This window comes from Primulina huaijiensis, chromosome 11, assembly GCF_012295235.1.
Source record: "Primulina huaijiensis isolate GDHJ02 chromosome 11, ASM1229523v2, whole genome shotgun sequence".
NCBI classification, from domain to species: Eukaryota; Viridiplantae; Streptophyta; class Magnoliopsida; order Lamiales; family Gesneriaceae; genus Primulina; species Primulina huaijiensis.
In genome coordinates this window covers 17,086,282-17,140,014 of record NC_133316.1, presented here as the reverse complement: position 1 = coordinate 17,140,014, position 53,733 = coordinate 17,086,282, and the positions used below count along the sequence as shown (strand labels likewise).

At 33.5% G+C, this 53,733-nt stretch overlaps 2 protein-coding genes across 2 annotated transcripts; both read left to right on the top strand.

Annotated features, from left to right (window-relative positions):
* Window positions 1–4,445: 4,445 nt before the first annotated feature.
* Window positions 4,446–11,401, top strand: LOC140987886 (NAD-capped RNA hydrolase DXO1). The gene is made up of 14 exons (XM_073456613.1): window positions 4,446–4,688; window positions 4,767–5,351; window positions 6,180–6,409; window positions 7,023–7,088; window positions 7,175–7,253; window positions 7,910–7,989; window positions 8,076–8,099; window positions 8,188–8,312; window positions 9,385–9,601; window positions 9,685–9,738; window positions 10,473–10,519; window positions 10,650–10,734; window positions 11,005–11,068; window positions 11,137–11,401. Exons 2-14 carry the CDS (start codon window positions 4,922–4,924, stop codon window positions 11,250–11,252), a joined length of 1,617 nt encoding a protein of 538 aa, XP_073312714.1. The 5' UTR covers window positions 4,446–4,688; window positions 4,767–4,921; the 3' UTR covers window positions 11,253–11,401.
* An 18,192-nt stretch (window positions 11,402–29,593) lies between these two features.
* LOC140989033 (novel plant SNARE 11-like) lies at window positions 29,594–36,135 on the top strand. Its single transcript, XM_073458191.1, has 10 exons — window positions 29,594–30,013; window positions 30,160–30,252; window positions 30,981–31,074; window positions 31,157–31,194; window positions 32,231–32,319; window positions 32,899–32,978; window positions 34,077–34,133; window positions 34,253–34,345; window positions 34,439–34,513; window positions 35,744–36,135. Exons 1-10 carry the CDS (start codon window positions 29,937–29,939, stop codon window positions 35,831–35,833), a joined length of 786 nt encoding a protein of 261 aa, XP_073314292.1. The 5' UTR covers window positions 29,594–29,936; the 3' UTR covers window positions 35,834–36,135.
* Window positions 36,136–53,733: the final 17,598 nt, after the last annotated feature.

Below are 53,733 nucleotides of genomic sequence, written 5' to 3'. Positions count from 1 at the left end.
GAGAAATCTTTGATTCCATGGTAAGCACTCTTCGTAAGATGATGGCTCATACCGGATTTGAGTAAAAAAAATTTATTAGTTCTTCGACTTCTTTTTGAAATAGAGAGTTGTAGTAACATTGGGTGCAGCCGATACAATCACAGTACTGATTGTTTTCCATTGGATTTGTTTTAGAAACAGTATGTTTAGATATTGAAAGAAAAGTATTCAAATGTTAAAGCAAGTAATTGTAAAATTGTAGAGGGTTGATAAACTTATATATATCATATAGAGAGAGGTGAGTCATAGATAGTTTATGACACATGGTATGATTGTTTGTAACCACCTCAACACAAGTAACTTAGATGTTTTAAATTGTTGAGTGTTGACAAGTGCAAGTGCATAATTCATTGTTTTATAATATACGGCTTAGTCATTATATTATTGATTATATTTTCACCACGTGTTGTGTTTTAGAAGAGCTAGACATTAGTTTCTTATTTTAAGTGTTAATAGAGTAAACTTTAGTGCTAAAAAAACAGAAAATAATAATGTATATTTAAGTTGTGATGAAATTGTAATTAAGAAGATATTGAAAGTATCAGTCTTTCTGATCTTGTAAGCAGTTGTATACATGAATGGGGATTTGGAAAATTAATAACATATTTAGAGTCATTTAATAAAAAAAATTGTTTGACATTTGATAGTATTTCTTAAGTATTTTTCCTAGATTTTTTTTTACCAACATATTTTGCTAAGTTTGAAATGTTAAATATGTAAACTGCATGAAATAAAAGGAAGTGACAGTATTTACCTTATATATTGAGCGCTAGCAGTTGTTAGTTAAGTCATCATTGTCGGCATCATGGATATCCTCATCTATGGATTGGGGTGGTGAGGTGTACTGCAGTGGATGCTGGGGTTGCCAGAGTGGTGGTGGAGGGAAGGGTGTATCTGCTGGAGTGTTTGGTGGAATGCGTTGTGCAAGGGCTGATGTAAAGTTAACCATATAAGTCATGAATGTGATTGTTGATTGCATGTGCAATGCTAGTTCCTCACATCAGCCAATGAAACATAGAACGCTAATTACATATTGAAACAAAGCTAAAGGGGAAAAAATAAAAGCAAAGTAACCTAGGAAAAGATATCGGGGGGCAAGGAACAGAGAGCACCATAAAGCCAAAAGCAAATGGCCTAGAAAATCACCAAAAACAATATGGGCATCCACACAACCAAAATAAGGGCAAACAAAAATAAAACCAAGCACATAATAGGTAATAGAGAGTGAAAAACAAATCAACCCAAAGGAATTTCAAAAAACATTTAATTATCTAGGCAAAGATGTATAAAATTATTTGCTTTAGTAGCTCAATTAAATAACAAAAGGATGAGAAGGAAAAACCAAGGGGTCTCTGCTCAAACAAGGAGGAAACGAGGGACTTCTAACAAGACACGGGAGAAGCAACACCAGAATAAGGCAGACGGGGGCCGGATGAAACTGTTAGGGATAGTGCTCTTAAAGCATTGTAATTAGATTATGTTTTTATTATTAATAAAAACGACATTTATTTTTGAACATATTTGAATGAAATATTATTGTCATGAATATCATAGTAAAATCCCTAGTTTATTGAATGTAACCATGATTTTAGTATATATAAAAGTTATATATACACGAGGATTAAAATTATGGATAATAAACTTAAATTAAGTCCGTGATGAAATTAATTAAAGTATGGGATCTTTAATTAAAACATCACTAATGTGGCCCATGAACATTATGAATGTGATTGTCTTATCCGGAACGTCGATGTAGAGACATCTATATGGGGGCATTTATATATAATGAGATTATGTAGGACTAGGACCGATTTAATTATATATTTCATAATAAATTCCGTTGTTAATATGAAATTCTATTTAAATCATAAGATGATCATATATGGACAAATCTTAATCCTGATGTGATTATAAACTCATGTTCATTTCAATATAATTCTTAATTTGCTTGTTTAAAATTTGCAATTGTGAATTTTTCATTACTTGCATTTTAGATTTATATTTGAAATAAATGGCTGGGAATATGAATTCACAGACATGGAATCCATTCCTTCTTGCGAGAAGTATAAAAACGATTCCCTCATTTGTTAATTCTGGAACTGAGTGTTGGGCCCAACTAATTTATAATTAAGTTATAAATTAAATCACTCGCTAGTGAATAAATGGTAAATGAGGATAAGAAGTAATTGAAGAGGTAAACGGAAAATTCCTAGCTTCAATTACGAATTGTCTATGGAGGATTAATCCATTTGTAATGATTATATCAATGGACTGCTAAATTTAGTAGAGTAAGATACTTCATAATGAAGAAGAGTGCAATTCCATATTTTTAGTGGAGTAATTATGGAATTAATAAATTAGATAAATTAATTAAAGAGTTTAATTATTTATTTAATTTATTGGAGCTTCTAATTATGAGTCCATGGTCCCTGTACACCTTTCAAATTAATGACGAATTAAAAAAATGCAATTTAGAAATCATGTGTGGATATGGAAAAATGTTTCCATAACTCCAAGAGTTTGGAGATAAATATAATTGATTATGAGATATTAATTATATTAAATTATAATTATGAGATAATTATATATTTGGATTATTATGGTAATATTCAAAAGTTGATTATAATATCTTTAATTTATTGTGAATAAATTATAGATATTATTTAATATCTAAAAATAAGTTAGAATAAGATTCTAATTTATTTTGATAAGATTCTAGAAATCCTATTTAATATCTTTAATTTATCATGAATAAAATTTAGATATTATATCTAAATAAATTAGAATAAGATTCTTATCTTGATAATAGCCTAGAATACCTATTTAATATCTTTAATTTATTGTGAATAAAATTTAGATATTATTTAACATCTAAATAAGTTAGAATAAGATTCTAATTTATTTTTATAAGATTTTAGAAATCTTATGGATTTTAAAATAGTTTTAAAATGCATAAAATATATTATTCAAACCAAATAAAATCTTGGCCTATCCTAGAAGTGATGGTCGATTTTTTTGGAGTCCAAATTGGGATAAGATTTGGACTCTTGGTTTTGAATTAATATAAATAGGATCCTAGGCGGTCTCAAAAGAAAGACAATTAATTCATAATTTTTTCTCTACTTTTTCATGAGTTGAAAATAAAGTAGAGAACAAAATAAAAATTTTGATTTCTAGCATTTGCGTTTTTGAGTGCCCACACACTATCGTCGATAGGAAGGATCGTACTGGAAGGTTGTGGTTTCTACGCATCTCGGATTCGCGAAAAAAGGAAAAACTACAAGAGGTTAGTTGTCTAGTAATTTTTTTTTAAAATTCATAATTAATTTATATTCATATGTTTGTTTATGAAATTATGTAATCGCTTCCGCTGTATTTCGATTTGATCGAAAATAATTTTTTGCCGGAATTGTTCCGAAGGCTATATAATTTCCAACAGAAACTTCCCAGCACCATTACTATACTTGCGAGGAAGGGGGAAAATGAACAAGAATAAGGCCAAACAGAATGGAGGGGAGCACGTACGTAATCTGTAAGAACGAAAAATCAAGGGCTCTCCGCTCGGGCAAAAAAAAAAAAAGAGACTCCTACAAAAAATAGTGAATTCAATGTCAAACTAAGGCAATCCGGGGTGCCGAACGACACTCCCCAACATGATTAACATAGCTTACAGAAAGAAAAATCAAAGGTCCTCCGCTCGGACCAAAAAAAAAAAGAGACCCCTACAAAAAACAGTGAACTCAATGTCAAACTAAGGCAATCCAGGGTGTCGAACGACACTCCCCAACACGATTAACATAGATACGAAAGGGAAAAGCACATGGAGAACAACAAAATAAAAAAAAACACACAAAAGAGCACGCACCTATCAACGCTTTGTAGTTCTGAACCAGCATGATGAAGGGGTGAGCGAAACTTTTAAGGGGAATGAGCACAGCACAATCAGGTGGAGAATTGAACAGAGACCAAGCAACAAATGTAAAAACTGAGCAAAAAAGAAAACAAAAAGATAGAGTTCAAAAAAAAAGGAAGAGGTGGAAGGAAGCGGTGGAGAAGATCGCTTGGTCTCCTCTTGACAGCACGAGCTCTTCATTGTTGGAGAAAGACATGGTTGACGCGTGTTTTTTTTTACTGGCAACCGTACTTAAACTGACCAACCTAAACTTATTCTCACTTTCATATAAGTAGACGAAGAAAGAAAATGGGCGTGAGAAAAGAAATGGGTTGAATATATAATATTATATTCAAAAAATCAAAAATAAATATAAAAATTAATCGGGTATACCCGACACCACCTTCCATATTCGGGTTCAGGTAATGAGAACCCGAAATTTTACAAAAATACCCGACCCGCAGATACCGACGCTAAATGCCCTAATTGTTATGCTTCCATTCTAGTAGTACAAACCAGTTGCAAGTTGCAAGTTGCAAGTGAAAAGTGAAGCTGAAAATTAGGGTTTCGAAAGATATCTGAGTTTGATCTTCCCAAATGCACTGATACACATGACGCTCTATCGCTTAACGGAATCATATAAAAATTCATATGCTGCGGCAATTTTATTTCCGGTCGAAATTCTCAATTAATTTCGTGGTGCAGTTCCGATGTTTTAATTCCGTTGCGTAGTTCCGATATCAGCTGATCGGGTAAGGTATTTATTGCTTCCTTGAAGTTTTTCTGTTTATACCAAAAAATCTGTGATTAGAATTTATGGTAAAACTTCAAACAGGTTTGAGAAACTGGAGCTATGGTTTGCGCTGGCTGGGGAATTACGTTATATTTGTTGGTAAAGTGAAGATTTGAGGGAGCTGGAAAGATTGACATAGGAGATACTAGGAGAGAGACGCTACTCTGCGTTTGTCGTGTTTGAAGAGAACAACAAAAATGGATTTTGCTGAGCAAGCAATGAACTTGTTCGGAGAATCTTCAGATGAAGAAGGGAATAACAATGACTCGAATCACAATGAAGAAGAACAAGATGATAGAGGGCAGCAACAAAAGCAAAGCTCTTCCTCATCATCTGCTCACTCTTCCTCCTCATCATCGGGGCGTTCTTCATCTGCGTCTTCCTCAGCGTCATCATCGTCCTCAAATCAGAGCAGCAGCAGCAGCAGTGATGGAGAAGAACAAGAACAAGATAGTCATGATGCAGGGGAAGTGGGGTTTACTTCTTACAATAATTACAATAATGATAGTAACAATCATTACTATGGTAAAGGGGTGGATGAAGTTGAGGAGGAGAGTAAGGATCTTTTTGGCGATGACAATGAAGATTACGCTAAAACCCCCTCCAAAAGTCCTTACCCTGTTCCTGGTATTTTGCTTAAAATAGATTCTTTTGTTTATTGATCTTCAATTTTTGTTCAGGCTTTTGAAATTTGTAATGTAATCTTTCTAAATTGGCTGATGATTTTAATTGTTAATCCGGTTTTGAGCTGTCATGGGTTTTGAGTATTTTGTGGACTGTTTTATTTGGATTTCCTACGTATTAAGGGATATTCCATTTTGTACACCTTTTTGGTTTCTGCCAGCGTATTTCATTTTCTTTTCTAATTTGCTACGTTTTTAGGATATTAGTAACCCCAACCAAATTGTTATATCAATTTTAGAACTTGGAAATTTTTGAAGTGTGTGATCTGCTTTTTTGTTTTTGTTTCTCATAAGCAAGAGTTGTTGGGGAATCTGTATCAATCGAAGTACATACTGCTATGTTAAGTCTTTTTAAAGACATAGCTTTGCACATAACATAGAAGGGAAAATAATCACAGTGTTATGATCTGTTAACTTGAAAATAAATATACAGGGAAATAATATGAAACTATTTCTGAATTTAGTTGATTTTATTAGTTAGACATTGAAGACTGATTTTTTACCATGACTTAGAAAAATCTGGAACTATTTTTGTGCTTTTTGGTTCCTTTGGCTACTATTCAAATGGTTTTTATCTCAAAACAGTATCTTTGAACTTACATTGATGTCCAGAGAAAATACTAAATGAAAAGTGATTCTGATAGGTTAAATTATATGCGATTACACTATTCTGTTGTAGATTTGAGAAGGCTGTCTACAATGGTTTATATGGAATATTTGTCCTTGTTTTTTTTTTAAAATTTATTTTCTCATTCTTGTCTTGTGTACTCAGTCTTACCTGCCATACGAAATACAAACAATCACACAAGAGGTGGTTTTGGGCGTGGCCGTTGGCAAAATGATAGAGGGATTCTTCCCCGACCTGGACCTTATCCACAAAGGCAAAATTATGGTCATGGTCCCAATTTCTTTAACCCCCCTCGTGATGAACGCTTTGTCTCGGAGTTGAAATTTTCAAAGAGTGAAGAAACCTTGGCCAGAAAATGCATTGCCTTTCAGGAGGTAATGGTTAACTAATATCTTTAGAGCTGCCAAAGTATCACGAATACAAAGCACCCTTGTATTGTTTTTAGATAACTCCTTGTAGTTTCGAGTAAATTTCATGCTGTAGTATTTCATATATTTGTGAAGATGCATACGTTGTTCATCTTATGTTCCTCATGAGGAGCATATTGTTTTCGTTGGTATTGGCCGACATTCTGGTGGTTGGATCAATAGAGTGCTGCCGCTATTTTATGACTTTACCTAGCTCACCCAATTGTCTAATCATTGGTAATATCCTGTTAGACATAGACATCTTTGGTCAAGTCAGTTTAGGCTGCAAGATCCGGAAACACTCCACTGCTTGAAGAAATTCTACATTTTCATTCTTGATTAAGTTCCACATTTCCAGCATGACATTTACCCCTCAATTGTCTAAAAGCACATCCATAGAAGAACAAATAACTTAATTTTACCACCGTCCCCAATGTTATTCTCTCTATTTTCGATCCTCTTGAAAAGGTAAGAATGTGGAAGGCATGTACTGAGCATTGAATCATGCACGTGTTGTGGTAAATGAAGTTTTATTTTTTGTTCCTGATCCATTCTCATTGATGTGTATTTTAACAAGTAGCCATGTGAACTTGCTTGCTATAGCCGTGTTGAACGTGGAGATGTCTACTTCGACGATCGCAGTTTGGTGAGCCTTTATTTCCTTTTCCTTAGAGTGCCCTTACCTTTTTGGATTATCTCCTTCTGATCTATCTAACTATATCTCATTGCCAGAGGTTGTTTAAGCGGCTTATCACTGAAGATATTGGCACTGACCTTAATGATGGTTTTGATACATTCATTGAGAAGCAAGGTATGGTGCATCTTACATCCGCGCAAGGTTCTAAAATTCGCTAGGCGCTAGTCGGGCGCCTAGTCCCCACCTAGGCTCTAGGCGTTGGTCTGGCGCCGACGGTATCAAGAGACTTGTAATGGTTCTTAGAATAAATTTCAACCCGAACTTTGTTAAAATCCAATTGACACTTGATTCATTCCTTCTACTTCTGTTGAAGACGGGTTAAGATAATAGACAATGCAAGATAAATCAAAATAGAGAAAAAAATTACATTTATGCCTCTTCGATTATCTTATTTGTGCAAAAGTAAACGGACAAAGAAGACGAGAGTTGTGTGTTAGGACAAGCACAAACCAACAACTCGTGGTTATAATTGGCTTTCAATCCCAAACAATTAAAAGCAAAAACCTATAATTCTTTCTCATGCAATGTTCTGATTTAATTGGACTTTCAAAAATTAAAAGCCCCAAAAAAAATTCCCAAAAAAACTCTAAATGCCTAGGCCTGCCTAGGATCACCTAGACCAAGGGCGCCTAGGCTGGCCGCCTAGCACCTTTCCGGTGCGGCCGCCTAGCCCGAGTTTTAGAACATCGCATCCACGATTTTTTGTTAATTTGAATTGAGTTTATGAATATCAAATAAGGTGTGCCATGAATTATTTGCTTGCTTGCCAGATTTGGGTTCTCGAGGATTTGGAGATCTTCTTGCTTGCATAAGAAATAAAAGCATACCCCTTCATAACATGCACTTTGTGGTAAGATTATGCTCATAATCTGCTTTATTGTGCCCAAGAATATGTTTCTACAAAGTTAATAACTTTTTTTCCCACTTTTGTTGTAGACATATCGAAACAACCTCAATAAGGTATCTGATTCTCTGGTTGTTCGTATGATGGTTGTTCGTATATCATCAACGATCATATTCTGGTAATCTTTCAATATTTCGTTTCTAGATACTGGCTACTGCTTATATCAGACACGAGCCTTGGGAAATGGGAGTGCATAAGAGAAAAGGAGTCGTTTATCTTGATGTACATAAATTACCAGAAAGGCCGCAAAGTGAACTGGACCGTCGGAGGTACGAGAATATATTTATGCATATATTCTAAATGCCTTCTACTTTGGCGCTTGATCCTTTTTCTATCTGGCTTGGGGAATTGAAAAAGTGGCTCAGAATTTACATATTGTCTGGTTGTTTACGTAATTCTGGATTATTTGGTCGTAGTTTGATACATGATCATTCACCTATGATCTTTTTTTATTGTTGTCGGGTGGTGGTGATGTTTTAAAGGTTATATAAATTCAAGGTTGTCTGTGTGGTTAATATTATGTTCTTTAAGTGTCTTCCTATGACCATGTCTTCCTGTATAAATTGCGAACATGTTTTTGTTTCTCATCCCCTAGGTACCAACTAAATAAAATATCTTCTGCCCAAACATAATATAAACACATTAGTACTCCATGTTACACACATATTTTATGCTCACTCTTTGTCAGATAAAGAACACCCGTATCACTTTTTCCCAGATAAGTTTCTGAAAAGTTGCCCCTAGATGCATAGGCCTGTACCTTTTACATAAAAACAAACATGTTTTTGTTTCTCACCCCTCAGGTCCCAACTGAATAAAATGTCTTCTGCCCAAACATAATATAAACACATTAGTACTTCATGTTACACATATTTTACTCTTCACTCTTTGTCAGATGAAGAACACCCTTATCACTTTTTCCCAGATAAGTCTCTGAAAAGTTGCCCCTAGATGCATCGACTTGTACCTTTTACATAAAAACGCTGACTTAAATTTGAAGTTGGCATTGACCAATTATTTTTTCTTTCCTTAGCTGAAAAGTAAAAAAATTTGGGTTCAAAAAGCAATGTTCTTGATAAGGTAATTGATGCCATGGTTCGTAATCAGCATTCTCAATAGGAAATGCTATTAGGATGAATGACTGGATTTACGTGTATATCAAATGGAAACAAGTAACTGTAGATTTTATTTCCACGTGAACTCTTAACATGTCGTAAACAATTATTGTAAAAATTGAGTATTTTAGTTGTGCACTTTTGACTCTGTCCCTTTTATGTTGTATAGTTATATCAATATCTAAGTTCATTTCCATTATCTTTGTTCGCTTTTTTCTAACGACAGATGTTATTGGGGGTATTGTTTTGAGACTCTTGCGACTGAGGATCCGAGAAGAGCTGATGGTGATGGGATTCATCATGTCGACAGTAATGTTGAGTACTGCTCTGTGATTAAAACCAAATTAGGAGCACATCGAATATTGATGGGTGCCGAAATGGACTGTTGCGATTCAACTGACGAGGGTAGAAGATTTTATGTTGAACTAAAAACAAGTCGTGAGGTTGGCATGCCTGTTAAATTATTTTGTACTCACTTCTTTATCTACCCAATTTGGAATTTTAAACGCTTTTTGTGCTTATACAGTTGGATTATCATACCGAGGAAAGATACGAGAGGGAGAAATTGCTCAAGTTCTGGGTAATTTTCAGTGCAAAGTTTCCTTTGGATACCTGTCTACATGCATGAAGAAAGACTGGATAATTATTTGTCTCACGCTTTTTATTTCTGTTTCTGGTTTCCTCCATATTGTTGATTGCACATTCATGAATACTTGTATCTTTAAGTTGCTTTGAATAACCCAGGTTAGACCTGAAGATATTTACTTATTTGATGGAGTTTGAGGTAAATTTTTCTGTCCAAAATATTATTTGGTTTTAGAACCACATGTTTTTTTGCTGGAATTTGAGAAAGGGGAACCCCAGTTTTGAATCAAAGGAAGCCAAAAGCGTGAGACTCCTTGTTATTTTGAAAGGGAACTATTATCCTAGATTGTGAGTTGTTTCTGGAACTGAACCACGTGTATGCTTTGTCCGAGTTTGTATCAACCCGAGTCGGTCTTTTAGATGACAATTCGAGTTTTCACATGTGACTTTTTTTATATCAATATAAGTTTTCTTTTTTCAAATTATAGTGAGCAGTTGAAAATGAATGTGACTAACTGTCATGCTTTTAGAATACATGAAGAACAATACCTTACTTGAAATCGTTCTTGTGAGCCTTGCAAGTTTCCCTGTTTGCTGTTATGATCATTTTTCATTTTCTGACTCGTTCTTGTTGAGTTTTACTCTGGGTGAAAATGGTGTGCATTTTATTCTGAAATTCAAGTCACGCGTTACCTGTTATAAGTTATAACATTGCTAGTTGGGATGCAGATTCAGTCTTTCCTTGCCGGTGTACCATATATTGTGATTGGATTCAGGTATAATCTCTGGCTTATTCATTTTAGCTCTTATTCATTTTAGCTTTCACTATCTGATAAACTGAACACTTCTCGATTTTCCTTTTACCTTGGTTTAATCATACATTTGGTTTGGCGCCTTTTAATACAGGGATGATGGTGGGCGACTTGTTCGTACGGAACGACTAAGAACCAAAGATATAACACAGAGAGTAAAGATGAAAAACTACTGGCAGGTACTTTGACAACTCCATTTGTTACCTTGGTTATAATTTTTAAAATAAATATATATATTTTTAAACAATATAACATAAAATGGTGCTCCCATATATAAAATGGCGTGAAACACCATTTTTTTCACGCCATTTCAGTGCAGCATTTGACATGGGCTTGTCGAAGATTTTATTTAATTAATTAATGGAAATGCTATTTAGTTTGATCGACAGGGAATGCATAAAAGCAGCTTTAATTTGATTGGTTATTTAGAGCCCTCATTTTGATTGCAGGGAGGCGTTTGTCTGGCGTTTGCTGATGAGGTGTTGTGCTGGCTTTATGGAACAGTTAAAGAAAGTAAGAAACTGATGGAATTTGGCAAATCGAAATTAGATAGAAAGGCTAACATTTTTTTGTGTCTGCAGATGAAGACTACATATTGCAATTTGCTGCGCCTTTTACTCGGTTGGAGCTTCTACAAGCTCAGTCTTGCCCAGATGTTATCCCCAACCATGTTGATCATCTAGGACACTCTCACTGAAACAATATTTATTCAGAAGTCTGCAAATTTCGAGGTCGATAAAATTTCAATTCGAACTCGAGCTGCATACCCGTTAAGTTAATACAGGGTAAATTTTCATGCATCAAACATGGAATGAAATAACAAAAGTACTTTTAGCTTTCTAGTTATCTTTTGTCTCATGTGTGCAGACGAATCACATATCGAATTAGGGAGTGTTATTTGTGCTTCAAAATTTTTTCATCCTTTTATTCTATTATTATTATTATTATTAACATTTAACAAAATTACCCTTGTATATATAACCGTATTAAAATTATTAAGTACCAAAAGAAACAAGTGTCAAATACAAGAATCGCATTTTCCACAGCAAGTATTATAAACATTTCAGATTAATGAATTTTATTTCTTATTTAAAAAAACAAAAACGAATTTACCATTGAACAAAGATAAATTGAATAATATTTTAAAAAATGTATCAACCTCATAAAAAAATAAACTAATTGTATTTTCTTGATTCAATTTNTGTTAAATAAAAAAATATTTATTGATATAAATTTTTTTTAAAAAAAGCCAAATGCATCAAAATAAATTTTTTCAAAGCCTTCATTTTGCTACAGATGTCATTTGACCCAACAATGACCGATAAAAGTTTTATTCAACACAATTTGTTATTTTTATAATTATGTGTTTGATAACCTGAAAATTTGTAAATTTGGGCATTTATTTTTAAAAATTTTATGTTTAATTATTATTTAATTTATTAATTATTTGACATAACTAAAATTACAATAAAAACCAAAATCACGTTTAATCTCTCGTTGTAAAGCTTGAAGCTTGAGAATGGCAATTCATCACGCGTCACTTTTTAGAACCTTGATCTTAACGGCAAAAACTTGTGTGAGACGGTCTCACGGGTCATATTTTGTGAGACGGGTTTTTATTAGGGTCATCCATGAAAAAGTATTACTTTTTATGCTAGGAGTATTACTTTTTATTGTGAATATCGGTAAGGTTGACCCGTCTCACAGATTAGGATCCGTGAGACGGTCTCACATGAGACCCACTCTTAACGTAGTTCATAGACATCGGTTTAAACGGATATAAATAAATATTCAATTTGGTTTTTTTTAAAAAAAAGTTTAATATGTAAACCAAAGTTTTAACAAGTATAATATAATATAATTTTTGAAGTTTTTTCTATGGAGACCTATTTTGAAATCATGTAAATTTGATGATTTATTTTGTTTGTAGAATTAATTTGTTCAATAAATTGTACACATTTTTTTAATAGCTAATTTAAATTATCATTTTTGGTTATTTTTTTTAAAGGACATTGATCTGATTAGGGTTTTTTTTATAAAAATAATTTAATTTTTAAATTTATTTTCAAAAATAATTTTTAAAAAAATATTTTCAAGTTTACGGCAATCCGTGCTTACGAAGCACGGACCGCGCTGACCAAGCACGGACGCTCCAGCGTCCGTGCTTCGTAGGAGCGGACACTCCACGTGTCCGCTTCCTCACCTTATCCTCCTCCGTTATCTCCTCTTTCCTCCTTCTTAACCCATTCATTTTTTCCTTCTCTCTTCTTCATAATTTTTTCTCTCGTCTCAAAAGTTTTTCGACATCGGTGCTTACCTTATATTGAATTTTAGAAGATCGACAACATATTTCAGAATGACAGAGAATCAAGGTCCCGAAGATTCCAGTGTCATCTATTTACAAGAGACACATATGTCATCAACAATTTCTTCCTTAACAGTTGATAATATTATCAATGTGAAGAGGTCAGACAATTTGATTTGGAAGTTATACACTGATAATTATATACACAATCGTGTGCTTACATTTTTAAATCTTACGGGTTTCTATGGAGTTTTAGAATGTGGCTCACAAGTTTTTGATAATCATTTGATTACTGATCTTGTTGAACGTTGGCGACGCGAGACACACATGTTTCATTTTCCATGTGGTGAAGTAACCGTCACGTTACAAGATGTTTCAATAATTTGGGGTCTAACAATTGATGGTGAAGCAGTCACTGGAATAGATGTGTCACATAAAGTTGAGGAATGACAACACATTTGTTTGGATTTGTTGGGATTTTTGCCATCATCAAAACATTTGAACGGTGGTCATCTGTCTATGACTGCACTATACGATCATTGTATGTCTAACCTTGTTACTGATGATACTTCAGAAGTAGATGTTGTTAAATTTACCCGTTGTATAACGTTAAGGATTATTGGAGGAATAATGCTCCCTGACTATCAAGGAGGGTCTGCTAGACTAATATTTTTGCAACTGCTACGGGATATTGATAACGTGAAGTCTTATAGTTGGGGTAGTGCAGTTTTAACATTTCTATATCGTGAGTTGTGTAACGCGTCACGTATAGAGAAGACATCAATGGCTGGACCTTTATATATCCTGCAGGCATCGTTAATGTAATGTGATTATTTAACACAAGTTCTTTGGTAATTTTGTTGAACTATTTTTATTATTGTAAGCAGATATGAGCATGGAGCAGGATTAAATTTGTTAACCCCGACCGAGGTGGGTTTAACATTAGGTGTACCTCCCGTTGATCCAGATGCTATTATTCCAGTTTCTCCGTATGGTGCACGGTAATATTTAAAAATTATTGTGGTAATATCATGTATATCTCGTATAAATTTTTGATATGTAATTTTTTTTTTAAATTGTAGGTGGAAAATTGAATTTAGTTACACACATTCGCCAACACATGCTGTAAAAATTATAAGGGATTCTATAGATCGTATGAATATTAACGAGGTATTATTTCATTTTAATATTTATTAGTGATTAAATGAAGATGATTTCTTTTTGAGTAGATGAATTTATAATTTGAACATTTTAATTTTTTACAGTTTAATTGGGTCGTCTATCAGAAGAATGACATAGATGTAAAGACGATTATAGATTCATACGACAACAAAATATGGCGATATGTTTGTCCTATTATATGCTTTGACATTGTGGAGATGCACCGTCCTAATAGGGTGATGCGACAATTTAGAAGACGACAATCAATTTCAGGGTCTGCCGTCGACAATGATGATATGCATAATATCACCAGAATAGGACATCGAAACACCGATTGGAGAGATTATCATAGAAATTCAATTGAGTTGTGGAATAATTGGCTGAGATATGTTGCTAAAGGGGTGCGACACGGGCGATCGATGCAAACTGACGAAGACTACTTCCAATGGTATAATCGAAACTGTGCGCACCATATCACCTATTGTTTCTGTCTTGGTTTTCAACCATATCCGTACAATACTTTTGTCGGACAATTTAATGTCCAAAAAAATTTCAGTACCCCTTCTCCATTTTCACATCAGCCATCACTCGGGTGGGGAGGTGACATGGTTACGTAACCAACTGGGTTTGCAGGAACATCTAATATTATTCCGTCAACCGAATTGAATGTTGCAGGAACCTCAACTACTCAACCTGGTTTTTCCAGTGATTCAGGGTTTGTTTACTTTCGTTCGTTTGGTCAGCCGGATTTTCAGACTCCGTATTGGTCGAACACACAAAGTTTTACGAATATGCTTAATATTGGTCCTCAGCATCTTGTGCATGACACTCGACCACAGAGGAATTTTATTTCACCTATCACTTTTCCAGGTTACTCAAATGAGGAAAATCCTGAACATGTAGGATTGCATAGAGGGACGAGAAGACGCAATCCACTTGAATGTGGGACCGAGAGCCATTTGTATAATTATAATTATGACGATGATTCTTCAACTTAATTGTAACTATATCAATTCTATTATTGTATCGTTTGCATTGTATAACTTGTATCATTTCTACAATATATTGATAGCAAGCGAAAGATAAACGGAATATAAGATGAAAAAAATCATAAGTACCGACTAAAAAAAAGAAACACAATTGAATAAACACGTCCACAAGAATGTTTTAACATTTACACGCCTGAACACAAGAAAGTACACGACCGACAAATAAAATGAAAAAAACATAGTTGACGTCTATGTTATCAAATTTGGCGTTCTTCCGTTCGTGATCACCTGCGAAAATAAAATAAATTACAATTACAGAACCCCAAAATTTAGCACATGCAATGTATGAATTGTATATTAATAAACAAATAAAAGCATGGGATAACATAACTCACTCAACTTGAATAAAGAATCATTGATCACGGCTCATCCTCGTCATTCTCTGGTGGTGGCACTCCCGATGCATCCCCTTGCTGCTGATAGTCATACTGAAAATGGAACGAAGGAATGAACGGCGGAGGTGGAGGGATGGTCCCTAGGTCAACATCCCTGTGGATTAGCATTTTCTGCATCATGTACTCGACATAGGCGAAATGTTTATTGTGGTTCAAGTTAACTTGTTCTTGATGAGACATGAAGGCAAGAGTCTCATCTACTTTGTCGTTTTGGGACTGCCTGCAGGGCTGTGGGCAACGCGGGGCGGCGGTGCTCGATCCACCTGTATCTCTTTCATGAGTGGGGAAGTCTAACTGTCATTTCGTGTACTTCCGTTGAAAGTCATCTGCACAAATGGGCTTCATTGGTTGCAGTCACTCCTCATCATCATGGAACACAACCCCTGACCTCGCACACAACTCTGATATGATGGTGGGAAAGAAAAGCCTGATGTGTCTATTATGCACGCTCATCATGATTTGAGAATTGATGAGCTTTCCCACATTGATGTTGTAACCCTCATCTAACGCATATAGCACCACGACCCGCTCTTTTGTACTTCACTCTTGTGCGAGACTGGCATCATTCTCCTTGTCAGAAACAAATACCAAAGGGCAATATCTGCCGTCAAATATTTCTCATCAAAACAACTGGGTAACCCTCCTACTGGTTTCCAGATCGCCCCAGGATGACAGAGTTTGTCGATTATCACAGCGTAATCAGGGGCAGCAACCAAATCCTGGAAGACGGAATCATCGACCTCGGGCGTTTCTAATAATGCATTGATAGTACCCGAATCATACGACACAAGTCTACCCCGAACAAAGGCCTTGTCATCCGTCCTCTCCCCCGCATTTGCATAAAATTCTCGCACCACTGAGACCACCGCCATGTCAGGTTGAGCCCCAAATTTTTCCCATCCCCGCATCTCCAACCCCACAAGAGGCCCTACGTATTGATCTTCCCTTTGCCTACGAAATCCCCGCTCGATAATCGGGTTTCTATGAATTTTTTGCATGTTCATACCGAGCCCTAGCCGCCTCATTCACAAATCTACTTCTATCAAATGAAGAAGAAGAGGAAGAACTAGGATCACCTTTCAACTTCTTAGGAGCCATGTTGACAGAAACTGCAGGTGGTGAATGATAGAAGGGGAAGGTGAATTTTTATTGAGAGATTATAGATAAGGGGATTTGAGAAAAGGGAATTTTGATTCCCAGCCCCTCTCGCGCCCGAGCGGTAATATATCTCGCGCCCGAGTGGTATTATATCACCGCACGGGCAAAGAACGGAGCAGAAATATTTTCCCGTCGCGCCCGAACGCGAAGATTATTCGACTCATAATTTTTTTTTAAAATTAAATATTTGAAATTAATTCACCAAGTTAAATTAAAAACATAAAAAACATTTACAGAAATTTATTTTCAGTTAACATATCAAGCGTTATTACATCATAACAAAAGACTTCATCAATGTTGTCTCTCTCTTGAAAACGTTGTGTCCATCTCATTTCGCAATCGAGTTGTTCTGTCTCTACCAACTCTTCTTCTTTCACGTCTAACAGGGTTGTGGTGCAACTCGAAATTTGGAGGATCCCAGTATCGCTCATCTGCAAGAGGTTGAAATCTGGCCTCGTACGTTACCAAGTACTCAGATTCGATCACTAGAATAAGACATCGCAATTCCAGCCAAATATCGGTGCGCCAAAATGTTTTTTTGCTTGATTGCCTCCTTTAGTGATTCAAACTTACAAATTTGATTTTGTGTTCCTGCCGCCCAGCATAAATCTTTCAAATGCACGTCTTTGAATTTGGCGTTAAAGTTTGAACACACATGTTTCAAACAAAAACGATGCACACCGTAAGGAGGTTGAAAATATGGTAGATCTCCAGTTGCGCGCACGATTCCCTTATGCCTATCAGAAATAAGACACACACCATTTTCACCACGAACAACATGTCTTCCTAGGTGCTCCAAGAACCATTTCCAAGAATCTGTTGTTTCTTCGTCCACAATAGCAAACGCTAGCGGTAGAACCTGATTGTTTGCATCCAGAGTGACACCGATCAACATTTTGTGCTTGTATATGGTAACAAGTGTGTACCATCGACACTTATTATTTTACGACAATGCCAAAACCCATCAACACACGGCTTGAATGCCCAAAAAACATAGTTCAGTGTCTTACTCATTTCAGTGTTGGATCTGAGATGCTTTCACTCCACAGCTGTTCCCGGATTATATTTGGACAAAGCAAGCATATATTTGGGAAGTAATTGAACGGAGCTCTTCCATGTACCATAAGTAATTTCCATAGCACGTTTCAAACTTCGCCATGCCTTCATGTACGAGATTTGATATCCATATTTATCTTTCACATTTTCGATTATATACTTAATCTCGTATGCAAGATCACAACGAACAACTCCCAATAGCGTATGTGCCACCATTTCACTGTTCAAATTCTTATGATCTATACCAACAGAGGTAGATATACATGTGTGAGGTCCGCCATATTTTGTTATTTTCCAATACCCAGTCTTGACCTTCAAAGAAGCGCGAAGTCCCCAGCGACAAATGATCGTAGAAGAATTGTTTTTACAACGTAACTTCCACAAACTGCATGTGCTTTCCACGACACAGTACTCATGCCTGACAACTCTGACTGAATAATCCTTCACAGATGCAATAAGATCATTCTTATCTTTAAATAACATATTAACACATAATTCACCTCTATCCGGATTGTAATAGCTTGATTGCACTCTAGAAGGTACATCGACAAAATCGAGAGGCTCTTCCCCAAAAAATTTATTGAAAAATGATGGCATTTTAGAAGTGTTTGAAAGAAATGGTACAGTCTACCTCTGTAATGTGTCACGAGGTGGTTGTCGAGATGATGTTTCCTCATCAGGATTTGTACAAGTATTCACTTCATTATCAACATTCAATTCTTCTTCTTCAGACTCGCTGTATGATATATCGGGTTCAGAATCAGTCCTCCAAATATCATCATTATTGGCCTGATCCGGACAACGAGTACTCGTATCTAATGTTGGATTCGGCCAATATGGAACATGATGTTGTTCCGACGAGACATTGATATATTGATCCCAAGACCCACTTACATTATCGAAACTCATATTATCGAGTCCTTCAGTAACCTGTGGAACATAAGATTCTTGCTCCTGATAACCACCATATGTAGAAGTACTGGGTTGGTTATTGAAAACAGAATCGGATAGATGTCGAACGTAGGATTTAGGATCATCAAATCCAACATGATGCTCAATTGAATTTGCTTCCACGTATAAATGCAACATATGCATATTGTCAAATTGCATTATAAACTGTAAAGAATAATCATCAACGAGATTGACTTGAATTTCACGCCAAGATGATCTTTCCATGAATGAATATTTTGTTGACAACTTCAAAGAAAAATTCGTTGGATCGAATCCTAACATTTTATGCACAACTTCAACCAACTCCAACAAATTAATAGACCGTAATACTCGTATCGGTCTAACAAATGGAATGCTATATTCAACTGATCCATTATCGATAACCACATGACCACTAAAATATAAGAGTATATCGATGTTAGACATTTTGCCAATAAAACTTGAGAGAAAATTGAAGAAGAAATTGATAACTCAATTATTGTCTAATATATCATCGTTTATATAGAATAAAAAAGTTCAATACTGTTTACGGTACAATTATTTATGTACGGGTGAACTTCTGAATATTCACGTGAAGCGTTCAGAAAAGAAAAACGAATGGACAGGAAAAAGCAAAAAAAAAAATAAAAAAATAGATATTTACAGAGTCCGTGCTTTGTAAGCGCGGACGGCTCCACGTCCACATGGTCCGTGCTTCGTAAGCACGGATTGCCGTAAACTTGAAAATATTTTTTTTTAAAATTATTTTTGAAAATAAATTTAAAATTTTAATTATTTTTTAAAAAAACCGTGATTATTTTGGTTGATTCGAATTTAAGAAAAAATATGAGTTCAATTTGTAAATTTTATTTAATGTGGTAATTTGTTGGTAAACCGATTCTCCCTAAAAATGGAACCGAGTGATTATTTAAGGACATTGTATGGAGAAAGTTTATGCATGTATATTGGTGATGATTGAATTATTAGATTAAAATTGTTAAATCTGCCAAATTGTAACGTCTAAAAGTCAACTCACTTAAACAGCATGCTTGCAAATGATTTAAATTGCATATATATTTTACTTAATTGATTGTAAATACTTAATTGATATATTTTAAATGCTTAAATGTTTGAAGTGCATGATTTCATGATATTGAAGGATTTTACCCGGATATTCGATAATAGGCTGGGGAAAAGAGATCGGGGAAGACCAAGACAAAATAAATATTTTTCAATAAATATTCTCAAGGCTTATTAATATGATTAAATATGATTAATTTTTTCTAAAAATGATAGAGTTCAAATTATTTTACGAGACGAGCTCGATTTTATCCAGAAAACCGATTTTGGGCAAATGAGGGATTTTTAAAATATCAAATGCAATATTTTCGAAAACTAATTTTTATAAACTTTTATTTTTCAATTAAATAGGTGTTATTGGGCTTAAATTTACCATGGATGAGTAGGCTCAATTGCTCCTAAACTCGAAAACCCAAAACTCAAGCTCATTATCATGCAAATTAAAATCAATAAATAGAAAACCTAGGTCTTTTACACCATAATCAGCCGAAATCACACACACAACACACACTGAAATTTTCAAAACTTTGAGGGAAGGAAACAAGGAGTCTTCGTCGCTCGTTCGTTCTTCCTCGCACCCCACGCCGACGATCGTATTTTCGAACGTTCTAAAACGCAAAGGCACACTTCTAAACTCTCTTGACGCATCATTCAATCCATAATATGCATGTTTTTCTTATTTTGCATGAAAAATATAGGGGTTTAAATGGCGTAACATTTTGACGATTATTTTTAAAGTTTTGAAAATTTTTACGTATATATGAACGTGTTATGATTCCCAACGAGTACGCTGCCAATTTAGGATGTTAAAGGGTCAGGAAAGCGTAATTTAAGGGATAATACGAGGGTTGTACGATCATGGGAGGAGCTGTGCATGGTGGAATGGTAGAACCTAGGGTTTTATGGGTTTGCATGATCGAGTCCTAGGGCTCAGCTATAAGGGGTGGGGCTCCAGGGCTCAGCCATGGATGGTCAGGGGCTCGGTGAAGGCTGTGTGGATAGGTAAGGAAGAGTCATTGCATGACTAGGACTCCTTGACAGCAACCGAGAAGGAGTCCATCAGAGTAGGGACTCCTCCATGCCTGCGTGCAGGTGTACGTAGGGCTCGGTGCTGAAATAGGCTGGCGAGCAGGGGCTGGGACATGGTCCAGTAGTGTCTAGGGAGAATGATCAAGGGTTGTGACAGAGGCTGGGGCCGCTGGGTCCATGGTGGCTCGAAGAAATTGGAAGAGAGGGCTGCAGCTGTGAGTGGCTGTGCGCAGGGACTCCTCGTGTGGGCTGGGGGGCTCGTGTGTGGTACAGGGGGTTCGGTAGGGTCCCTAGGAGGTCTGGTTAAGGGATGGTTTGAGGTGGCTCGGCCATGGGTTAAGAAAAACGAAAGAAGGCTCGATGGAGTTAGCTTAGGGTTCGAACTAGGATTAGGAAAAGAAAAGGGTCGAACCATGGTCACGGGGGTCGATTCATGGTTCACGAGGGTAATTTAGGGATAAAAATTCTATGCTTAAAATTTGAGAAGAAAATATTTAAGTTGAAATAATTCGGGAATTAAACGCTCTTCGAATTAGTAATTAAAGAATTAAAACGAAAGCCTCGAATTTAAGCCAAATAAAAATATTAAAAATTTAATTTAAACTTAAATAATTATTTGGGATGGTCTAGAGTCAACGAAAGTAAGAAAAAGTCAAAACGAGAAATTTTACGTCCAGGAGCAAAACAGTCATTTTACACCTGGGTAGTACGAAAAGAGTTGATTGTTGGGGATAGTTCCCTTAAAGCATTGTAATTAGATTATGTTTTTATTATTAATAAAAACGACATTTATTTTTGAACATATTTGAATGAAATATTATTGTCATGAATATCATAGTAAAATCCCTAGTTTATTGGATGTAACCATGATTTTAGTATATATAAAAGTTATATATACACGAGGATTAAAATTATGGATAATAAACTTAAATTAAGTCCGTGATGAAATTAATTAAAGTATGGGATCTTTAATTAAAACATCACTAATGCGGCCCATGAACATTATGAATGTGACTGTCTTCTCCGTGACGTCGATGTAGAGACATCTATATGGGAGCATTTATATATAATGAGATTATGTAGGACTATGACCGATTTAATTAGATATTTCATAATAAATTCCGTTGTTAATATGAAATTCTATTTAAATCATAAGATGGTCATATATGGACAAATCTTAATCCTGATGTGATTTTAAACTCCTGTTCATTTCAATATGATTCTTAATTTGCTTGTTTAAAATTTGCAATCGTGCATTTTTCATTACTTGCATTTTAGATTTATATTTTAAATAAATGGCTGGGAATATGAATTCACAGACATGGAATCCATTCCTTCTTGCGAGAAGTAGAAAGACGATTCCCTCATTTGTTAATTCTGGAACTGAGTGTTGGGCCCAAATAATTTATAATTAAGTTATAAATTAAATCACTCACTAGTGAATTAATGATAAATGATGATAAGAAGTAATTGAATAGCTAAACGGAAAATTCCTAGCTTCAATTACGAATTGTCTATGGAGGATTAATCCATATGTAATGATTATATTAATGGACTGATCAATTTTGTAGAGTAAGATATTTCATAATGAAGAAGGGTTCAATTCCATATTTTTAGTGGAGTAATTATGGAATTAATAAATTAGATAAAATAATTAAAGAGTTTAATTATTTATTTAATTTATTGGAGCTTCTAATTATGAGTCCATGGTCCCCGGTACGCCTTTCAAATTAATGATGGATTAAAAATGCCATTTAGAAATCATGTGTGGATATGGAAAAATGTTTCCATAACTCCAAGAGTTTTGAGATAAATATAATTGATTATGTCATATTAATTATATTAAATTATAATTATGAGATAATTATATATTTGGATTATTATGGTAATATCCAAAAGTTGATTATAATATCTTTAATTTATTGTGAATAAATTATAGATATTGTTTAATATCTAAAAATAAGTTAGAATAATATTCTAATTTATTTTGATAAGATCCTAGAAATCCTATAACTTTTAAAATGAGTTTTAAAAGACTTAAATTTATAAAATCAAATCAAGTGGGATTTTTTGGCCTTATCTTGGATTTGATAAGATATGGCCGATGGTTTTGGAATCTCAATTAGATTGGGATTTTGCCTCTTTAGTTGAATATTATAAATAGGATCCTAGGTAGTCTTTTCGAGAGATAAGAAAAATATACAACTCATTCTCTACTTATTTATGAGTTGAAAATAGAGTATAGAATAAAATAAAAGTTTGATTTCTAACTTTTGTGTTTTTGAGTGCCCACACACTACCGTCGATAGGAAAGATCGTACTGGAAGGCTGTGATTTCTACGCATCTCAGATTCGCGAAAAAAGAGAAAATTACAAAATGTTAGTTTTCTAGTAAATTATTTTTATTTAAATTCATGGTTAATTTATTTTCATATGTTCGATTATAATTTATGAAATTATGTAATCGCTTCCGCTGCGTTTCGATTTGATCGAAAATAAATTTTTTTAGCCGGAATTGTTCCGAAGGCTATATAATTTCCAACAAATGGTATCAGAACTATTTTTTTCGTATGAATATTAATTATGTGAATTTAAATTTATGAAAGTGAATTAATAGTTGAGTTAATTTTGTGTATTGTAAATTTTTTTGGGCCACTGTACGTCATATTAAAAATAAAATAATTTTCGACCGTGTCTTTAAATTGTTGCATTTGTGTTGATTTGTAAAATCCACCGCACACTTCAAGAGAGGAAGAAGTATTTTATCAAAAGTTGATTTGTGCTAACAATTTTTTTTCCAGTCTTGATCGGAAATTGTTCCTGATCATTCCCGATCCACGCCTGCGGTGGAGGTTCCGTCGCGGTGAAGCAGCGGTTCGTTGCAGTGGACTGTGCGACCTCCACTCACGGCCGCTGGATCGAGAAGATTTTACTCGCGTACGGGTTACACGAGCAAAATTTCTCACTAGACGAGGCACACTCCGGCGACGGGAAAGATGGAGAATATTGTGACTGTCACTACAAGGTAGCCTCAACTCACAAGCCTTTCTTCCATGGCAGACTCCTGCTTAAGGAAGGGAGGCATTTTTTTTATTGGGCTAGGATATTTCATAGCCCAATTTGTAAGTTGGGCCAAACATTAAAAAAAATATGAGTGACCCATTTATGAAATGGCAATTGATTTTACATTGGCTCAACACATATTTAAAATTTAGACCAGTTTCGAACTGGCCCAACATATTTAAATATAGCCCAGTTTCGAACTGGGTCAGCACAAATTTAAATCAGATTTTTTTAAATCTGGCCCAATTTCTGAATTGGACCAGTACCATGAAATAATTAAATTTTTTTTAATATTTTGGATTTGTATGACAAAACTAGTATTTTTTTTAAAAAAAATGTTTAGCCCAATTTAACTTAATATTAAAAATAAGTTTTAATTTGTTGAGTGTAAAATATTGATTTTACAATTTGATTTATAAAATTAATTTGAAATTAAATAAAATTGTTTTATTTGATTTGTTAATTTTATTTTTCAATCAAAACTGTGATTAGAAGGACACGATTGAAAATTACAACTTTCAACAATATCTAACTCTCATTTTATTTATGCCACTCATCATGTTTAAATTTGATTTAAATGTGTGTATTTTATATGTCTTTTGTATCTTGTTTAAATTAGATTTAAATTTCATGATGTTCATTATATTGCACATATCATTTTATAGAGACCAATAAGATTGGACCTTTTATAATTAAATCATAAGATGTTTTAATTAAATAATTAAAACATTTGAGAAACTTTAATTATTTTATAATAATGAGTGGGAGAAGGATACATGACAGTAAATCCTACAACCTCCACTATTAACAAAAGCAATGTGAGGTTTAATTGGCGCCTAGTGACGCATAGGACATCCTCCCTAAGGAAGGTTTTCATTTAAATAAAAATTCAAGACTTAGTTTCCGAAAGGATAAGATTTTTTAGCATGATTCATAATTTACCTACTCTAAGGCGGCAATTATGGATTGTAATTTAAAATCCAAAATAGTGGGTCACACTCATAAGGATGCAATTGAATAGTTTGAATGCATCTAGGTTGAGTTAAAAGGTAATTAATAATAAAATTGAAGATATGAGATATCTTAGTGTTTTATTTATTAATAGAGATAGTCTCGATTTAATCGTCATTTAATTCGTCTGACCCTAAGGCGACTTATTAAATGTGAGATTAAATTTCCTTGGAATTGGTAGAATAAATAATTATGTATCATGCATCATATTTATGATTCCTATATTGATTTGTTATCTATGATATTTGTTCAATTTATTAAATGTCGTTTTTTATTATTAATTTCAGCAAAAATGTCTTATGGTCCCGTTCTTACTTTACTTAATGAAAAGTTGGTTGGTGAAAACTTTTTGAAATGGAAGAGTAACATTAACATTGCACTCGTCTGTGAGAACCTCAAATTTGTCTTGACGGAGGTGTGTCCTCCCGAGCCTCCTTTGAATGCTTCTCATAGTGTATGAGAAATATATGATCGATGGATTGCGGCAAAAAATAAAGCTAAAGGCTACATGTTAGCCGGAATGAACGATGTGCTTAGGCTTAAGCACGAGCATGTGGAGAATGCTTATGAGATAATGGATTCTCTGCAAGCTATGTTTGGTCAGCAATTTAGTCAATCTAAGCATGAGGCCATTAAGAATGCCATGAATGCTAGGATGAAAAAAGGGCAATCAGTTGGAGACAGACAATATACTACCGATGGATATTTATTTCCACATTAGCTTGATAGTTAAAAGATTTTTGTTAATGATTTATTGGAAACTTTCTTTTATGCTTTATTATGATGTTAGTTGATCTAGTTAAAGGTCGACGTAGGATTTTTGGTTAATTGACGATTTATAGATTGTCATGCATTTGAGATTTTTAAATGTTAAATTATTTTGATTCACGGAAAAGTTAAATTATTTAAAGTGTGGATTTTCGAAATCATGCTTATAATAAAGAAAAAAAATTTAGTAGAATTTTAAAGTAAAAAGCGAGGGTCGTTTCAAAAATTGATGGAAATCTAACTCGAATATCGTATATCATTATCGAATAAAATCATATTTTTATTTAGGATCTTTGTAGTTGAGTCACTAACATTTGTTTGAAAACAATTAACAATCATGTATGGAAAGGAATCGATTTGCACAATCCAAATGCTTAAATAAATATGTGATATTCTTTTGCCTTTTGATAGAAGCTCTCGGCCCTCCAGCTTTCCCGTGTATAGATATATTGATCCATTGCAATATTATCTATTATGTATTTAGTGGAAGTTATTTATAAAAGTAATTGTTCCCTCCAATTAATTCATATGAACAATTGAGTTACTTGGATCGGGTTGGGTCAACCCTCATAGGCGACCCGTTAACCCATTTGTAATTTTTACATCTCACACTCCGACACTCGCACATGAGGGCTAGACATCTTGCATTGATTGACTATAATCATATAACACCAATTTCATACAAGTCAATGGATCATGTGATCAACAAGCACAAAAAAATAAGAGCTTAGAGTTATTCGTCGGTTAATGATATAGAGCAACTCAATTCAAAATATTATGAGGACATTCAGCTCGCTATATCTCAGATTTATTTTATTACAGTAATCAACGTATCTCTTGTCACAAAAAAAAAAGAGTATACTTGATTCAAAATATTTATCTATATTCATGTATTCAATATTATGTTCTAAAAACTAAGTTAAACATAATTAACTGGCTTGTGAATACAAAAAAATGTCAAAATAAATCTTATTTTTCCACTGTAATCTTTCAATGTTTATTTTTAGCTACTTGCTTAGACATGTATCGCATTACAGAATCGTTCATAGCTATTAGTAGCATGCTAAAGTAGAATTACTAAAATAAAATTAAAGAAACATTTGAGAGTCTTAAGGGTATAAGATTATGTTTGTATATAAATCTATGGATCTCACACAATGATATGAGACTCGACTACTTATTATACAAATTGTCACCTCAACACACATGGTATGAACACGTGTTATGATATGCTTCTTCCTCTATTTGGAAGGGTATGTCAAAAAAGATATTCACACTGTACATATCTTAGCTCAAGTGTGTCTCAACACTTAACTTGAGTTTCTTTTCTCGTTTATCCTCCAACATATATCAATATAACGAAAACTCATATCTGACTATCAGACAAGTTTAATGGATTGTGGGAAAATCCATTTCAAGTACAATAAAAAATTTAATGAACTAATCTCATCTTGGTAATTCGTGACCAAGGAAACATTTGTATGGATCTGTTCACTACAAAATCAATACTATCTCATCTCTGCATGTTTCTCAGCATCAAAGGCGATATCTCATGTGAGAGAGCCAATCTCAACTTGTCAGACATACCTTAATACGCAGATAAATAATTCATGAAATAATTGTATACACATAACGCATAATGAAACATTATTATAATAATGAGCACAATGTATTACATATATATAGATTCAGTTACAATCGCATCCTACGTAGTCCAAGAGATTTAACATAATCTATAAAAATATATAATGGTATTGGCTTGGTAAAAGGATTGGCCACCATTATGAGCATAGGCATGTATTTTAAAACCACCTCATTCATTTAAACAATATCTCTGATGAAGTTGTATTCGTGTTGATATGTTTGGTTTTTCCTTGGTATTTAGGAACTTTTGTGTAAACAATTGTTGATTGATTATAGCAATAAACTGTTACAACTCCCACTGGATTGTCATACAGAAGCACATGCCACAAATTCTGCTTCCATTGTGGATAGAGATTTACATGTTTGCTTCTTGTTTCTCCACAATATACATCCATCATTTAGCAAGAAAGCATATCTAGATGTGGATTTAAGCTCGTCTAAATCACCACTTCAGTCAGCATCTGTGTATCATTTCAGTGTTAAATATTTTCCTTGATAACAAAGGAAATAATCTGTAGTGTCTTTTAGGTATCTTAGAATGCCTTTATCTGCAATTCAGGTCTTCTTCCTGGGTTAGATTGATACCTTCTTACTAGACTTATGGCATGACAAATATCGAGATGAGTACTCATCATTACGTACATCAAACTCACAACTACTCTATAATATGGTACTCTAGACATCTCTTGCATTTCTTCATAAGTGTTTGGGCACATTTCACAACTCAAGCTTTCACCTTTGGGCACGAGAGTATAAATGGGTTTGCAATTTGACATTCTAAATCGCTCTAGAACATTTTTGATATAAGATTCTTAATACAATGCAAGCTGTCTTTTAGAACGATCTCTTTGAATTTTAACACCTAGAATGTAATCTACCTTACCCATGTCCTTCATTTCAAAATCTGAGGGCAACCACTTCGTAATGATTTCAATATACTTCTTGTCATTTCAAGCTAACAATATGCCATTGTAAAGATATATAATCACAAATTTTTTATTGGATCTTTTCACATAAACATAATGATATTCATCTATTATAATGAAGGCGTATGAGATTATTGCTCTGTGAAATCTCAAATATAATTGTCTAGAAGAATGCTTAAGGCCAAAAATTAAAATACTCAATTTACAAACTTTATTTTCTTGACCTTTAACAACAAAACCTATTGGTTATTCTATATATATTTCTCCTTCGAGTTCTACATTGAGAAATGCATTCTTAACAGCCATTTCATATAATTCTAAATCCAAATTAACAACTATAACCAATAATAAATGAATTGAAGTAAATCTCACTAGTGGCGAAAATGTTTCTTCTTAATCAAATTTCTATCGTGATGATATATGTTGTTATTCAAGCAGGCTCAAGCTCCACATGAATATATGTACAAGCTGAGAGAAGCTAACTTCCTCCATTATCATACAAGTGTGAAAAAATAAGCTAAAAAGGGAATTAAACCAACAAAGAATATGAAGTTCAAGAGGTGCAAAGATTGGGAAAAAATAAAAACGAAACTTGGGTGAAGATGAAGAAAATATTGGTAGGTGGAGACGATGATGACAGAGAAGCGCTTGACAAATTTTTTGATCTATGTACAACGAACTTGAAGAATGAAGAGAAACAAAAATGACGAGAAATATAAATTGTTTTTAATTTAATGTTGAAAAATGGCAAGAAAATGAGCATTTTAGTCAATTTACATAATGATGTCAAAATCGAACGTCAACTCGACACGTTTTGACCGGAAAAAAATCAAGTTTGGGTTTGGGTTTTGGAGTTCGGGTCTGGTCGGATTAAACCCGATATATGACTATAAAAAATAATCGGGTTCTGGTCAACCCGGGAATTTTAATTTTTTTAAAAATATATAATTAATAAATATTGCCAATATTTTTATAAATTGTATGTTTGAAAAAATATTTATCGTATATTTATATCATAGATTTTTATAATTTAATATTTATTTTGTATATGTTCTATTTTTTAAACAATTGTTTATTTGATTTAGTAAATATACTTTAATATTCTACTATCAGACTTCAAATTTAAATCATTATAAGAGATGTTTTGTTATTTGTGTTTAAATTAAATTTTGAATTTTACTAAATTTTTTTTAAAAATAAAAAAAAATCAAAATCGAGTTGAATCAAGATTGATCTTATTGAGTCGGAATAATGAGAATCGAGTTCGAGTTGTGGGTTTTTGTGTTGGTTCAAATTCTGGTCGGATTACGTCAACTTGATCCGACCTGACCCAACTTATTTAACCACTCGAATTGACACCCGTGACATATGCGGATTGAGGACATAAAACTTCTAATAGGATGAGTGAAATGGAAAGTTGAATTTGACTTTAGTTATTTTAAAGCAATTTACCCTCTCATTTTTTCTCAAGATTTATTACATAATAATAACTATTTATTTTCGGTCTTGAGATCAAATTTTTGTCCGTAAATCACGAGAGCACCAGATCAGAGCATAGGTATCTCCTTCTCCAGCAGATTCAATCGATTTTCAAGCCAGGTCTACCGAAATTCCGACCCGCATTGCTCGGATCCGTGACGGTGCGAATCCGTCATTGCATTGTCTGAAGCGCGAGTTCAAAGTTTTTGAAACTATCACCATTTTTCGTTTGAATTTGACGCCTGTTAATTTTTAACGAATGTGTTTGTATCGAAGGAGGGTTTGAAGATTCTTGGGTTGCTTTGGTTTTGATTTTTTATTGAGGCAATGGCTTCGTTATCTGCGGTTAGCGAAGAGCTCGCTGAGATCGAGGGGCAGATTTCGGACATTTTTCGAGCACTTTCGTGAGTTTGTAAATTGTTTGTTCCGTTGATTTTATGAATGTCTCCTATTGTGAATGCAGATGAAATGTTTTTGTGTTGGATGATGATTAGAAAGATTTTACATTTGCGCGTTGACATTTTGATCTGTCTTGAATTTGAAAATGAAGGAATGGATTTCAAAAATTGGAGAAGATTAAAGATTCCAATAGGCAGAGTAGGCAGCTGGAAGAGCTCACTGAGAAGATGCGCGAATGTAAGAGGTACTTTTGAAGGATTTTTTACCCTCCAATTTACTTGTGTAATTTTCTTTCGTGGTGATACATGTTGTTATTGGTCGTGATCTATGATTGTTGTGACAAGTGTAATAATTGTCATTTTTCTCGATAGAAGTTTTTTACGGGTTGAAATGTCAATACATGTTGACGTTTGGCGTTGTGTTCGAGATTGTGTTTTACTACATATCTCTGAATATCAAAGGACAGCTCGATCAATGGCCAAATGGTGATGGAACAGTTCGTTCCCAATCTTACATATTGTGTTCAACTGCTCAAGTCACATAGAATGTGTAGGCGCGAATGAGGTAGGAGACTTGCACCATGTTAGCAGTGTTTGCAAGAGTTGTCTGATTGAACTTCTATACTGATATAGCCTCTCAGTATTGTAAGTAATATTGGCGTTGGTTTGGTAAATATAGTCACTCTTTGGATGTGGTGCAATTATTATAAACCTCCTGACCTTGACCTCAGTTTTTTTAGCTATGCCAATGAATACGGTCTTGCCCTCTGGCATGATGATTCAGAATGCAATTCCATTTGAGCGTTACAAATTTCTTATTGTATAACTTAGTCGAAGTACATTAAGTGAATGAATGATATATAGGCCACAACATCAAACAGGTTAAAAAGTCAGTAGGGTTTCACGTGCATGCATGTGCAGAAACAGATGATTTACTTTACAATGTATGATATAATCCTTTCTATTGGTCCAGGCTTATTAAAGAGTTTGACCGAGAGTTGAAGGATTTGGAGTATAAAAATGCCCCGGACACAAATAAGATGCTGGCAGAGAAAAAACAATCAATGGTGAGTTCTGATGCTTACACATTTAATTCATGCTGCAAATAGCAAGTCTTTTCTCATGAATTTATTTGACCTTTTCGTTCAGATCAAAGAGTTGAATTCATATGTTGCCCTCAAGAAACAGTAAGTCTATCTGGAGTTATGATTCTCCAATTACACCTATGTGTTCGTGTGGTTTATCTCATAATTTTAGTGTTTCAATGTTCTGTCATGTTCTCTTCTTTATGTATGCATTTTTATGAGCTGAATTCGTTTCTGAAAGCCTCAAAATAACTGCATATCACATGTCTCGAATAACATAATAGATCTGCTTTAATATTTGTGCCTTCTTATTTATGTTTCCTGTATATTTTTCCTTGAAAATAATCTGCCGTGGTGTTGTGATTGTGTCAGATGTGCATTGTTGCATATGTGCATTTATTAAGACAATAAATAACTAAAGGTGGTGTGAATGTGATTGTGTCATATGTGCATTAGTTGCATTCAGTTTAAGAAACCAATTAGCTAAGCTGTGGCTCTGTTGGTTTCCCAGTACGAAGCACGTGGAACAAGGATTTGAGAAACGAAATAGATTTTATTTAGCAAAAAGTATATAAACTGAAATAGGTTTTTTAAGATGTGTTTACCAACCAATGAAACAAATAAGTCTGTTCAAAAGTCTCATTTTGAATTGATTGAAATTCTACAAATATTATATGAGACATGAGAAGGCGAAACTTTAGCAAATGTCTTAATGACTGTGATTGCAAGTTAGTAGGAGTTAATATAATTATCTTAAGGTTACTTTTGAACAAAAATTGCCATTTCAAAATCACAGACTATACTTGTTTTGTGTTTTGAGTTTCCGGCAAAATATCTTCTAGCGAATATATTTTGAAAATGAATAGGATATTTTGATGTATGTTGGTTTGATTTTTGGAATAAAATACTTTTTACGGTAGAGGTCATGCCATTTTCCAGTAGCACCGAAGACATTGTTCTTTTTTATCATAAAAGTTTTACATTTCATAATTCACTTTTCTGTCTACAGTTTCTTTTATCGTTTTCTGTCTACAAAATTGATACTATTAAATGTTCGTTTCTTCAAAGGCTAACTTCCTCTCTCTGGTGAACAAAACATCAGTGCTGATTTTTCAAGAATTTCTGACTGATTCTCTAGGTATGCAAGCAATCTTGAAAACAAGCGTGTAGATCTCTTCGAGGGACCAGGTGAAGGATTTGCAGAAGATAATGTATTGCTCACATCCAGTAAGTAATTTTTAGCTATATATACGAAATGATAGATGCTCTATTATTGCTCATCAACATCATTATTTACAATATGTCGAAGTGTAAAATTCTCTTTGAGGCACTGTGATTAGTATTTATTTGTACATTCTATTTGTCTTAGTCACTTATGCGCTAGCTGCAGGAAGATGGTGGCATGGATGAGTAGACAAAATAAATAGATAAGAGGTGCTAATATATCTCTTGTATGATTTTTTGGACCATTTTTGTCATCAGTCATTGAGAAAATGAGAAGAAGATGTAGAGAGAATATAACTTGTGCCTATTTCCTCTTTAGAATTTGCTTCTTCTTTGTTACAGTTTGCTGATATGATGATATGTTACTTGTGAAAAAACATATTCTCGGGCCCAAGGCATCAGTTGTTTGGTTTAGTGTTGTCTGCCGCAAATTTGGAAGTGATTTGGAAGCTGGAGATTCTTGATGAATTTAGATTGTTTGTGAAAATACACCAAAATTTGACTACTTTGATCATAAATGTTTTTATATGCTTTATCTATTCTGTTTTTAAGAATTATCTGAGGGTTGACATATTATTGTAGATATGACAAATCAACAGCTCATGGATCATGGAAATCATATGATGGATGAGACTGATCAAGCAATTGATAGAGCAAAAAAGGTTAGTACATTCGAGAATTTGAATATGAAGAAAATCATTTCTCTTGTTGGCATCTCTTTTCTAATATGCAACATCCCCTATATTTAATAAATGTAATGCTCTCTAACTTCTTTGACTACTCATTTCCTAAACTGTGTTTTGTTTTTTAGAGTTAGAGCTATGTAATTGAATTTGTGCAAGGTGTTTGTTTTGATTTTGTTGAAAGCCATGTATCAAGCAGCCTTATATGAGGTTTCTAAGGAGTGTGGTGTATTTAACCAAAAAAAGAGATTTCAAAATTATAACATGCCATGTATACAAGCATATATCAGTATTCTGTGTAAAAAAATGTGGATTAAGAGCAAAGCGTCAAGAAAATGTGAAGAAAAAGCTTCGTTTCGGGCAAAAGCATGGAAAAAATGGACGACCCTTTGATTGACCAGAAAAAGCTTGAAAAATTAAAATTTTTTAGATAAAATTTTTGGTAAACTTTTATTTATTTTTTTAATAAGCTTTTACTTTTAAATTTTAATAATAAATATTTGATATTTTTAAACCCAAAAAAAATCTCAAAGGCATCGAAATAAAACGTTGCTCCAAATCCTTCATTTCTTCATTACTGAGAGATGACATTTGATCCAACAACGATCGCACAAGTTTCATCCACACAATTTGTGAATTTGAGATTTTAATGTTTTTGAAAACTTGAAAATTTATGCATTTATTCTTAAATTTTATATTTTTGTGTGTAATGTAATACGTTGACTGACTTGATATAGTTAAAGTTGTAACAAAAACTTAAAAACGTTTTTTCACATTTACTCTCATTCTAAACCCACTTAAGCTACTAAGGCTTCAAGCTTGATCATGACGCTTCAAGCTTTTTAGAACATTGGTTTTTATACACGGAAATATAATTATATGATATCAGTATTAACAACGAGAATATAAATAATAGAAGCATTATCTTGAGCTTATGTACAATGTATGCCACTCAATTTCATTTCATCCACAAGGAAGTAATTTGTAAAGAGGATGCAAGAGCTTAATGCTTGCTTAAGAAGTAGTCTTTCCAATTAGTACCTCCAAACGTCATCTGTAATGCTTTATTGGTGACAGGTTGTCCATGATACGGTTGATGTAGGAATAGAGACGGCTGCAGCTCTCAAAGCTCAGGTGTGTTATTTGAAATAGAAGCTTCAGTTTTTATGAAAATTTGTTGAATATGGAATATGATATCAATATTATCCCTCCAAATGGTTTTCTGATTAATATTCTTAATCGTATATGGTCAGACTGAACAAATGAGCAGAATCGTCAACGAACTGGACTCCATCCATTTTTCAATCAAGAAGGCCTCACAACTGGTCAAGGAAATCGGTAGGCAGGTCAATCTCCGAAATAAACTTCGCCTCCTGTCTTATGTACCATGTTCATTGTTACGCACATTCTTACTAACTTTAATTTAATTTTTGAATCAGGTTGCAACTGATCGGTGCATCATGGGACTTCTGTTTCTTATTGTAATTGGTGTCATCACTATCATTATAGTAAAGGTTTGTTGTCTGTTTGATTTCTGTTAATTGCTGCTATCTTGAATATTTTATACGTGCAACATATACTATGATACAGACTTCTTATGCACCCATTGATGGAGTCAATAATGTGTAATAATCAAACTTTGTTTTTTTGAGTCATGTAATCATCCAACTTTAACTCTCTGTACTCGCAACAATTCTTGTTGTGAAAGTGGTCTGGAGTATTCTCTGCTAGCAAACATAAACTTCTTCAAAATGCTTGATATATTTTGTCATGTAATTATCAAATGTTTTGTGCGCTTTTAAGAAGTTTGTGTGTTTTTTACATCTTGATGCATGCCCTTAATTAAATCTGAAACTGTCCATTCTCCCAGTATATAGCGAATACCTTCATCTGACATGGCAACTTCTGAAACTAAGCTTCCGCAAGTTAAAATTTTTGTTTAGGAACTCTGTAGAAAAAGCTCTGCAATGGAATCGATATTGGGACACGAAATGGAGTTAATTTCACATAATGTAAATTTGGAAAGAAGAAATAGTGGAATGAAATTGTAGGTTTAAGAAAGGAGAAGGATATAAGGTAAAAGGTGACTGATGGTCATGTTGTAGTAATACCATTTGGTATTCAAAGGTTTCCTTTCTGGTAATATAGGAAATGCGTGCATCAGTATTCATCAAATGGTTGCTTTGTCATTTTTCAATAGAAATAGTTTACTTGCACTCTTCATCTTTGTCATTTTTGAAAATGCACCCCCTAAATCAAGCTGATACACTCGCTTCCCTTGGTGTGATAAAACTTAAACTTGAATCTTGCATTCAGGTTCTGATTGTATTTAGGAAGTAGTTTTGAGATCTTAAGTCATCTTTGAGTGAATCCTCGTTAAAAAGCTAGCATGTTGATTCTTCTCCTTTGTCATCTTATCCTCATTAAAAAGCTAGCATGCTGAATCTTCTTGTCTGTTGAGGACTCTGTAGTCTCCGGGCCTAGATGCAACACTGCAACTCCTAGTAGTGGTGTGGCCATTTCTAGATATAATGCACAAAATGATTTTCAAACTTGTCCTTTCTGGACTTTTGAGAAACTCCTTCAGTATGTAGGATCGATGCCGTGACTGACGAAGTTTGTTCTCTTAAAGCTTTACATTTCTCTCCAAGGGAAACTCACACAAAAAACAAAGCTGATTTGCCTTTTATTGGTTGGTGATTTGTTGATTGGTTTCTGAGATATCGTTCATGTTGATTTATCAGATTGTCAACCCACATAACAAAGACATTCGAGACATACCAGGCTTAGCTCCTCCTGCTCCTACACGTAAACTACTTTGGAATGCAAACTGAAGTGTGAGTGCATTACTAAATTACAGTGTGATCGAGTATTTCGGATGGAACAGTATCAGGAGCACCAGGTTATATCACAAAGAATTAAATTAAACTCAGATTTGTTTGGAAGTGCTACTCCCGTGTTTGTATCACACTAAAATGATGGAATTGGGAATTGATTGTGTGTACCATATATGTTTTCAAAATTTAAGTTAATCCCTCGTTTGGATGAGGAAGTAATAAGAATTGATGTATTATGGTGTCTGCATTCTCCTCAAATTTATTGTTTGTTTATTGAAAAGAGAATCCTTTCATCTGAACTTTTGCAGTATGATGTATATGTTCCTTTCTATCGATTGTACTTGCATCCACTTTGGAGCAACAACGTCCCATTTCCATCATGTTATTTTCTGTGTTCAACGTCTGGTCACTTTAGTCCAAGATTTATTCGAATATGTGCCCAGAAAACGGAACCGTTGGCTCTATTTTGTAATGACATTCTTTATTCGATTACTTACATAATTTGATGATGGATGATCGAATTATGAGTGGAACTCGGAACCTATGGTCTATAGTACCAAATACATAGACACCAAGTTTATTGGTCGAATGTCGGGGTGACATTCAACAGTTTTAGAATCTTTCGACGAGATTTTTATATGTTTCATATATAACACCACGAGTATATTTGTGGGTACTTTTTCATGAAGAAGTTTATTCTGATATAATGTGTATTCCTTGTAATTTTACGAACGTCTTCGATCTTGTATGTTGGGAAAGACCTAAATATAACGTGCATTTCTTGTAATAGTAGGTGTAAAACACTAAAAGAAATCAAGGTATGGGTTTATATGTAAAAAAATGAAAAAATCTATCTACCCTGAGTTTCGATTCCAATCCATATCGCTACTATAGTCAGGAAATCGAAAAACAAGTCAAAATTCGAAATTATTAACGAAACAAGCTCATGCTTGAATATTGGTTTGAGCCAAGCTTGATCTCCAGTCAATAAGTCGTCCTCACCAAATGATTACTGCAAATACAAGTCCATTAGTCATTTTAAAATAAAATGTTTAGTCACTATCAGTGGGCACTAGCTAACTGGAGTGATAAATTTTTATAAACAAAAGCGTATGTTACAACCAGTAGCAGAACAAGACATATTTCAAAAAAAACAAAAGCAAAATACATACTAATTCGGTACAACATTTTATTCCAATTTAACATACACTACATTACACTACACAATACAAACAACAATGCCCTCAAGTCTCTTCCTCGGGACCTAAGCCATCATCTCCCTCCGGATGGCCTCCCCTATAAAGCTACAAACTCGCCTCTCCGAAGCAAAAACATTCGTACATACATCATAATCATCGTTTATTTCTTTAGTTGCGTGATCGAATACATAAATATTAGTTCTTTAAACTAAGAGATTTTCTCACATGTTATCTCTTAAATGAAAATCTAAGATATCTTTTTTAAGCACTTTTATCCAAATTTTTAATGGTCTACCCTTCTTTTTACTCTTTCCAGTAACATGTCGATCTAAGATATTTCAGATTGAAACTGGGTTTGATCTCCTCTTCATATGACCAAACCATGTTAGACGTCTCTCCCTAATCTTATCATCTATAAGGGATACACCTAAGTACCTCATAATTCTTTCATTCCTAATTCTATCATTGCGTGTTTTGTCATATATCTATCTTAACATATCATCTCTGCTACCGTCATTTGAAGTATATGTAGTCTTCTAGTGGCCCAACACTCTGAGCCATAAAACATAGCTGGTCGAACAATATTGACATAACAATTTTCTTTCAATCTCTCAGGCATCCTTCTATCGCATAAGACTCCTGATATCATTCTTCATTTCATCCACCATGCTTTAATCATATGATCTACATCATCTCTAATATACTCAGTCTTTTGGAAATATATCCTAAATAACGAAAATCTTCACACCCTGGGACTTCTCGACCTACAATCTCAATTGGACATTCCATTCGTCTAGATTCAATTCCAAAGTTACAAGCTAAACATGTGGATGCATGTACATATGTTATGTATGTGGGTATGAAAAAGTATATCGGGAAGGTACGTGCGTCACTGCTCAGGGGCAGGTGCACACCTCAAGGGGATGTGTAGTATGCTCCGTTTGCCGACGATCATGTTAAAGTATCGTTTTCTCACACTTAAGGCGCAACGAAAATTTAAAAATTTTAGTTCTGACATTCAAAATGTTCATTGGGCGTCGTATGATTTAAAAAATTCATAGGGTGTTTAGATCTGTTTATTTTTGCGTATTTAACGTTGTACACCAAACCAGTCCGAGATTCGCGGAGTTGGTCATTCTTGTAAATCTCTATGAACGGATCTCCCTCCTTTGATCGTCTAATCTAGTCCATGATCAAATATTGGATATCTTGTTTAGATCGCATTATAGATCTTAAACAATTTCGCGTCGAGAATGGATCGTTGGAATTTCAGAAATCCGACGACGATGTGGCTGTAATTTTTTTGTGAAAAACTAAGTTGGTTGAAATTTACTCGAGGGAGGAGAGGAGAAAAATTTTGACAAAATTGTCTGACAAAATTTGTGTGTAAAACTTGTGTTATTTCATATGACCCTCAATGAAATATTTATAAACTTTGATTCTTTATCACATCAGAAATCCGCTCATATTATGATTCATAATCCTAATCCCATTAGGATTCTTATTCTCATTAATTAAAATTCTCATGTTGTATATATCATGCAAAGTCAATCTTCGATAATGTATGATTATATATATATAGACACACACACACACAAACATCTATACATACGTATACACATATATACATGTATAGATATAAATATATATATATATATATATTTAAAATTAAACAACAAATATTTAATTTATTAATTAATTGTCAATTAATTAATCAATTCTAAACCCATCTAGAATATTCCATAAGAATTATGTATATAGGGTAGTCACCGCTATTAACAATATTATTTAATTATAGATTCTAAGTTCATTAAATAAATAATTGTGAGCTCAATACAACCCCGATCGATTATTAGACAGAGCCGATGTAACAAGGTACAAATCTTGTTCATGTAATGAAAATTGAAATTTCTAAGATCAAATTTTCACTGATCTATTTTTGTGATCTCCTTCACCAAAATAGACAATTCCACTCTCTTTACTTAATTAGCAGATAAACTAACCTCCGCATCTTCCATCATATGGAATTATCTTATAAACTCTTTTATAAGCAATCTGTTTGATTTTCATCAAACTACAATTGCCAAATTCAACTACTTGAATTTGACAATCACAACGAAAATACAAAATTCAATACTTATGTGACATTCAATAGTTCAGGGATATAACTAGTTGTGGGTAGAGATGTCAATGGGGCGGGTATGGCTAAACCCAAGACCCGCCCCATGAAGAAAACTTGGACTCATTACCCGCCCCACCCCGGTTAAATATTCTTCGGACCCACCCCACCCCGAAAACGAAATGGGGTCGGGTAGACCCGCGAGACCCGTGAGACCCGAATTTTTTTTAAATGAAAACAATAATCTTCTTATCACATGACTGAATTATGAAACAAACAATCCTCTAAATACAATACAATAGAAAACTAATTCATGTCTTCGACCACACTTAATAATAACAAACAAATTAATTTCACGACATAATGAATCACATAAAAAAAAAAGAGTTACTAGCTCTCTAAGAAAAAGTCTTGACATCCTCAAAAATAAGTCATAACAGAACTTAAACAGATCAATGTAAAATCAGCGAGTAAGCAATCTTTCAGACACATTATTCATGATCATCTTTCTCTTCATCAAGAATGGTGGGACAAGTTGGTAAATTACTTGAAGAATTACTTACAAAATTAAAGAGAGAAAGTACATTGAAAAAATAAAACTGTAATTTAAAACCGTAAAAAAATGTAATTTAAAGAGAGAAAGTATAGTACCAAAATTATAATGAAAGTACAATGACAAAATAAAAATGTGATTTATTTACCTTCCACGTCACCTCACAACCATCTTCGCGAGCACATCAATTTATATCCACATATATGGGGCGGGTATGGGTTGGGTATTATAGGACCCATGACCCGTCCCATACCCAGACGGGTCTCAAAAATTGGACCCGAGTCCCGCCCCATGACCCATTTAGTATGCCCAAACCCGCCCCAGATGGGGTGGGTCCATTGCGGGTCTGGGTAAAACCCGGACCCATTGACATCCCTAGTTGTGGGCTCACAACTTAACTTCATGTGATTTAGAATAACATTTATTATTATTCAGGCTTACCCTAATTAGCCTCATTATTTTCATCAACCCTTTGATCAAAAATGTCAGAACTTGTCTGATTGCACCAATTGAATTATGGTAAGAGCGTCTAGTAGCATCGTAAGATGATCCCTTAGGTATCACTGATTGTGTCTTCAAGAACCATAAGTTATAGTTAGCGTACAATACAGTCCCTTCAACTCATATATCTCGATTGAATATGCAACCATTATTATATCTAGAGTTGCAAATAAATTCGATAATGATGTGATATATCTTTGACAAATAATAAAGACAATATGTTTTACTCTGGCCTGATATTCCTTGCACTATTAACTCATCAGATCACATAAGATATCTTCACCCGTAGACAAACAGTGAATCCCTACTACAATATATTGGCTCATAGGTATTTCGAAACTGCACCCAACCTTGTCACCCGATTAACCTCAATGGAGTCGGTGAATGGATCAAAGTGCATGCTAGTACATAGCTTTTATGATGTCCCGGGTCTAAGGACTAATGATGTACAACCATAACCACTAATTATTTTACTCGATAAGTGATAACCACTTGAACAATCCAAAGGAGGGTCGTTCAGTGCATCTACGATCACCCATCTGTATGAATGGACATTTCCATGCTCTTATTAATGAAACATGACGTTTACGTAACATATGTCAGTATCAAGCTCAAACAACCTTTAACCTTATTTTAGGCGGCTGATTCGGATCTGAACATGTTTGGAATATACAATACACTTCCTCATGAGTTTCATGATCTTACATTGCGAGGCAGACCTCATGGTATCTTTAATATATTTAAGGAGTTTATCTATGCAGCTTACATGAATATAGATATAAAGTAAATGCTATAATTGGATAAAACCATAAAATATTATTAAAATAAAGATTGTTTTTGCATAAACGTCAATAAAACTCAAGCCATAAGTTGGCTCACTGGCATATACTTTAACAATCTCCAACTTGCCCTATAGCCAACTACCCATAGATTTCATACTCATTGCTTCACGATGCTTCTCAGACAATGTTAATAGAAAGGGATTCGTCGGTAGATCGACAATGTTATCTGTAGAGTTGACTATCTCTATTGATATATATCATCTTCACACAATCTCTCGAATTTTGTAGAACATCCTCAATATAAGTTTGGGTCGTCGATAAGGCATCAGTTCCTTTTCTTGAACAATGGCACATGTGTTTTCACAGTAGACTAGGACTTGATCAACTATTTGAGGATTGACAACCAAATCTTGAACGAAATTCTTCATCCAAACATCCTCTTTTTCTACAGCTGATATAGCTATGTATTTGGCCTCAGTAGTTGAATCCGTGTGGTATTTTGTTTGAAACTCTTCCAAGTGACATCACCACCATTGAGTTTGAATACAAATCTAAATGTTGAATTCGAATAATCCACATCTGATTGGAATCTAGAATCAGTATAGCTTTTCAATTTTGATTCTCAACTCCCGTAGACCAAGAACAAATTCTTAGTTCTTCTCAAGTATTTAAGAATGTCCTTCACGGCCTTCCAGTGCAATGGACTATGATTCGACTTATATCTGCTTACAAAACTCGGTACAAATAATATATCAGATCGAGTAGATATTATAGCATACATTATAATGCCTATAGCAGGCACATATAGAATGTGACTCATAGTTTCTATCTCATTGTCAGTCTTGGGACACATAGACTTTGATAAAGTCACACCGTGACACATTATGAGATATCCACTCTCAGTATGATATCCATATATTTGGATTCTGTGAGTCCTAGCATCCTCTTTAATATACCCCTATAGATCTGTAATCATAGTACGTAGGATGCTTCACTCATATTTTTCATGGAGAATTTATTAGCTAACCATATTTTAGTTGATTGCAACATCCCTACATCATTCTCAATGAGTAGTATGTCATCAACATAATGTACTAAAAATGTAACTGGACTCCCACTAATCTTCTTGTATACACATGATTCCTCAGAGTTTTTAACAAAGTCAAACTCATTGACAATATTATCAAATCCGAGGTTCCAGCTCTTTGATGCATGTTTGAGACCATAAATGAATAACTGAAGTTTTCATACTTTATGGTCACTTCTTAAGGTGGTCGAAATTTACTTGAGGGAGGAGAGGAGAACAAATTTGGTGCACAAAATCTGTGTGTAAAACTTGTGTTATTTCATATGACCCTCAATGAAATATTCCTGATCACATCAGGAGTCCTGCTCATCTTAGGATTAATAATCCTAATCCCTTTATGTACATGTATAGACATATATGTAAAATTAAATAAACATTATTTAATTTCTTAATTAATTGTTAATTAATTAATCAATTCTAGACCCCTCTATAATATTTTATGAAAATCATGTATATATAATAGTCATCACTACTAATATTATTATTTAATTAGTAAATTTTAAATTAACTAAATAAATCGACGATCAGACAGCGCCGATGTACCGATGATACAAATCTTGTTCATATAATGGAAAATAAAAATTTCGAATATCAAAATTTCTACTGATCCATTTTTGGCAGCTGCTAGTTTTGTGAGCCCCTTCATCAAAATAGTATGTTCCACTATCCTCACTTAATTAGTAGTTAAGCTAATTTCCACATCTTCTATCATGTAGAATTATCTTATAAACTACTTTATAAGCAATACGTTTGATCTTCATCAAATTACTGTTCTCCATCAAACTACAGTCGCTAAATTCAACTCTTTGAATTTGATTATCTCAACGAGAACAAAGAATCCAATACTTGTGTGACTTTCAATAGTCCAGGGATATAGCTAGCTATGTGTTCACAGCTTTATGTGATTCAGAATGAAATTTATTCTTATTCAGTCTTATTCTAAGTGTCATCATTCTTTTCACCAACCCCTTGATTAAGAATGTTAGAACTCAAGTCTGATTGTACCCAAGTGACATCTTCCCATGATACCCTAGGTATCAATGATAGTGCCTGCAAAAACCTTAAGTTATGATTAGCATACAGTATGGTCCCTTCTACTCATATATTCCGATCGAATCTGCAACCGTTGGTATATCGATAGTTGCAAATAAATTCAATAACGATGTGATATATATTTGAGTAATAATAGTGACATGGTATGTATAACTGAGGAAATATCTTTGCAAAATGCATGTCTTCATCTGGCCAGAAATTCTTTGTACTATTAACTAATCAGATCATATAGGATAACCTCACCCGTAGGCAAACAGTGAATACCGACTACAATGTATTGGCTTGTACGTATTTCAAAATTACACCCAACCTCACCACCTGATTATTTTCGATGGAGTCGGTGAACGGATCAAAGTGTATGCTAATACGTAGAGCTTCTACGATGTCTCGGGTCTAAGGACTATTTATGTACAACCATAACCACCGACTATTCCATTCGATAAGTGATAACCACTTAGACAGTCCAAGGGAGGATTGTTCAGTGCATCATCATATGATCACCCATCTATATGAATGGACATCTCCATGTCCATACCAATGAAATATGACTTTTACATCATTGATGCTAGTCTCAAACTCAACCAGTATTTATCTTTATTTTAGGAGGCTGATTCGACTAGGAACATGTTTAGAATATACGGTACACTTCCTAATGAGTTTCATGATCTTATGTTGTGAGGTAGACCTCATGGTACCTTTACTATATTCAATGACTTTATCTATGCAGTATGCATGAGTATACAGATAATGTAAAAGTCACAATTGAATAAAATTAAAATAAAGATTTTTTTTAACATAAGATTCAATAAAGATCAAGTCAAAAGTTGGCTCGCTGGACATCTATCCTAAAAGATCACTTTACTACCCATCCCTTTGTGATAATTCATACTAACCATCCGATGGCTAAAAACAAGACTGTCGTGGCTACGATGCTCTGCTCGGGTAACAACCACAAGAGGCAAACTCCGATAGCCATACAAGATTCCAGACAAGACAAGACATGGTTGAGTAGCACCATATGATATCAAGTCAAGTTCAAGTAATCTTGAAACATGATAGTGATAGACAAAATAAAGATGCTTAATATGTATGTCATGTATGTTCAGTAACTTACAGAAATTAACATTTAATAGTAGGCAGTTCACGTAGTCAAGAAAGCACATGGTTTTGATATCAATCATGTTTCTCAAATAATATTGCATGTGCGTACCTCAAGGGATCGACTTACATTTCAGATCCTAATGTCTGGAGTCTAGCTTATAGTTCTTTTACTGTCAACTCTTATTCTAGTCATAGAAATCATGCCTTAGTTATTTTTTATGTTCAATGTAATGACACAGATTGTGGAGTAAACAACTGTTTAAGCATGTTTTAAGAATTATTAATTGATCAAATTTCAGGTCATCCCGTTGGGAACAACTGAAGGTCAATTCGGACCTTCCAATCAAGGTTTGGCCCTGGAGATATTTTTATCCAAATAAGCAAATATAATAATTTCATGAATCAAAAGAATCGGAATTTCCGAAAAAGATTTTGGACCTGTCGTAGTGAGTTCGCCATTCAAGGTTGGACAGCAAACACACGCCTTTTTTATTCTCTTTTCTTACGCCTTAATCAAGTCAACAATTGGATTACATAATTCCTCACTTGATTGGACTCGATGAAAAAGATAAATAATTCATGCGGAACCCTAGGTTTGGGGCGAAGGGGTTCGCATGCATGACTTTTGAGATGGGAGAGGATAAAAATTTCTTGTGCTGAAATTTGTGTAATGTTAGCTAGGTATAACTTAGTCCCTTTTATATTTAACCTTAATGGGATTCAAGTTCAAGTCGGAGTCTACTTTGACTCATTCAGAAATAAACATGGATATTAATTTCAAAACCCACGGACCCAATACTAACCTTTGGTGCATCATCTTGGAGTCATCATAATTTCGATCAATGATCTGATATCACCGATCTGATGACTTTAAGCAGTTATTCATTCTTATTTCCAAAATTTGGACCCACTGAACTCGATTGTGGCAACTGCCAATTTTGGAATGCATCCATGTGTTTTTGACAGTTGTACTCTACATAATGTTTTTTGCATTCATGCTTTCAATCAAAACTTCTAAAAAATGGAATATGCTTAAAAACTCTTTTATAAGCTCAAAAAAGTTTGATCATATAAAACTCTTATAACCAAGTTCAGCTCTTTGAATTTGATTATCTAAATAGGAATAAAGAAATCAATACTTGTGCTACTTTCAAAGGTTCAAGAATATATCTAGGGGTGGGTTCACAACTCCTCGTGGTTCATGATAAATGGATAATGCTTGTCTCTTATTTGGGATTACACTAGTAAGCCACATTCTATGCATCACCTCATTGATTATAAAAATGTCAGAATCACTTTTGACTGTACCTATCGAATCATGATAGGAACGTCTAGTTCCATCGTCTCATGATTCCTTATGTATTATTGATAGTTCCTACAAGAATCAATCAATTATGTTTAACATACAGTATAGTCCCTTTATCACATATATCCCGGTCGAATATGCAATAATTGGTACATTCAGGGTTGCGTGTGAATTAAATAACCATGTGAAGTATCTTTGAGCATTCATGACTGCATCATATTTGCAACTTGGAGACCTTTTTTTCCCCTTAAAGCACATATTTTCTTTGGCCAAAAATTCAATGCACTATAATTTCATTAGAGCACAGAAGATGTTCACTCTTGTAGCCAAGTAATGAGTACCGTACTACAATGCTCTGGATCATGTATGTGTTGTAACTACATCGATATCACCACTTGACAGCCCTCGTGGAGTCGGTGAGGGTTAATGGTGTATGAACACAACCATAGTCTTCATCACTCAGAAATGGTAAAAATTTGGAAAGTCCGAGCAAGATGAACTCATCTTACGAGCACTCATCTTTATGTTTGAACATCTCTATATCAATACTAATTGTGACAACCCAAAACTTTTGAGGTATTTAATCAAAATTTAATGAGTGGATTTGAATAATAATAATAATAAATAAATAAATAAATAATATATTTGTATAAAATGTAAAATATTAATAATAATATGTATTATTATATTATATCTTATATAATTTAATATAAATTGTCTATAATTTAATCCACCACCTTTTTCAGGGATTGGTATCGAAAGGTGTTCGTATTATTATATCTTATCCAGAAATTATCGTGTGCTAGATATGTAACAAGATCTCAAGTAGATAGCCCCAAAAAATTCAAAATATTGAAGAATAGTTTTTGGAAATTTTCTAGAAAACTAGTTCTAAAGTAGCTACTTTTAGCTTATTTTCTTTATTCTCCTTGAACGAATTTCACTTCGATTTTCAAATAAAAAGTGTTCAAAATATTTAATAGTTTACAAATGTGTACGGTCAATTTGTTTTTCAAATTATGGTCGAAATCTTTCTGAAATTTCAAAATGTTTCAATACAAAAGTTGTGGGAGATGACAAGATGGAAAAAGTAAATTGGATTTAATTTGAGGGATCCTAGAAGAAAAAAATAAATTGGAATTGTTTTAAGTAGGGGGTTATACTCATTAAGTGTGTTGTATTTAATTCAGAGTTTTGATGACTTTTAATGATTTTTTCAAATGATACACTTTTATAGATTTGATAGATTTTTATTGACTTTTACATAATCTCACATATTTATAAATAGATTTATGTGGATTCACGTAGACTTTTTTGCAAGATTTTTGTAAAAATTTTTTTATAGAATTTTATAAATTTTGTACTTAATTATAACATATTATTTTTTAATAATTTCTTTGAACCAGTGATTAATTGACATATATAACATAATCAGTTTAAAATAGTTTTTCAATATTTATATTAATAAATAAATTTACTTATTTAAAAGTTAAATCAATCCGTACATGTGTATATATGTGAGTTTGTATGCATGTTTGTAAATTTTTAAAGGCAAAAACTTGTGTGAGACGGTCTCATGGGTCGTATTTTGTGAGACGAATCTCTTATTCGGGTCATCCATGAAAAAATATTACTTTTTATGCTAAGAGTGTTACTTTTTATTGTGAATATCGATAGGGTTGACCCGTCTCACAGATAAAGATTCGTGAGACCGTCTCACAAGAGACCTACTCATTTTTAAAAGTAGATCAACTGATTAATCCATAACCTTGTTTTTGAATTTATAACATACATGTGAAAAGAATATTATTTCTCATTGTGTGGATATAATTTTGTATAAAAATATCATAGCTTACATATTAATTAAAAATGCTAAAATGGTTGTTGCGAGTCTATTCAATTATTAATAATTAAGCGATATTTTTTTGGATCATCTTTTATTATTATTGAATATTACATTAATTTGTATAAATCATAAATTAAAAATCACAAAATCAAATCTAGAATTCAAAATTTCATATGATATTAAAATAAAAAAATATTAAATGGAAAATCAACCTAAAAATGGAAATTTTAAAAAGGAAAGATGTCAATCTATATAGAGATACATTTCAAAAATTTGAGAGAGTGATAGAGATAGGTGAGAGGAGAGAAAGTAAGAAGAGAGGTAATGCGAAGTCACATAGAGAGAAATAAAGAGCTTGTGTATGAGTTAGAAGTTTTAAAAATCCATCCAAATCTTTAGGTTGAACCAAATATAATTTTTGACAATTTATAGTTGTACCTTACGCTTTAATGTTTGTATGTTAATGAATTCCATGAAGTTATTAAAAGTCTATTGAAAATTTGAATACCTATAGATTTTTATAGAGTTTTTAAAAGTCAATGTTGAATACCACTTGACTTTTTAAAACTCTATGAAAGTCTATTTTGAATACCACCAGACTTCTATAGAGTATGCCCAAGTCTTAGTTGAATATTTCTAGACTTTTAAAATCTACAAAAATCATTAAAAATCAATAAACCTCCTAAATTGAATACACCCACTAAATGTCAATTATATCCCCCAACTTATATATACTAGCCACCGAGGCACACGCGTTGCGTGTGTCATGAATATATGAGGTTGATATATTGAACATTCATGATATTACAACATCATTACACCAAAATATTTTGTACTTGATCCATGAAAGGCAAGGGATTCAAAAAATTAAATAAATATGCCAAACTCAATTTGTTACCTCATATGATATAGTTGTTGATCATAAAAATAACATTTTTTTGAAGCAGTAATATCATCTCATGTGAAATAATGATAAACTTCAATGTAAAAGAAGTAAAAAAATAGTCAAAAGATTGTCCAAAAAATATGAAAATATCATCAAATAAAAATTTATTGAATATAAAAACCTAAAATTTTTCTTCCACATTCAGCTAATAAATAGAACAAAAAACAATTAAATTTGTAGTTATCTTAAAGCATTTGATGCATAAGCTAAACTCACTCTGGTCTAATGTAATAAGAAAAAATTTTCATTTTATCGAATCATACTATGGTACAACATAAACATACAAAATAAATAGAACAATATATTAAAACGTGTTATAAAAAATTGATATGACAGAACAAAATGTAAATTATTGCAAGTATTTTGCTAAATACATGGCAAATAAAGTAGAAATTGACAAACTTCTTTTATTTGATTGTTTGTAATGTTTCCAAGCATCATAAATTGGAGTATTTGATAATAAAGAGTCTCACCAGAACTCAAATCCTAATATAAAAGATGTAAAGGATTGAATCCCATGGAATAGTAAGGGCCAGGGGGAAAGCTAAAAGATGTAAAGGATTGAATCTCATGGAATAGTAAGCAAGGAACAACTTACATCACAAAGTTTTTTGTATGACAATCATGAATCTCCTATTGGATGAAACTCTGCAAAATTAGGAGCAATTTATTTGAATCCACTCTCTTCGATTCATCGGCTTTATATGCACACAAAATCCAATTTTTGGTTGGGGGCTTAGATATCGTAAGGTAATTTGGTATAACGAAATGGATGTTTTTATAAAAAAAAATTACAAAAGCAAATTCGACATATCAAAAGCTCAATTTGTCTTATTTCGGAATCAATTTGTTAATGAGACACCACCATTCAGTTAGTATTAGATGCTTAACTTTAATGAAATAGTAAAATATATTTGTAGCTTTTAAGAAAGAAAGCCATGCCCATTAACTACATATTGAGCCAAAAACATTTGTATCATCAAGTGAGATGAATTCAATACATAAACACATGTAGTCGAACACCAACAGAGAGAAATCAATAAAAACCTACACAAATAAAATAAATAAATTGACAGTATTGTGGTGAAAGCATATTTTATAATAACTTAAGTACATGAAGCAGATAGAAAATTAAAAATTAAATCATGCATCATCATGTTTTTTTTTTCAATCACCCGTTTAAAAATGAGCAATATAAATAAAAAGTGTAGAAGTAACGGTTTTCATATAAAAAGTTAAACAATTAAACTTCAGATCTTTAGAAGATGAAAAAAAAGAAAACAATGAAAATCATTAGTTTCAACATCAACCAAAAATCTATACCCTCCAAATAGTTTTCACACAGTTAACCAATAAGTGATCGAGAAAAAAGTGAATTCAAGTCCAAAAATCTGTACGTGTGTTTCAGCATGCTATAATTTGAGCAGATGTCGATCCATGTTTAAAGAATGAATTTTAATTGTGCTTGCCTTGTTCGTAAACTCCAATTTTTTTCAGTAAAGTATAATTTGCAGCAGTTTGTTGCAACTTAAAATCCATATCAATTAAAATGAAGAATAAGAGAATGTGAAATTGAGTGTAAAAAGTGGATTTAATTATGCGAGTAGATTACTTGTAATGTTGCTTGCCTAGTACGTAACCTCAATTTTTTTCAGTAAATTATAACTTGCAGCAACTTGTATTGATTCTCAAACATAGATGTCATGTAAAACAGACAAAAAATTAATAAATAAGAGTTTGACTCCAGTATGCCAAGCTAAAAAAATACCGTCTTTTGATACAAATTTTATTCCTTCAAATTACAGCAGTTTAGATACTCCACATCGGTCTACAACTGATAGATATTAAAATATCAAAATTTCCATTGTCTCATTACTAAAAGATGTAACTTTTGGAACCAAAATATATCTTCTATTGTGGAAGATATATACACAACTGTTGATAAGTGTTGATAAGGTTGTTAGGTTGATAAGATTGTTAGGATAAGTAAAATGCTTTATCTTGTTATTTAAATTAGATTGATATCTTATAATTAGTGGTAGAAATATTCTATATATTCTGCAGTACTTTGAGATTGTAATTATCTTTCATTATTCAGAAAGTTAGAAACTTTGAATAAAACAAAGAAGGCGTTTATGCCTTACTGATCAACCTGTTCCATCAGCCTTTATGGTATCAGAGCAAAATTAAAGGCTTCAACCGATGGTCAAAATGGCGTATTCTGGGAGCCATGACACATCCAGATCTGAAAATTCCTCCATGATCCCTGGACCGAACACAATTCCTTCCCCTTCTACCCTGAATCTACATCCCTTCAAATTACGAATCACAAACTAAAAGGAAAAAAATTTCTTCAATGGTCTCGTTCCGTTCAATTGGTGATTCGGGGCAAATGAAGGTTTGGGTATCTTGATGGGTCCATTCCACCACCTTCTACCACTGATCCGACTTATCAAAATTGGGATACTCAAAATTCAATGGTAATGGCGTGGCTTATAAATTCAATGGAAGAAAGTAACAGTGAAACATATCTCTTTCATCTCAATACAATACGAGTTTTATTATCCTTGGCAACAAATCTAGATTGGCCACTATATCAACTAGATGTTAAGAATGCCTTTTTGAATGGGGATCTATAAGAAGAGGTATACATGGAACTACCTCCTGGTTTTGATGAAGAAATGAAGAATGGTAAAGTTTGCAGGCTAAAAAAAGTCTCTGTACGGTCTGAAGCAATCTCCACGAGCCTGGTTTGACAAGCTCACTAAAGTGATTCTAAAACTTGAATTTCTACATGCTCATACTAATCATACCCTATTTTACAGACACGAGGATGGAAAAATAACGATTCTCATTGTTTATGTAGATGACATTGTTCTTATTGGAGATGATCTATATGAAATGGAGAGGCTGAAACTGAAACTTGCAGCTGAGTTTGAAATGAAAGATTTGGGAAAGTTGAGGTACTTCCTTGGCATGGAAGTGGCAAGGAGCAAACCTGGAATCTTGGTGTCTCAAAGGAAATATGTGATTGATCTTTTGAATGAAACAGGAATGTAGGATGTAAACCGGTTGACACACCCATGGTTCCAAATCAGAAATTGAGAGAAACAGTGAATGGTTCCCCTGTGGAGAAAAGAAGATATCAACGTCTAGTAGGGAGACTTATTTATCTTGCTCATACTAGACCAGACATAGCTTTTTCAGTGAGTTGTGTAAGCCAGTTTATGCATGCCCCGTCTGAATACCACATGACAGCTGTCTATCGAATATTAAGGTACTTTAAGGGGACACCAGGAAAGGGACTTTTCTTCAAGAAAACAGAAGCAAGAAATGTTGAAATATTCACTGATGCAGATTGGGCCGGATCAGTAAGTGATAGAAGATCCACATTAGGATATTGTTCCTTTGTATGGGGGAAATTGGTAACTTGGAAGAGTAAAAAACAACCAGTAGTAGCAAGGAGCAGCGCAGAAGCTGAATTAAGATCAGTTGCTCATGGTATGTGTGAAGCCTTATGGGTGAAAATGTTACTTGGAGAACTGAAAATGAATGCAAGTATGCAATTGAAACTTTTTTGTGATAACAAGGCTGCAATAAACATTTGTCACAACCCGGTGCATCATGATCGAACTAAACACGTTGAAGTTGATCGACATTTTATTAAAGAGAAGATCGATGAAGGAACCATCAGCATAACATATATTCCAACTTCGGAACAAACTGCCAATATCCTAACAAAAGGACTTTTTAGGCCATTGTTCGAAGAAATGGTTGACAAGCTAGGAATGTATAACTTATACATTCCAGCTTGATGGGGAATGTTGATAAGTGTTAATAAGGTTGTTAGGATAAGTAAAATGCTTTATCTTGTTATTTAAATTAGATTGATATCTTATCATTAGTGGTAGAAATATTCTATATATTCTGCAGTACTTTGAGATTGTAATTATCTTTCATTATTCAGAAAGTTAGAAATTTTGAATAAAACAAAGAAGGCGTTTGTGCCTTACTGATCAACCTGTTCCATCAGCCTTTAATAACAACCTCTAAAATTTTCATGAGATGCTTTGAGATTTTTCTTAATTAAGATATAACAACTCCACTAATTTAATCTATGCGATTATTATCAACTTATTATCAACCAACATGAACGAAAGAATAAAACATAGCAGTGAGTGTAACGGAAATAATTATCACAGAAAAGAATGTTAATGAGAAGAGGCAAAGATGAAAATTTCTCGGAAATTATACAACCATTGCTGAAGACAGTATGACTCCTCAACAATTAGAGAAAATACAATATGAGGGTCATGTCAATTGATTGAGACTTATTACCACATAAAAGAGTGATTTTTTAAATATATGCTATTTCCCATCCTTAAATTTATAATTTCGATGAAATGCAGCTAATTGGAAAAGAGTAAATTGACGGTGCTTATAAAAAGGAATATAAGAACACCGAATAATGAATATGAAAGAATATGATAGAGTATAGAATTGTACAAAAAATAAAACCTTGATTAGAATAAAAAAAAATGCTTTAAGAAAGTTTAGGAAATAAATTGACTGACCAAGATACTGCAATCCAATGGAGATGAGAGAATAGAGCATTAAAGCATGTAAGAACTCAAATGGAAAAAACCCATCAACTGTAATGCAATGTTGATGAAAAAATAGACTATTACAATATATCAAATAAATCTTGTACCTAATGACCTGAATTCTTTTTTTAAAAAAAAAACCAATAATTACTTAAGTAATAATTTGGTGTTTGAAACCCAAAATAATTGAATTTCCCGAAACCCAAATTCCGGAATCTGTATTTGTATACATTAATTCATGAATAATTCTTCACAGAACACGATGAATCAGATGCATTCAGAAATTTGGGTATACAAAAATGTGTGCGAAAAATATTGAAAAAAACAGTCAATCAAAAATCAATTTGGATATGTTAGTCCTTTCCATTAACGCTAAACAAAAAAAATGTGAACATCGTGAGAACATGGCGTTGTTAAAGAGTTTCTTACACTACAGTTTGTGTGGGTTAATCTTCGAAAGAAATTGAAACTGGTTGCGGCTTCAAGTTATGCGACAATTGGGTGTAGCTGATTGTTTGTGTGGGTTAATCTTCGTCGTCCTCTTATGTGCCGCTTTAATTTGTGTGAGAAAAATGAACAAAACATGGGGTTGGTTTGTTGAATAATAACAAAGCGTGGGGTTGGCATGGTTTTAAAAGAAACGTGTTGGATTTGAGGGAAGAAGAGAGGAACTTGGGGAAAAATTAGAAGGAGATGCAAGGGCATTTTTGGGTAAGTAAAAAACATACCAATACACCATTCAGTTTTTATATGGGTTTAAACTTTAATAAATAGTAATATATATATATATATATATATAT

Bases quoted from the DNA above. Each gene is read 5' to 3' on its own strand.
- LOC140987886 (XM_073456613.1), top strand. From the start codon at position 4,922: ATGGATTTTGCTGAGCAAGCAATGAACTTGTTCGGAGAATCTTCAGAT. The intron at 7,254-7,909 runs GTATGGTGCATC...CTTGCTTGCCAG, and splicing joins TACATTCATTGAGAAGCAAG to ATTTGGGTTCTCGAGGATTT. The intron at 10,735-11,004 runs GTACTTTGACAA...TTTTGATTGCAG, and splicing joins AGATGAAAAACTACTGGCAG to GGAGGCGTTTGTCTGGCGTT.
- LOC140989033 (XM_073458191.1), top strand. From the start codon at position 29,937: ATGGCTTCGTTATCTGCGGTTAGCGAAGAGCTCGCTGAGATCGAGGGG. The intron at 32,979-34,076 runs GTTAGTACATTC...TATTGGTGACAG, and splicing joins CAATTGATAGAGCAAAAAAG to GTTGTCCATGATACGGTTGA. The intron at 34,514-35,743 runs GTTTGTTGTCTG...TTGATTTATCAG, and splicing joins TCACTATCATTATAGTAAAG to ATTGTCAACCCACATAACAA.